The sequence below is a fragment of the Diadema antillarum genome, unplaced genomic scaffold (assembly GCF_040938485.1).
Source record: "Diadema antillarum isolate AM-2024a unplaced genomic scaffold, OU_Dant_1.0 seq00000820_RagTag, whole genome shotgun sequence".
NCBI lineage: Eukaryota > Metazoa > Echinodermata > Echinoidea > Diadematoida > Diadematidae > Diadema > Diadema antillarum.
Genome location: NW_027271697.1, coordinates 77,679 through 149,767, shown reverse-complemented (window position 1 = coordinate 149,767; position 72,089 = coordinate 77,679). Strand labels below are relative to the sequence as shown.

The window sequence follows — 72,089 nt, the reverse complement described above, 5'->3', positions numbered from 1 at the left end:
CAGATGTGTGCCTTTGGTTGTAGATGTGCAAGACGCATTTTTCGACAGTACCCGAAAGTACGTTGCCATGGTAACGGCATATTAATGGCAGAAGATCAAGGAAAGATCTTGCGTATTTAACTACTTCCTCAGTTTTTTGACCAAAGCTTATGAAATGTTGTTTGGCGGGGGTATAACCAGTCGCTGTAGCGACATTTCTAGTTTCATTTGCATGCATTTCTATTGATCTCACTCATTTTGACTCCGAAATTATAGCATTGGCCTATGGGAGTGTCACTCTCAAGTAGTTTCCAATGTTGGCAGCCCTGTTTAGGATTGGTTATTAGTATTACAGTCTATAATTGAGATAATGCGTCAGATGTGAAGTACACTATCGGCTGCTATGTTTGTAAATGCTGCCTGCAGATGTAAAGGATGGCCAATGACCTGCATGTATGTGCTATACAAAACACAGCATGTCCTATTGTGTTAAACCATACTTCCTATAGTGTTAATTTGTTTTCTTGATAATTTGACGTCAGACTTCTTTCAGAAAACAATTTCAACATTTATCAGTCCCAAATTGCCAGCCAATTCTTGAGTATCATCGATGAAACATGTGAAAGTATGTGCTTAAAATATATTCGGCAGATTCCATGTGAAGTATGTTTCATATTATGTAAACTAAGTTACAAAGATAATACTAAATACATGTGCAACTCGGTTTGGTACATTCTTTTTTTGGTTTCGGTGTATATTCTTACATTACTTTTCATCAACTGTAAGTGAACGTATATTATAACACGATGACGTAATATTATGGCGATACAATTCTCAAAAAATATAATGAAAAAGTTGTAAAATCGCAAGACTTTATGACATATCTGTGCATAAACTGTGCAGTAGAACAGTAATCCGTATAACTGTTGATATTTTGAAGACAATTGGCTTCATACTAATGATTTTATTGCATTGAAATGGTAAGAGTTGGCTTACCGTGCCTTAACGGACGAAAATATTGTGATGATATACGTGCGTAATCTTAATGAGTGGTGGGTATTATAAACGTAGGTTTCACTTTAATTTTATCATCATGAAATTAAACGTATGGTTGACGTCTTGTAACTTGTTGTCTTCATAACTGATGTCTTGTAACTTCTTATTTTCATACTGTCGAAAGAAATGTTTTGAATCCATAACTTTGCAGTATTATAAGCTGTCTCAACAGTAACTCTATGCAGGAACAGTTTAGAAAATATATAGCAGTTGCAACAAATTGCAAAGTATTCACAAATTTTTAACACTTGCATGAAACGGAAAACGGCAAAAAAAACACCAAACAAACAAACAAACAAACGACCCCCCGATGATTACTCTGTTACAGTGCTCTCATAATAAACAGTAACGACGTATACATAATATCTAGAATATCTATTATGAACTCGGTAAACAGGAGATAGGGAAAGAAGGAACAAAGTATTGTTCTTTGTTAATGAAATCAATGACCATTTTAAGTTTGCTAGCAAATGAAGTCCATGAAATAACATCAAATTACAGTTGCATTTGCACAATACTAGGTAGGATCAATGAAATTGTCATTAGTAAACTGATGTACTCGATATTCCTTGTTATATATGCATAAAACAGCATAGTCCATACAAGGATAACATGAATAACAATTCTTTCGTTAACAATTCTTGTCTGAAAAAAAAATGTTCTTGTCTCCTGGAAAAATGTTTTAACTCTTAAAAAAAAAATAAAGGACAATTTCACTACATTCACAACAAAGGTACTCATAATGGCTACAGGCAGGCTCGTAGCTAGGATTTGTTTTTTTTTTTTTAATGGGGGGGGGGTCAGAATTAGAAAAATTGGACCACTTCCAGGTTTAATCACCTGACAAGCGGAAAAAAAAAGGCTCCACCGTGCATTTCTTTTTCTGTTTCTTGTGCCGGGTTTCATCGGCTGACAAGGAATAAATAAAAAAGGGACCCCGAACCCCCCCCCCCCCCCGCCGTAGTTATGGGCCTGATAAGGTATGATCACTGAGTTTGATATTTTTTTTTTTCAATGGTGACTTTGCTTCTTTTCTTTGTCAACTTTGTACGGGTACATATTTTTTCTTGAATCTTTTCCTCTCTGCATGAATATATTCTTCTGCGCCAATCTGTTGCCGCTTACGTGCCCTATGTGTGCGGTTTGAATCTTAGCTCTGCTCTTCTCCATTGCAACTCTATTAACTTCAACGAGAAGGAAGAAAAAAATGTTCATGTCTGAAACATATAACTTACTGAAGCATACATTACTGTACTATTACTATTACTGTTGTTATTATTATTATCATGGAGGCCTGATCTATGGTGTATGTTTATACACAGTATATATTGTTTAAATCATATTCTCTGATATATTCTTTTAGCCTTTTCTTCATTCAAAATGTGTTTTTCTTCACTGTGAGATAATCAACGCTATTACGACACAAGTTTAAGGAAATTTTCTCCGTTGAAAATGGTCATGTAATGTAAATCACCAAATTGGCTTATGATTATCGAAGATGAATATAATTGAAAACACGTATATCCCTACAGAATTCCTTCAACAATAGTTCTAGAATAATACAATATTTTCTTATCCATACATATTCTCTAAAATACCTTTTTTTCAATAATATAGATTGATGAAACTTATGTTACCAAAACGAGAAACTTACGTTACCACATGACTGCAGGGGCCCGATACATTAATTTTGAAGTAAAACTGCGTTATATATAATTTCATTAGTTATTCAGTGAATTTTCTTATAACTTATAACTATAAATTCACTGTTCATACTTGAAATATGACATCATTAACGCCAATTTGAACATCAACGTTCACCCAAACGATTTTTTTTACACGCTGCCAATGCTGAAGATGCTATTGTGAAAGAGGTTGCTAAACTCTCTTATGACCACAGATCGATGGCACAGTTACGAGAAATGTACATTAAGATGGTAATTAATGCTGTATTGAACTTTCTTTCATTGTGTGGTAACGTATGTTACATCTATGTTACATTTGTGGATTAAATCGTGTTAGGTTGGCAACATAATGAATCTTTTGACACCAATGAGTATAAGGACAATCTACTCCATTAGTCTCAACTGTAGAACAATCATTCAGAGCTATGCATCTTCATACTTTTTACAAATATGGTAACGTATGTTACTTCTCTTAAAACTACCTTTTCATTATCTCTATTTTCGAGGTTAGCAGTCGCACGTCTTTTGAAGCTGAGTGATAAAATATTTCTAAACTTGTACTAGACCCCTTTAGGACAGAAAAACAACACAAAATAATGTAGTACTAACTGTAATAGCATAACCAGGTTTGCAGTGTAAAGATGGCAACGTAGGTTTCAGCAGATCTGGAGACACATTTCCAACAGCAGGTGTTTTGTTTTTAAAGAATGGTTAGGTTAAAACGTTTTGTCAGGTTTTCATACAACATTAAGCTGCTTTTATGAAACTGTGAGTAGGCTTCTTCTTTATGCTCATGTACAGAGTTGAGAAAACATAAAAAAAATTATCATTGGCGACATGCACTTTTTAGCCTGTTGGCCAAATTTAACCCTCCATCAATGGCTCAGTGATTAAATCTCGCCTCCGAAATAATTTTGATTTTTGTTTATATGTCCCTTGGCATCACATAAAATCACAGGAACATTTTGAAAGAGCTCGTTGTCTCTACTAGTTGAGTATATAGGAACAGCAACACGATTTTTGACCAATTTAAGCCAAAATAGTGGTTTTTGGCCTCCTTCCTATCTCTCTATGCACGGCATGCTCATTTCCTAAATACATGTACAATGTAACACAAAGTATGGAACATGACATGTTCTCAGAACAGGCACAGATAAATTTATGCAATTATTGGCTTTAAGATCTGGTCAAATAAATACACACTTTGTATAAAGGTGAATGTCTACTATGTAATTCTCTTATATTAGCATACATATGATTATAATGTTATATTATCTGGGGATATTGTCTAAACTGACTCTATTTCTTTTTCATCTATTTTGCAGAAGAGCTCTCAGAATTTGTATACATTAAGAATATGTAACTTACACTATATCAAGCTCCGCTTACAGTAACCTCCCGTGTTAGCTTATCAACAATGCAAACACCGTTATGGAAAATTTCGAGGAATCGATACGTTAGATTGCTATGTTCATTTTCACTACATATTCTGTACTAGTTTTATGTGCTTAGTCAAATACATACACACGAACAAACACAAGGCTGCACATACTTTTAGTTTACTTTTTGTTCGAATAACATCAAGTATTTCAAACTTGAATTACCAAGCGTGAGGTATATGTGTATGGATTTATTATTGCATTTTTTTTTATTTTGTGTGTGTATGTTAATATCCACATTTGAAAGAAGTCGTGTCTCTCTTAATAGATAGGGCTCCATCTCGTGGTTTGTGTGGTATCTTCACGTAAAAAGTATCCACATTTTTTTTTTCATTGCTGGGGAAGGGGCTCCCCTTCTATTTTTGTGACTTAAAAGTGCACATAGAAGTGTGGAAATTTCCGAACACTGAAAAATGACAAAACGTCAATATATAGCAGATGTTTTAAACTTTCATTTCCTACGATATTCATATACAAGTGTAAACCTCTTTTTCTTGTCACCATGAACACATCAATCCGATTCAGTTTGTTTATTTCCATCTCAAATCATGAAAGCATCATAAAATTTCCAGTGCTACAAGACAAAAGATGCACTCAGACATGAAATTGAAAAACAATCAAGGTTGTAAGTAGTAATTGTTGCAGATCACGTGGTTACGCGGTCGAGTGGTATATGTGCGTACAGAAAGACCAGCAAGGCCTGTAAGCGGTTGTGTACCGTTTTCAAGCCTCAAGAGGTGGAATCGGAATATGTGAAATGAAATAATTTTTTCAGCCGTTAATTGTAGATCTTGAAACCTTTCTAGAGAAAATACACAGAATTTAAACCTTTAAACAATGTAATTTAGTTAATGGAATACCGGCCAAGGCGTCACCCTACCCGTCCCGCTCTCCCCTACCAGCGACCCCGGGAACTCCCCGCCTTTCCTGCCCCACCGCCTAAGATCTCATCCATCAAGGACCGCCCGAGTACCCGCACCACCAGTCCCATCCCTGATGCTGGCCCTATTATATGGACTTGGAGGCCGACTTACCTGTAGAAGTGGCAAAGGAGCCACTTTCCCCCGTCCCCAGCCTCGACCCCTACCCCAGAAGTTGACTTCAGTCCTGCCAGCCCCAAAGACCCAGAGCCAGCCCCCGAAGATGTCCTCAGCTTCGGAAAAGACAAGTGGGAGGAATTACACTTCGAGCACCAGGCGACCCAAACCGTGGACCCTGAAGATCACATCTCGCGGCTGATGAATAAGTGCAGGCACTCCCTGGAGAGGGGAGAGACGAGGCGTCTGGCGGGAAATACGGAGAGGCAGTCCTTCTTCATGTACTTTCAAGCGGGGAGACCGTTGATAGAGAAATCGAGACGTTGCACCGCCCCGGCGGAGGGTTCTATACACGTTTTCAGTATACGGTCTTCCGGAATTAAAGAACCCTCCGATTTTGGTTTGTCTATTTTTGATGTTTTCTTTTATCCCTCCGTGTTCTCATCGGATCACTTTTCTGTCCTCATCCTTCCGCGCCTGTGGATCTTCGCACGTCCAATGTTCTTATATGATGTATATATCTCTGAAGGATGCATGGATCTTTCTACCGTATCTATCTGTCTTCACCTTTAATATTTCCTTTCACTCTTGTCACTTCCTTCTCTCTCTTACCCTCTCTCTGTTTTTCTTGTATCCTTCAGTGCATGTTTCTAATGTTCTCATCTGATGTGTATATATTGAATCTATCTCTGAAGGATAGATGTTTCCTACCGTATCTTTCTCTCTTCACTCTCCTTTCCTTTCTTACTCTTGCTTCTCTTTCTGTCTCTGTTTTCTTCTATCCTTCAGTGCATGTGAATCTTTTGTAACGCCACTGAATTTGATGTTTGATGTTTAAATGTTTAGATTATTAAACATCTCTTCGAGGAAACCAAAACTTGTTTTCCAAAAAGTGTCACCGGAATGTGGTGAATAGAATGCCTAATTTGGTAGGTATTTGCCGTTGCTTCCTGAAGTAAGTATTTTGACGCGCATTTTCACTTGAGGTTTTGGATATGGATATTTGACATGTATTGACTGTTTTTGGAGTGTGCGTATAGTTTTTGGTCTTTTGTTTGATATGATATGAGTTTGAATGCGAGCTTTGGCTCCGCATCGCGGTGATGACGTAGCCACGTCAGCTTATGATTTGGATCCTTTGTGTGTAAGAATTATTGCTATTTTGTCGATTCTGGTCAATATAAGAGAAATTTGGTTTATTTTATGCATCTGGTCATTTGGTAAATAACTCACAATTTATTAAAAACACGGATTTCATACTATGGAAAGTGATCTTTGTCGAGATAATAAGTATTTACGAGGTCAAACTAGCACAAAATCTACGGAGGGTACAAGTTCAGCGCTTAGCGCATACCGTAGCTACCTTCGCGTAGTGTTTCCCTCGACGTCCGCATTAAGCGTATATAAGCAGGAAAATTTTTCAGATACACTAGTGTAACAGAACTATAAACTTTCTTCTTTCCCTCCCACTTATATGTAGAGGAGACTCTTGGAGTTCTACTCCAGGTAACGAGCAAACTATCTCCTCACTCCTCAACATACCAATCTCCCTGAACTACAACAACCTCCCCCCCCCCTTACGTCCCCATGTAAAATTTCAACTTATGCTCTGTATCTTCTGGCAAATTAAAATTCTACTAGAATATAAGAGACATACTTTATATTAGTTTCAGGAGATCTTAGGGATTCTGGCGAGTCATTAATTAAGTCGAAACAGAGGAACTTAGGCACACGTACAAATCAAACGAAATGTAGAGGATTCTATATCAGAATTTACGAAGTGGTCAAATAGACATGCATGAATAACTTGAAGATAGCTTTATTTACTTCAGGTGTTTAGTCCCACACACGTGAATGAGTATGTAAGAGTGGCGATCTTGTTGGAACTTCGTAAAAGAAATGATAAACTTTGATTTTTGTTTTTGTTGAACCTGAAATCTGAGTACTACAACCTTGTGTCTTTCTTTGTTTCTGTGTACGACTCACTTGACTTAGTTTCTATTCTCATACACCACACGATACACACAGCATACATATATACATATACACACATACATAACACACTGCACATATATTCCCCCCCCCCCCCCCCCCCCCCTTGAATATTCCATCTTCCCTCCACGGTCATATACTTTGACCTAAGAACTCATCCCCACCGAGACTATTAGTTTCCGAAAGGTCGATTAACTCTGTATGTTTTTACCGCTCGGACATTTTGGCTTAACACCTCGCCCGCGGAGTTACAGTAGTTCATCTTTCTGGAAAAAACAACAACAACAACAACAAAAAACACACACACACACACAACATCACACTACTAATATATCTCGGTCATATTTTATTTTCTGTGGTGGCGACAGCGCCCTCGACGATAACCAGAAGGCGCCACACCAGGCCGCCACAATATTCATGTGTGAGCTAGAACAAAGTTTCCTATCCAAATGTGAGAAGAAGCCTCTATTCTCTCTGAGATACATTGATGATATTTTCATGATTTGGACAGATGCAGACGAGTCACTGATGAAGTTCGTAGAAGACTTCGGAAGGGTCAACCGAAGCATCCAAATACACTATGTCTAAGTCAAATTCAGAGATTGCCTTCGTTGATGTAAAACTCAAAATAACTGACGGAAACAAGATTTCGACAAATGTGTGTCACAAGCCCACTGACAAACACACCTATCTTCGCCATGAAAGCTTCCATCCAAAACACTGCAAAGAAGCGGTCGTGTACAGTTAGTTTTTGAGATACCGGAGTCATATCAGATGACGAGGAATTTGACAAGCAACCAATCACACTAGGAGGCTTCTTCTTACAAAGAGGATATCCTATCGTCATGATAAAACGCAGTCTAGAAAGAGCTAAATCAAATAAAAAAAAAACCGTGAAGAATTACTCAAGAGTAAAAACGAAACTGTTAAACCATCTGACAGGGTACCTCTTGTAACCGCGTTTCATCCCTCCACAAAAACGTTGATTAACGGAATCAACAAGGAGTGGAAACACCCATCTCTTGACAAATCTCTCCCTGCCGCATTTTCGAACCACCCAATCAACGCTATAAAAAAAAAAACCCGAAAAACCTACGATACTGACACTTGTTGGTAAAGAGCTCAATCTAAAACAAAAACAAAAACAAAAACAAGGCTAACCGTCAATGTGGTAAAAGTCGTTGCCAAATCTGTGCCCATATGCTCACATCTGAAAAAATAGAACTAACCCCTGGCTTCTCTGTTTCTACCCCTCACGCCACATGCGACACCCAAAATGTGGTTTATTGCATTTCATGCTCCAAATGCCCTAACGCGAAATACATTGGCGGAACAGGTGCTAAGTTCAGACTTCGTTTAAACAATCACAGAAATTCAATTCAACACAACTCATCACTACCAGTTGCCGAACATTTCAACTCAGGCAACCACTCAATTCAGGATCTGCAATTCTGTATCATCGGCTCTAATTTCAAAGACGGAGAAGCCAGAAAAATTAGCAGAAATGAAATTCATCATCCAAACCAGGTCTTTTGAAGCAGGACTCAACAAGGACCTTGGATGGCTAGGCAATTTCACCTTCTACACGAAATGAAGCTCTAAGAAACTGAGACTGGACCTATATATTTATATATATACATTTTTTTTAATTTAATTTTAATTTTTTTTAATTTAATGGAATTTTGATTATCTATTAGAGTTAATGTTGAGGTTCACTATATTTGCATTGACTATTTTCATGCCATTAATTATTTATGCTAAATATGATATCTTGATTATCCGCAAATTTGTCTTAATCTTTATCATCACAGTAAACAGATGCTGTGATATGCGTCATTACATACCTTTCTTCGATGTTTATAAAAAAATGGGGTTGTAAGAGTCTAATATTACATGGACGTATAACAATATATATATATATATATATATATATCAAATATATACAGATACTCGGAACTTTTGCTGAGTTTGAGTTGAGTTTTTGTTGAGATTATATTGTACATCACTTTCTACCATAACCCAATCTCCACTAGTGTTGCTTAAGCTATATAAGACGTACGTATCAACGCTCTCTATGACAACGCAGCTCCAGGGCAACACTGTTACGATGTTATGTTGTTATGATGCATGTTTGCACAAACTTATCATTGTCCTAGTATATACTACACCGACGAAGGCCCAGGCGGGTTGAAAATTTTGTGAATAAAAACCTCGTTGGATCTACAGATGGCGTATTTGAGACTCATTCTTCTTATAAGTATTACATTCGAAGTCCAACACGTGGAAAATTCCAAGATTAATATACATATAAATACAAATATATATATATATATATATATATATATATATATATACATTTATATTATATTATATATAGATATAATATATATACATGTATATATGATATATACATATATATATATATATATATATATATATATATATAATATATATATATATATATATATATATATATATATATACAGTTACTTCAGAGAATTTCATACGTAACCGGCTGGGAGGTCGCCCGGGTTAACAAGCTCCCATATTTCGACGACTTTGGACCTGGATTTTGACTTAGACGACGATTTTGATTCAAGCGATCTGAAGCTTGCGACCGAAGAGGACACTTGTGAAATTTGTCACCGGCAATTCAAAGGGAGGAGAGGAGTCCGTATTCATCAGGGCAAGACAAATTGCGGTGAGTCTTTGAACCGTATCTTGATTCATAACTTGAGTAAATCGGGGCAGAACGGGAACTTGGTAAACGGAAACCACAATGTTCATCGTATGTCATCAGAGGCTCGAGATCGTTTTGTTTTGTCAAAGCAAGAAAGACACCCTTCGATAAATTGGCCAATTATGAGTAATAATCATGACTGGGAGAACTTTGATGAGGAAGCAGAAAGAGTGGTGAAATCTCTCATGCATGGTTCGACCGAACAAAAGCTTAAGACTTATGAGAAGATGGTGCATGCTATTGCTGTAGAATACTTTGGTACAGAGGAAAAGGTCAAGCGTGTGATTCAACCGAACCGACGAGCTCTCCGGCTGAGAGAACTTCGCGAGGAGAAGAGGAGGCTCAGAAAGAGCTTACGGACGGCACCGGAGGAGGAGAAGGAAGGTTTAAAGGACCTGTGTGATAATATGCATGTCGCGATTCTCAACCTACGTAAAGCGGATAGGGCTTGCAAGAGGAGACGTGAGAGGAGAGTGGGGAGAAGGAACTTCATGACTTTTTTCCGTGCAGCCAAAAAGATTCTTGAACCGAGCCCGAAGATTGATCTTGACTGCTCGAGACAGCAATTAAATAACCGTCTTCAACAGACTTATTCATCGGATGCGTCAAATGTTTTTGAAGAATGGGATGGCACAATCAAGCCTGACCCGCCTTCGCAACCTTTCAGAGACACTGCCACATCTTTCCGGGAGTTGAAAGTAATACTTGGGCGGACAAGAAATGCTTCTGCTCCGGGGCAAAACGGTCTTCCTTACAGAATGTACAAGAAGTGCCCACGTCTTCTTCGCGTGATATGGGGTCTTATGGTACATAGTTGTATGGCGAACAAAGAAGATCCCTATCCAATGGAGAGTTGCAGAAGGTGTGTACATTCAAAAATCGGCGACTTCCAATGAAAAGACAATCACTGACTTCCGACCGATTTCTTTGCTTAATGTGGAAGCTAAGCTGTTTTTCGCAATTCAAGCCAAGAGATGAGAACAGTATCTTTGAGTGAACGACTACCTAGATGTCTCCGTGCAGAAAGGAGGAATACGTGGCCATTGTGGCGTATGGGAGCAAGTATCTACTCTGTGGGAAACCATCAAAGATGCCAAGACCTGTCAGAAGAACCTCGCCGTAATTTGGCTGGACCTTGCGAACGCGTACGGTTCCGTATTTTCATGGGTTGCACCTTGTCTCCAATTCTTTTTGTTTCGACTTTCAATCTTTTGATTGACTTTGTCAGCCAAATCTCGACGAAGCGACATCTCTTGAAGAAGAGGGGTATTCGTGTTCCTGTCTTAAAGGAATACATGGATGATATAACCATCTGCACTTCTTTGGTGAACTCGGCGCAGGTTTTGGACAAAGTGAATGAGTTTATGACATGGAGCCGTATGAAGATCAAGGCAGCGAAATCGCAATCGCTTGTATTGGACCACGGGAAAGTTCCGACAAGAAGAACCCTTTGTTGTGGACGGGCAAAGGATCCCTGGGATTCATAATACGCCAGTCAAATTCTTAGGACGCAAGATCAATGGAGATTTGAATGACAGGCAGGCTCGCTTGTCCATTGAGAACTCCCTTAGAAATTGGACGAAACTGCTGGATAAAAGTGTGCTGTCTGGAATCATGAAAAGTTGGTGCTCTAATCATCTTGTTCTACCTCGGATTCAGTGGCAACTGATGATATATGACATTGCGCTTTCTCACGTTCAACGAATGGAGACATTTGTGTCGAAGTTGCTACGTAGGTGGCTTGGGGTCAGCTGCAATCTATCTTCTGTCGCGCTCTATTGTAAACAGTCGACACTTCGCTTACCGTTGGACAGTCTTACGGTAATTCTGAAGAGAACGGTAGTAAATAGTTTGCTCCAGCTTCGCGATAGCGCTGATGAGACGGTACAGAAGATGAAGCCTACGATTCGATGTGGGAGAAAGTGGAGTCCTGAGGAAGCTGTGGAGAGAGCGGAAAGCAGGTTGCATTTTGAGGACATGGCAAGGGGACAAGTTGGGCGCCAAGGGGTAGGAGCTTCAAAATCCCCCCCATCGCTGGAGAAAATGAGCAAAAAGGAGCGGCGGTGTGAAGTTGGCAAAATTGTGGCTATGGAGCATGATGACGAATATTTTGTGCGTGCAGTTCAGATGGGGTGCAGGGGAGGTGGACTTCGTGGGAGAACGTCAAATATCACGATCTAAAATGGAAGACTTTGTTTGATACGAGTCCCAAACTTCTACAGTTCGTCATAGGTACGACATGTGATACCGTCTCATCCCCTAAAAACCTCCAGAGATGGGGCCTCGCTGCGAGTGATGCCTGTTCCCTGTGTGGAGAGGAGTGCACCACATCACACATCTTGGCTGGTTGCATTTTGAGTCTACAACAGGGTCGGTATACTTGGCGGCATAATCGTGTGCTGAGAGTTATCCTTCATGGTCTTCAGGAGGAGGTGAGCGCCAGGACGGAGAATCCAGTCTCTGGAAGCATCTCCCATAACATACGGTTCGTACGCCAGGGAGAAACAGTAACCAGGAGTTCGAAAAGAATGCATTTGGGCTTACTGGCTGCAGCAAGTGATTGGAAGGTGAAAGCAGATTTGGACTCTAGACTTGTGTTTCCAGAGCAAATCGCTGTCACAGATTTGAGGCCCGACATTGTAATTTACTCAGATGAGAGGAAATTAGTAGCCATGGTGGAACTCACAGTATGTGAGGAGGGAAACATGCAAAACGCTCACGAGCGAAAAGCAAGGAAGTATGCAGAACTCCAAGCATGCTGTGAGGACAATGGATGGTCTGCATCAGTGTGGCCGGTAGAGGTAGGGTGCAGGGGGTTTGCATCTCATGCTCTTCTACCTTCCCTCTATCGCCTTGGTGCTAGACGTTCTAAGGCAAAGGCTTTGGAAAAGGTAGCGTGTAGCGTTGCAGAGAAAGCCTCCTTCCATCTGTGGCTACATCGACATTCAAAGGCGTGGGGTATTCCCCATGTCTAAGCATTATGACGTAACTATGGGATGCGCGGATGCTCCAGACCGCTTGTGTTGCCGATAGTGATACGCGATCTTTCACCATGGAGACGGTACTGTGAGCTGGTGCATATTTCGAAACAAACAGGTTAGTGAGAGGAGTCGTCTTGCCGGGATCGGTCATGTTTGCAAAAGCATGCCCGATTCTGAATAGATTCTTTCATACCTTTTTCACCTTCCGCTCCCCGGCAACTGATGAAGAGAGCGGTGTTTTGGGACTAACCTGTTTCAATTTCATTTTTTTTTTTTGGCTAACTCCTGACGGGGTGTCGCCGTTTATTTTGGCCAATATTTTGGTATTTCATATATATATATATATATATATATATATATATATATATATATATAATAAAGTCACAACAGAGGAATGCAGGGAATGCATTGATAGCCAATCTTGATTTAATGAATAATACGAATTTTCGAGGAACCTTCCTCTTCTTCAGGGATGACAGTGATACTTCGCACTGTCATCCCTGAAGAAGAGGGAGGTTCCTCGAAAGATTGGCTATCAATGCATTCCCTGCATTCCTCTGTTGTGACTTTATTATTGCTATTTCTAGTACTGCCAATACGCGGAACAACTACAATATATATATATATATATATATATATATATATATATATATATGTATATATGATATATATATATAATATATATATAATACATATAAAACATATGTGTACATACATTGATGTATTTCCTGGTAAAAAATGCCATTAAACCTGACCCTGAACATAGTAAGATGTAAGGAGAGAGTGCATTTGTGTGAAAACGTACATCAACAGAGAAGATATTTGAAGAATTTTTATACTGTATTTTGCAATTTGAGCGTTTTCAAATGTTTGAATAACTGAAAGATGTGAGCAGAGTATGAATACGTGTGACATATTACGAATCATTTTCCCCATTTACACTTTTATTAGTTTTTGTATCGTAGATTATTCGATTGTTTATTTAAAAAAATAGCCTTTTCAGCTGAAGGAAAACCAAAACATGCTGCCTCAGATGTGTGTTTATCTTTTTAAAGTAAATACTTGAAAAGTACATTATACATCAACCTTTCGATTGATTGATTGATTGATTGATTGATTTATTTATTCATTTATTGAAAAGCAAGGTAACACTGAAGGGTCGATAATTATTAAAACCTTTCGGATTATGTTTTCCAAAACGGGACTAACTTTTACTAGGTTCAGTTCGATTAGATTTGACGAATGTATTTGAGTTCATTTGAAAAGTAAGGGAGAAAGGAATAGGAAAAGTTCCTCTTAAACACGGTCATATGATGGACGTAGTAAATGATTTGTGCATGGCACATACACTTAGAGGAACATCCTAAAGAAATTTAAGCTCATGATGAATTCACAAAGAGGTTAAACTTTTCTCCTGGGTCTTGATAAGCATTTATTCTCGGTAATAAGAAACTCAAAATTGCATGACGAAACAATGAAAAATGATCACACTGACGTTGAAAGGAAACCCTGACAAACGTTGTTGCAGAAATTGCATTTCTTTTATTACCAAGATCAAAACAACAAGGAAAATGGCAGTAAAATGTCTCGATAAAGTGCTACGACTGAAACAGAGCAGGTAGTATAAACACTCATAACAATAATAATGATGATACCATTGATGTATTATGTCCGAGTTAAATTTTGACAGAATGGATACGATTACAACATTAAATCGTTATTTCCCTCTGCATGGGATAAGATAATAATGTCATTAGGATCTGGACAAGACAAATTTTATATGAGTCGGTCGAAAATCTTGATTGGAAACCAGAATTCAAAAAGGGGAGCTTCCAAAATATGACTGAAACAACAAAATAAAACATTCGACTCTCAGCAACAACATATCAAAATATGGGAACATTCACAGAAAGATAAATGAGCGGGTGCTCGATGAAATCAGTCATGTTAACTGGCATTTCCGGAAAGAATTAACTGCCATAAAGATAACACGGAAACTGGTCAAATTTTACAGGGTTATCGATCTCTTTTGGAGTCGATGACATTCAACGTGAAATCTTAGATTTGTAATTGAAAAACAATTTAACAAGCTACAACATACTTAAAGGACAAGTCCACCTTCATATACATGTGGATTGAGTGAATGCAGCAATATTAGTAGAACACATCAGTGAAAGTTTGAGGAAAATCGGACAATCCGTTCAAAGTTATGAATTTTTAAAGTATCTGCGTAGTCACTGCTGGATGAGAAGACTACTACATTGTATGATGTCATATGCGTACAACCATATAAAGAAAATAAAAAGAGAATTTCACAAAACTTTACTTTTTGAATAAAGTGCACATTTCTTCGATTTGTGACTGACATATGTTAAGGGTAATATTATTCCCCCTGCCTTCTGAAAGAGAGAAGTCAAGTGTTCTTTTGTTATGCGAGAAAAGTGAAAATAATTTATTGAATTTTCTTTATTCTTTCTTTATATCGTAGTACTCATGTGACATCACAAGCTATAGTAGTCTTCTCATCCAGCCTTGAGTGAGCAGAAACTTCAAAAATTCATAACTTTTGAACGGATTGTCCAATTTTCCTCAAACTCTCAATGATGTGTTCTACTGATATTGCTGCATTCACTCAACCCACATGTCTATGAAGGTGAACTTGTCCTTTAAATCTGGATGAAAATCGACCAAGGATATGAGATATGCGCTAGAATTAACTTGTAATTTGATGACGTCATTCGTGCGTATATGTGCGCGCGTACGCGTCCGTCAATTTGTTTTGAACAAATGCTCCAAATGACCTGAGACGTATGCAAACAAAATTTGAGCTCGAGTGAAGCAACTTGAAATTTCAACGTGCGCTTACGATGTACAGATCATATCCAATGGCATGTATAAATAAAACTTGACTTGAACTATGTGACATGCAAATTTCATTGAAAATTTCCGTTCCGTTTAGGAAATATGATGGAGAACGCGATTTTAGATCCTGACGTCATTGACGAGGGATCACGCTGATACGTTAGATTGATCGTCGTTAGGACATGATACATAACAGATGACGTAAGTTTGAAGTTGATTGTCGAAGAAATTTTCGAGATTAACTTCTTCACACGAATTGATGAGAAACAAATACAAAACAAACAAAATTAAGCTTTTGAACGAATACAGGTGATCCATGATCATTCACGGATCACTTAAAAACAAAATATGGGTGTACTATACATCGCCTTTGAAAGGATCATGTGTGCTCCCCTGAATATTATACAATTGAATATCAGCCTCTTTCCATCATAATACTACTCGACAGAATAAAAACTATCCCTTTCAGCCTTTTGCCATAGATTGTCATATTTTCTGGTTGAAGAGCCTAATATCATTTGGGGTAAACGAACCTTCGAATTAACTTTTGGAAACGAAACTTTAGAATGTAGTTTCAACGTTTGTAAAACATATACACCACACATTGGCAGACGAAATTGCGTTGCGTGCAAGACTTACATATTATCAGTAATTAAGATCGAATTATTTTTTGATATGCTTGAAAGTTTCAAGAGATCACATCACATACAATTTGAAACATAATGTTCACAAAATCATGCAGAACATTAAAATGAAATAAGAAACAATAAACGACACTCATAACTTCACTCTCAAAACACTATCAGAATCGAAATTGCATCACTCCGAAATCCAATGCCAGTCCTAACGGATCTAATGATATTCGTGAATCATGTTTCATCAGAAACCTATTCATTCTATTCACAATCAAGACTTCTGTCAATATTATGCATATCATTTTTAAGTGCATAAACGGACAAAATGTGCGCCGAGCTGAATAATTGAACTGAAGTTAAACAAAAGCGTGCTACAATATACACCCGAAATAACACATACATAATGAATAACTAATATACAAAATGATGTTTAATCATAATCATTATGTAGACACTGACCATAACTTAAAACATAAATATTCAGTTCAAAGGAACACACGATGACAAAAAACAAAACAAAAATAAAGTTCAAGAAAGATGATTCAACATATAATGGCAGGTATAATCAACTGTTCATATACTCTGTCCTTCTCTATACTTATCTTATATATTTACATGTTTTGTACATGTATATTGTAAAAACCAGCACTTTTGCTTATCTGATTGTGTAATACTGTGTTATAATAGTAATTATACTGCATTTCTCTTTTGTATCTTTGGCATTTCTGTTGAATTGTTCTTTGCTCGATTGCAGAAATAAATCAAACCAAACCAAAACAATCTAGAGAGGACAATGAGATATAAATCTAAGCTACAGACATAAAAGAGGGCGAGAGAAGATTTCATCAGAAACCTACTCAGCCTCTTCACAACCAAAGTGACATCAAAGACTTCTGTCAATATGCATATCATTTATAGTGCAGAAATTTATCAAAATGTTCGTGGAGTAAAATTATTTAACCAAACGAATTGGTGCTAAAATATATAACCTTACTGATGCACACGTAATGAATAACACCCCCCCAAAAAAAATCATTTATTATAGACCATATAATAATGCAATGAACATAATATAATCTAAAACATGAATATGTAGTTAAAACGAACACACAACAAAAACAAGAAATGAAAGTTAAAAGAATTCAAGGAAAAAAGGTTATTCAGCATATCGTCTGTTGAGAATGAGAAGGGCATTAAGTCATCTTGAACACTATCGGTTTTGTGACAACTTAACGCCCTTCTCATTCTAAACCGACGATATAGTAGGTAAAGATCAACTGTACTCTATCATTCTATATCTTCCGTGTATACTTATCTTTAATATTTTACATGTTTTGTACATGTAAAATACATTGTAAAATACCAGTACTTTTGCTTATCTGCTTGTGTAATACTGTGTTATACTTGTGTAATACTTGTGTAATACTTGTGTAATACTGTGTTATACTTATGTAATACTTGTGTAATACTGTGTTATAATACTAATGATTGCATTTCTCATTTGTATCTTTGGCATTTTTGTTTTAATTTTTCTTTGCTTGACTGCAGAAATAAATCAAACCAAACCAAAACAAACTGGAAAGGAGAAAGAGAGATGGAAGCTAACAAGATGGAAGGGAGAGAGAGAGAGAGAGAGAGAAAGATTAGAGAGGGAATAAAAATGCAAGGCAGGCAAGGTTGGTGAGAAATTGAGTAAACTGCAATTCCAAAAGATATCTGAAAAGGAAGTGACAATGTATATCTGTGGATTTCTAATGTGCATTTGATTGTTATGAAAGGAATTGACACTACTATTAACTTTAAGGTGACCTCAAAAAATCAGTCGCATTAAATGGATACAATTGAGTGTCACCTGCAATGTCATAACTCACAGCAGTGAGCATTACAATCGTACATGCGAATCATAGCAAGAACTTTGGAACGGCCATATTGTTTACCAATAAAGGGCTCACACGGGTAAATAATTCCCCATAGAGACGTGTGTTACATTTCAAATTGCAAAAAATTCTGTAAAATAGCTGGGGAAAATGAGGTGTTTTACCTTCACTAACCTGGATAAGTGACCTATACCCTGTCATCCATCAAATTTTCAAGGCAAGTTCTTTGGCTCAAACTCTGTCCGAGGGTCCGCAAAGCCAGACTACGAGTTCTTTTCACTCAAAAAATCACCTATTTTCTGTACACGCACCCAATGAAATATAGTCCCTTCAAATTCCATGAGAAAAGCTTTCATCCTTTCATCTTCAAACCAAATGCAGTTTGTAGAGGAATTCATACTCAATATCTGCAGCTATTCAGCTTTATGCCAAACTGCATTAACGATTTTTAATTGATTTTTTCTTCATTTATTTTGGTATCTTTGGTACGAATTTTTTTATTCACAGGTGTGAGCCCTATAGTAGAGGTAATATTTCTTATTTGACTTTTTAACATCTGAAATGTGTTTTTGATGATATTTGCCCCTATATCATATTGGAAATTGCACATTCAAGGGTAATAAAGATTCTCAAAGAGTCACTTTTGAAAATGATGCCCTTTGGAGTTTTTTCAAAAATGAATCTTGCAGTTTTGATTAGTTTTTCATAAGATGAATACATGTACTACTGAATACATGTACTACTGAATACATGAAGGCATGTACATGAATACATGAATACATGAAGGCATGAATACATGAAGGCATGTACTACTAGTATATCAGTACGTATGCCAGTGTTGTCAATACGAGCACCATTATGCATGTACAGATGTTTGTGTTAACGTGTACGGTACTTTAGTGCTTTTGCATTCTTCGCAGCTGAACACTAAGATTCACAGCTTTATGTAAGAGCAACAGTGTGAAGCTCTATGTTTTGTATAAGTGTAATTTTAAGATCAGCTGTTGCCTGTGATTTTGGTCAGGGCACTTGGCTCCGTTCATGCTACCGATTTTATTCGGTGTAGTTTAATGTCATTACGGATTCCAACAGCTCTCTTTGCGACCAATTATTTTCAGAATGTTGAGCTGTCTCGGATGTAAATTAATGTATTCACTATTTGTTTTTAAACATTGCTCTGGTTTCCCTCACGGGATTCTTATCATTAATTTGTTATTTTGGTGGTGAGCCAATCCCTAAGTATTTGTCGTCCCCTCGTCTCTTTGTTGGTTGCTGATATTGGTTTTTTTTTTCTCGTTCGAAATACGCTCGTTACTAGCATATGATTACGTCTATGTAATTGTCCGCTCGTTGCATGTATTCCATGTTTGTCTTCATCAACGTTACTGTGTTTTCTTGCCTCCCTTGTCTTTTCCGTTTTCCGTTCTACTCCGCAGCGTTACTCTGCTAGTTCTGATTCTGACGCCATTCATGTTTGTCAATTATTATCGTATTCTGCCACATTCCGTTGGCTGGTCTTGTTATCTTGTGTATTGATTCATGCTATTCTAGTTTTATACGCAAAGCTGATTCTCACTGATACACATACACCCCATATTTCCAATGGCTGAGAACATGAATGCGCCGTTTCATTCCGTTTAAAAATAAATGATGACTTCTTTGAACTATTTAGACATATGCCAGAAACTGATACATTGAATGGGACAGATAGTGCACGAATTACCCCATATTATAGTCTTCTTGTTGATAATTTGAATTCATCCACACATGAATTGTCTCATGATTTCAGTTCTGACTTAACTCAGAATGTTTTGTGTAATTATATCACTGTGAACCATTGTAAGGACATGTATAATAATTTTCCTAAAGATACCTTTTCTTTGTTGCATCTGAACATAAGGAGCATAAACAAACATTTTGAGGACTTTAAATTTCTGCTGGAATCTGATACAAATCAACCATTTTCAGTTATGGGATTATGTGAAACCTAGTTAACTTCTAATTCTGGAAATTCTTTTCCAATAGATGGGTATAACATGTTTTTCAATAACAGGCCAGATAATAGGAGTGGTGGAGGTGTAGCGTTCTATGTATCACGTACTTTTGAATGTACTGTTCTTGATGATATTTCTAGAATGGATAGTTTTGTTGAATCTCTTTTTCTTGAAATTTGTATTCCAGGAAATAGAAATATCGTGGTCGGCATATTGTACAGACCACCAAATTCAAGCTTCAAAGATTTTTGTATTTATCTTTCAGATTTGACACAATCCCCGGTTTTTCAAAATAAGGACTGTTTTTTACTTGGTGACTTTAATATTGATCTGTTGAAATTGGACAATGATAATATCTCAAGCGAGTTTCTTCAAACATGTTTGTCTTCTGACTGATCATTTTCCTATTATGACTCATTTTCCTCTTAAGACAATAGCTAATATTGTCAAACCTTCTGTATTTCTCTTATTTAGTCGCAGAGTGTCGCCTGAAAAGTTTGCTAGTCTGGACGCGGCCCTGGATAATACTGACTGGTCGAGAGTTTTAGAAAGTGATATTAATTTGTCTTTTAACAATTTTACGGAAATTTTTAATTACCATTAGGATGAAATAATTCCAAAACAAAAGAATAAATCAGATTATAAAAAGACACCCAGATTACCGTGGATCTCAAAATCAATTCTCCGTTCTATTAACAGGAAAAATCGATTATACTATAAATACAAAATGGAAAGGAATGAATTATCTAAGAATAAATATACATCTTATAAAAATACTTTAACAATGATTCTACGATCTGAAAAGAAAAGATATTATTCAAAGTTATTATTGAAATATAAGTTTGATATAAAAATTACTTGGAAGGTTTTAAAACAGGCCATGAATGTTGCAAGTAAAAATTCAGATATTGATAACATTAAGATGAATGACGAAATAATTCATGATTCTGTTCACATTGCAAATGCTTTTAATTCCTTCTTTTCAGAAATTGGTGAAACAATTGCTCAAAATATTTCTGCTACTCAGAACCATTTCACTGAATTCTTAGGTCAGTTTAATCCCAACTCTATATTTTTTACTCCTACTAATAGATGTGAAATAATTGACATGGCATTCTCTTTAAAGAATAAACGAAGTTCTGGTTATGATGAGATTAATAATGTTATTTGAAAAGGTGTTATATCGTCGATCGCTGATCCTCTTGCTCATATATTTAATTTGTCAATATCCCAGGGCGTATTCCCTAAAAATGAAATTGGCAAAAGTAATTCCAATATTCAAAAAAGGCGATAAACTTGATACCAGTAATTATCGTCCAATTTCATTATCTTCTTTGTCTAAAGTTCTGGAAAAACTTATTTATAAGAGAATGACTAATTTTCTGAAACAATATAAAATATTTTCAAATTCTCAGTTTGGTTTTCGTGAGAAGCACAGTACCAGTCATGCTCTCTTGTAAGTTTTGTTGAACGAGTGGCTCGTGCAATTGATGACCACTCTCATTTGATTAGCATTTTCTTCTCCAAGGCCTTCGATACAATTAATCATGATATATTGCTTTACAAGTTATCACATTATGGAATACGTGGGAAGGCCTTGGAGTGGCTCAAGAGTTATTTATCCAATAGGAGACAGTTTGTTACAATCAAATATGATAACTCGGTGATCTGAGAAGTTAAATGTGGGGTTCCTCAGGGAAGTCTGTTAGGGCCATTGTTATTCATTATTTATATCAATGATTTTTGTCAAGTATCTGAAGCTCTTTCTTTTATTCATTTTGCTGACGATACTAATGTATTTCTAGTTCATAGCGATATTGATGTTCTTGTACGAAAAGTTGATAGCGAGTTGAAGAAAGTAACAAATTGGGTCAGAGCTAATAAGCTCTCCTTGAATGTTCAGAAAACGAAATATATGCTTTTTAGTAATACTGTTGGCACTTTAAGTACTGAATAGTTTTGGATGACACTCCTTTGAAAAGAACTTCACATTTTAAATTCCTTGGGGTTATTTTAGATGAGAAACTTTCTTGGCAATTGCGTATCGATTATATTATTTGCAATATAATTTCACGTAATGTAGGCGTTATTAATAGACTGAAATTGTGTTTACCTAAAAAATCATTATTTATGTTATACTCCTCATTGATATTGCCTTACCTTAATTATGGACTTTTAGTCTGGGGCAACACGCACCAAAATCTGTTGGATAGAGTGTTCCTTTTGCAAAAGAAAGCTCTTCGTGTCATTTGTTATTCTCCCATACGTTCTCATACAGATGCACTGTTTGCCTCTAATAAGTTGTTAAAATTTAGAGATTTGTTTTTATTCAATTTAGGTCAATTTATGTATATGTACAACAATAACCTTCTTCCTGATGTTTTCCATTCCATGTTCCTAAATAATCAGTCATTTCATGAATATCCAACTCGACGCTCTAACGAATATCATTTACCTCTTTTCCGTACGATTTTAGCAAAGAACACATTTGTTTATACTGCCCGAGCTATTGGAATTCCATGCATCCTGATATTAAAAATGCCCCCTCAATATACTCATTCAAGAGGAAATTGAAAGTTTCTTTATTGCAACCTTATTCTACTGAATAGATTTAACCAGCTGTTATAACTTTTTTTTTCTAAGAACCTACGTTTTCACATATTGATTGCCAAGTATACTTTAGCTCTTGTATACTATATTCATAGAATGCTACGATATTTCTCCGATCATATGTCTATTGCCCTGTTCTTTCTCGCGTCACTTTTTCTCACTTTCTCGACACACTTCTTACGAGATCGCTGTCTCTGTAGAACGTTTTTGTCTGTTCTGTTCTTTTCTATTCAATTCAATTCAATTCAATTCATTCATTTTTCATTCTTCTTTTTTTCAACAAAACATAACGCATAATATATTTGGAATTACATCATAAACATAAACATTCGACTTTGTAAAAGATAAATGATACAAATAAACAAAAGAATGCATACTGGCAAAAAAAGTACAAAGTTATGCTTCAGTTGAGAAAAACAAAGAACTGAGAGGTCCACTAAAAAGCAAGCTTGTATGTTGTGAACCACTCAAAAAATGAACAAACTTATGAATTACTATTACTACATACTATTATGTTAGCTTTGCCTCATTTTGTCTCGTCTCATAGTCAACTCTCCATTGTTTTGTTACTCCTACTCCAGTCTCATTTCATGTTTATTTGTTTGTATATCTGTCTGCTTTTGTTGATCTATCTTTCTAGTGGGCTTCCAGACTGTTACTTTTTTTCTCAACTGATGTTTTTCCTCTGAGGGGCCCACAATCTACAAGCTTTGTCTTCTTAGTGGGTCCCTCCATTTTTCGAATTTTGCATACTGTATAATTACTTCTAATCACTTGAGTTATAATAGCTTTATTATGATAGTGTATAATCATTATAAGGTGGTACAATCATTGTATATACATTCTTTCATGTTATGCTTTACGCACCTTAATTTCTGTTATCAAAAAAGTGATGTTCATATCTTTTTTGTCGAAAAATGAAATAAAACATTGAATTGAAAAAAAAATTGAATTGAATACATAGTTGCAGGTAGTTATTCTTGATTAAGAGGGTGTCACCATTACCTTATTGCCTACAAAGTACTGTAAAACACTTTTATTTATCAAACAGATTAACTTGATCATTTCATTTCATTTCTGGCCAAGGCATATAATATGACAATTGCATATAAACAAATTAAGTACAATGTAACTTGTGCAAATTTAAATACACGTCATTTGTTTGCATGAGACAGTAAACATACTTTAGTTGAAGAGATACATGGAAAAAGTGTGACTGAATCATAACGAAGAAAAGGTCGAAAATGGAGGGGACTGCTAAAAAGCCAAGCTTGTAGAATGCAGTCCCCTCGTGAGTAGTGAAAATATATTATTTTGATAAAACAAGTCATTAGTATGGCATCTCCACGATTCTCTACAATAATACAAAGAGAATGCCATAGTTCAGGTAGGGTAAAATTAAAGATGAATATAACATTAATAAAAACATTTTTGGGAAAATAGAATTTAACTTTATTGATTACGCCGATATTTCTAGAAATTGTACGGCAAATTGAATCAATGTGCAAATTCCAGGTGAGCTTATTATCAAGAATCAAACCTAAAAATCTAATTGAGGAAACTTCTTATACGGCTATATTATCTAAAAAAAATGTTCTGAGATAATTTTTCCAAAGAATTACTGAAAAGCATACATTTAGTTTTTTGAAGATTAATTGACAATTTTTTGGCTCTAGTCCAGTAAAGTAACGTTTTTAACTCGATATTCATAGTATCAATCAAAACACAGGATCGGAACTAGAAAAGAGCACATTTGAGTCATCAGCAAATAATAAAAAGGAAATAATAAGCCTACTTGATGAATTTTCAATATCATTGATGTAAAGAACTAATAAAAGTGGACCAAGTAAACTTCCTTGCGGTACACCACAAGTGATATCATGCATAACAGTTTTATGACCATTAATATAAACAAATTGTTTGCGATTGGTAAGGTAATTCCTGAACCACTCCAAGGCCATGCCTCGAATACCATAATGGGATACTTTGTAAAGAAGTATTTTGTGGTCAATGGTATTTATCAATGGCTTTGGAGACTTTATCTAGGAAAGAAAGGACTACATGAGATGTGTTGTGTTCTTGCCGGAAACCAAACTGATTTTTAGAAATGATGTTATGCTTATGTATGTATCATGTATTTTGAGCTGTTTCAGTGATAGCCCAAACAAGGAAATACATTAAAATGACACCATCATTCAAAGTTGTGTGATACTGATGACTAGTTTCTACCAAGATCTAGTACCACAAGAACATAATAAGAAAAGAAATTGTAGTTAAGCAGAGTGGGGGGGGGGGGGGGGAGGGGGGTAGAGGGGTAGGGGGGGGGGTAGGGGAGGGGAGGGATGGATTTGACAGAATAGATCAACATAAACCAGCAGACCTTGTATGGGATGAATACTTCCCATTGACTTGTGTGCATCGCGTGCATTCTCCATAGGGCTCACACGGGTAAATAATTCCCCATAGAGACGTTTGTTAAATTTTTCTTCATTTATTTTGGTATCTTTGGTACGAATCTGTGAAGGGGTCTGGGACATTCCATTTTATTTACAGGTGTGAGCCCTAAATAACAGCGTCAATGTGAATATCTCCAGAGGTTAGCTTGTAGGGTCCCACCTGCTGTTAAAGTGGCGAACTTCTTTGCATTTATGGAAATCTGAGTTATCAATTATTCTTGTGATACAAAAATACACAAAGATATTGTTTAACACATATACAGATACACATGCGAACACATATTCATATATACATGTAGGCATACATCATTGAACAAACCACCACATACACCAAAGGTACGCACGTACATTTACATATAAAACAGGAACAATGTGATTACCGATCATTTAGGATGTGCAGTGACATGTCCACGGAGATGACATTAACCCTCACAAGGTATAGGACAAGTGACAGATTTGCAGGACTGTTTAAAGACAAAAATGCAACAGGGGAAATATCTTTAGCTTAGATGTATTCTGCAACACCAGATTGGAAATCGCATCTGCATTAAGGATACATACATACATACATACATACATATAAGTATGCATTTACATACGTATTCAGTTACTTGAAAATTTATTCACTTATTCATAGACACTTAGAGGAAAATCGAGGTGAAAATAGAAAAAAAAATAACGAAAGAGAGAGAGAAACAGAATATATAACACTAAAACAGAGGAAGGGGCAGGATGATACCTGTAAAGTCATTTTTTCTTTGTTTTTAAAATAGGCAGTAATAAAAAAGATAATACTATGGAGGTACTAAACAGCGAGTACTGTCGATGAATGACTGCATCAGCTGCCACATATCCCAATGTATCTTTACATCGTATCAGAATAAGCCAGTTCGTAATTCCACTCTGCGCATGATCAGAAAAAGGATATTTGTACCAACAGGCGTGATGGCTTTAAAATTCAATGAGATAAGCATCTGTGATGCAATGATTATTCATGTTTTTCGTAATACATGACCTGACAGTAGGCCTGGTATTTTTCGTAAGATTAACAGGAAAAAGTATGTTAAATCACGCATTGAAAAACAGAGAAATAGATTCTTCCCCAAGCGGACCATTCTGGTCACCTGGTTTACGCAAGTTTATTTTTCCATAAATTGATACGTCGGGCAAGCTTAGCATTATGTCGTTTTTTCTCAAACCGAGAAAAGAGAAAGGTCATTTGTAGCAATGTGTACGTGAGCTAATTACGAACTGGTTTATTGGGTGTCTTCAGCTTTAGAATAATTTTGGCGGCACAGTGTAGTGATCCTCGATTTTACTTGTCAACATCGCTTTAAGATAAGTTGATTTTACGTTAGGATGAAGACTCGTGAATCGTTCGTCCACTTGAACATGATCAGCAATGTTCTCATCGTAATTGGTTTTCTTTGGAAGCAAGAACAGAAGAAATAGCATGAATACATTAACCTTTTCCAAAGGGTGCAGATAGGTTTTTTCACATATTACAATATATCAGACTTGATAATCTTACGATAAAAAAAGACCAAAAAATAACAGTGTGAAACATTACACATTTCTTTAAAAAAAAATGGTATTTTAACTGCCTCTGGAACGGTAAATTGGGTGATTTATTCGCTGATGAGGAGTGTTGTGGATTTCATAAATTAGGGTAATGTACAAGAGAGAACTATCTATATACAGCCTTTTTTTCTCTGAAAAGCAGACCCCGAAGCACATAAAAGTTTGTACCATCCCACCCTCTTTCTCTGTACACTCACTCTCCATGCACAGCTCGTCATCTTCGCCTTCATACATTTTAATTCTTTACTCGTCATTCCCACGATTCTCCTCGCCCCGCTTCTTCCTCTTTCCTGCACCCTCATTTCTTATTTCAACATAAGCATGCAGAAGATCCCTATTATGTCAATTCATTAGTTGGAGAAAGCTTGTGTTTTCTGTTTTCTTTTAAGAAATATTTTGAACAGTTTTAATATCCCAGTAATTATTTCCGTGCAATACAATTCAGCAGGTTCACTGTATATCTCGGTCAAGAAAAAAATACATTTGCCCCATTCGGCCAGAATTGTTTTGGTATTAATGAGTATACGTTTGTGATCAATACGTGCAAAAGAGAGTGTGCAATCAGCAGGACTGATTGTACCTTTCTTGTGTGAGCGTGGTAGTATGCATGCATGGGCCTGTGCGAAAGAATGAAGGAAATTGTCTTTTGGTCGATAAACTCTTTCTGCAATTCAGCCTTGACTGCGAAAAATGGATAACTCAGTAAAATACCATTACATATCTATTTATCTAAATTGTTACCATCCTTGGGTGCAATATTGCGTCAACCCTGCCACTGTCATGAACAGCTCCATGAATGTCTACATGCAATACAAATATGTGGTGCTATCTCTGGATAGGGAGAGTCCCTTTCATGCCAAACTTTTTGGTATATATGATAGGCTGCCTTAATCATATGATTATGAAAAACATCTTTTATTCTGCGTTTGTCCACAAGTTCTAAGAAGACAACAAAATGTCAGAAGTTTATCAAGGGAAACAAATGACATTGATACGGACAATTGTTGCCATCACTTCTATGTGGTGTATAGGTTAGCCAACATCTAAATACAGTACATTCCCGTTATAGCGAACACAGTTATACTAATGTAAAAATTCACGCCGCAACATTATCCGCTCTATGTTTTTTATTGTTCGGTTATAACGAAATTTCGATACAGCGTATAACGAAGGAAAACTGCCAATCCCGAGGACTTCGTTATAACGGGAGTCCACTGTATCTTCTATTCTCCCCAATCTCCGATAATATTTTGTTCATTGTCCAAAACCATTCTACAAGGTATGCAAAATGGACATCTGCAAATAGTAATTTCATACTCAGAATCTTTAGGAAGAACAGGACTGACAAAGGGTTGGTACCTTGTATGAAAGTGCACATATCTTTAGGACCCAAGTGCGTGTGGAAGTATGTTTGTGGTTTTGCTCTTTAAAGGCTTCAACTTTTACCTGGTGTCGACTTACTCTGCGGAGTTAGCTGATCAGCTCCTGGTGTTTGCTTCGGCGTCTGCAGAGATTTTGCCCCCATCGTGCGTTGTCCATGGTAGGTGCTCTGGGGGGGGGGGGGGGGGGATACGAAAGTCAGAAATTAACGCTCAGTCGCCTCAGGTAATCATACTGGTCATGTGTTTTCCATCCTACCATTTCACTTCACATATTCTCAACAATCGCATTTCAATTTTACACTACCCGAATTGCGCCGTACCAAGTCATACTACTCTCCCTATATTACTTTTACTACTGCCCTTTTTATTTTGTTATCATTGTTTGCCCTTCATACTGCTTTTATTGTCATCAGTCATTCCTCAGTTTTACCATTGTGATAATTGTAATACAGCGATTGTCTATTGGCTGAATATCGCGATAAGTGTTCACATAAAATCACACAAACAATGCGAGTACGATTTTTGTTATGTTTAATTGAAAATAAACAATACACCTTTTTTACTGAAATACGATGCTTTTATAGCTTTGAACGTTTTGACAATTATACACATGTCATATAGAAATTGAGAGGACGCGCGAAAATAATTACTAGCAATTACTTTGTCTACTTTAATCATTAAAAAAAAAATGTATCTGTTAAGAGATGGCTTCACGCTGCACTTTCCTTGACGTTTTGTCACTGCTTATTACTGCTTATTACAGTTCGTGAATAGAATGTCCACTACATGAAACTTACTATTGTGACATCTGTATTTCCGAAAGCCATTAACCAGGAAGTGCACAGAGCTGTAGCGCACAATCCCAAGAGCAAATTCCATACATCTACAAAGACAAGGCTAATCGTGAACTTGTAAATCACAATTGACAAATGTTTATCACAACACATTTGAAGGTCTTTTCTTTTTTTCTTTAAATATAATGGAAGATATAAGACGATGTAGAAAACTTCATCTACGCTGAAGTGAAGAGTGATCACGTCCAAACCTTCCAAATGGTTCGTATTCTTCATGCTGCATGTGGCTGATATATTGAAAGCAGGGAATGTAACACGCAAAAAAGTTGAAACATAGGAAGTAGAATGAAGAGTGACATAGGCTACCTTCATCAGGTCTGAATGAAATATATTGGTGTCAACCCAGTTATAGTTATAAGAACTTTTTTTCTCATTTTGCTCTGTAAGAGACGGATAAGAGCACCATCATCCAAACTATAGAATGTTTTCTCCTTACCAAATTTCACCTTTTTCGCAATGTATGGCGGAAGACTATTAAATAATGTACCTTGTCACAGAAGACGTAACAGACACCAACATTTCAAAATACACACACATTGGAACACCGAGGGAACTGTTCGGACAACAAAAACGAATAAATTAATAAAACACAAAATCCCCTATACTTTACCATAATGTATCTGCGCAGTAAATTACAATTTATGCTTACATGAAATCCTGCAACAAAATGTGGACGATGCCTGCCTGCCACAAAAGGATCGTACATACAGCACAACTTTACTTCACTGTAATTATAGAATATAATCTAAACATTATGCACCTCCTCAACATGTTTGAAATTAATCCATCCAACAATGACCAGTAACATTCAAGTTATGACATCAATAATCATTTTGCAAAATGCCAGTCTCTTAACTTACATCAGCAAGAAGCTTGCAACAACAACAACAACAACAACAACAACAAAAATGATTCAAGAATTCAGCATTTTGCCTAAAAGAGATCGAAAACAGAAGGGAGCTGACGAAGTACTGTAATACAGACGTCAGACGTCTAAATTTTTGTAAAAATAAAGCTCCATGCATAATTTGATTGAAAGTCGTCCAAATAAGTGGCTGATAGAGTACGCAAAAAGAATTGTGAGGTTGCATCTGCCACCGTCGCGACGGTAGCAGGTACGTATCGTCGCTGCGATCTCGATGAGACTTTATGAGATTTTATACCGCTATGTCTATATACATGTATTATTATTATTTTTTTTTGCCAAAACTGATGACAAGATATTGGATATAGACGATTTCGTTCCTTTATGAGTAAAACTTTTCTGAAATGATTTTGAATGTCGACCTAGAAATGAGATTTTTAAAAAAAAAATATATCAAGAGTGATCAAAATAATACAATGATATGTTGATCGCAAAAAAAAAGTGTGTCCCACCCAATGCCGCGTTTATAACGCCCATGCATCATAGCGCAGAGATAGGTCGACGTACTTTCTGTCTACATACTTACTACAATCTTTAGTACAACATCCTGCGAATGGAGCATTTGTAGTGGTCAAAAATTTCATTGATGCTGTGCTTTCCGTCGGGAGACTTGCTGAAGAGCTTCCCTCAGACAACGCTGTTGAGGGGAGATTAAAGAGCGAGTATAAACAGATGTTAATGTTAATGTTAAAGTTGTCTTATTACACTCACGAACCCCGCACAGGAACACGTACAGAATATTATCGTACTTCAGCAGGACAACAGCCAAAGGCTATAATTATTTTATTATCATAAACACAAACGCACAATCAAACACGAGTACAAATGCATAAGCACACATCTGATATAAAATAGTCAATAACTGAAATTCAATGATTTGCAAGTTATCAGTCCTGAAAGAGAAAGCATATAACTGGCATTAGACTGCTTCTGGCTAGCCTCATACATGACTTTGATGTCGTAACACAAATTTTCTTTTTCGTTTTACATGTAATGTAAAACGTTACAAATACCCTCTGACGATAAAATATCTTGAAATTTGCTAGAGCATCCCTAACTGAGCTCATCAATTTCGTATCATCATTGCTTTCATGAACGGACATGTGGATGGACGTGTGTAAGGAAGAATTCCACCGAGCACAGAAATGCAATGAATCCTTCCTGTTAATGTATATCATAATGATATAATTCCCGAATCTGACAGATCTAAACGTTCACACATCCCAGATCCACAGCTAGTCCGAAGACGAAGCTGACCCCCACCGCTGACAAGTCTGCTGCTTCGTCAGACGACCTATGAACTCTTTACTGCCAGAATGTCATTGAACAGCTCGTCCCAATTCATCCATTTGAATCTAGTTATGGACCATTTGAAAGCTTAATGTTTGCTCTGACAGAATTTGTCCTGAACTAAAAACTATGTCCGGTGAACATTTTTTTTTTTTTTTTGGGGGGGGGGGGGGTAGGTACAGGCCCAAATAATTGTGTTTATTATGGATTAATTAGGAATAATGTCTAGGTAAGCCTCGAACAAATAAAACACACTCTCAACAGGAGAATGCAGTGATGCAGCATGGTGTATTTCGTAATCAATATAATTCCACAAGTTAGGGCTACAGTGTATATATGAATGTATTTTGAGCTTCAAGGAAGACTTCAACCTATTCATCACACATATATGATGCGAAATAATTTTACGAGAATATCAATGAAATGACACTTCTATGAAAGTTTATTGTAGACACAAACAGCATCACATTCAATATTACCTGGAAGACTTATGTAAAGAGCTGCTAAAAAGAATGCAATATACTGTATTTTGTCTTTTTAATATTCACTGACAATGTATTGCACAAACTCATTGGGTATCTTTCTTTAATTCATCATGCACTGTTATCAAAATATTGGGGTCAGGATGAGAGTATACAAGACTGGAATCATCCGCAAATGATATGAATGACAGTTTGTCTTAGAACCTATGTATGAAAATCATTAATGAACAGCAATAGACAGAGCAAACTTTCTTGTGGAACACCTTTATTCAACTGTTTTTCATTCGAGTGTCACTGCCGTTGGCAAGTACACATTATGATCCGTTAGATAAGCAATTCGTAAACCATTTTGAGGCACTCTCATGTAGGCCTGTATGCTGTAATGAGATGATTTGGACTTGGGGAGAAGTATGTCGCCGTCAATTGTATTTAACCCTTTTAAACTTCAAGCTGCGCATATTCGAGGATTTTGCATATCCACTCTGAAGCGCGTGTTCTGCGCCTGGTAGCTGGAAGCTGATGACGTATTAAAACAAAATGGTTTCTATTGGGAAATCGGACGATTTTCTCCATGTGTCGGGTGGAAATGAGCTCCTTGGCAGAGGTCTGCGGTCTACGAGTGCTTTTATCACAATGCGATAACGAAAAAAAAATGTAATTAGCAAATATAGAAATGCATCTTTTTGTTTGTCTGCAAAATAACTAAAAAACTGTGGACAGATTTGAATGAAACTTTGAAAAGGAAAATTTGATAATGACACAAAATACAGATGTTTAAATTTTGGTAGAGATGCAGGATTTTCTCCTTTTTTTGGGGGGGGGGGTGGGGTTGAAGGATTTGTTTTTATCTTTTTGCATATAGGGTCGATATCAAAGAGATTTTACGGGGGAAAAGCTCTTTGGGTCCAATAAATCTGAGGTTCGCACACGCGCTAGAAAGCACGTGCTCTGCTCGGGCGAGACGCCGGTCTGGAAGCTGATGACGTAAACATAATTGATGAATTGGAGGATTTTCAGCATGTGTAATGGGAAAAAAAAAATGGTTGCTTGGCAGAGGTCCGCGCTCTCAGAATGCTTAGCTAGTTTTTTAGTTATACTCTCATTTTTTCGAAAAGCAATCTATCCAATTTTAAAGAATAATTGTGTTTGGGGACTGACGATTGACCTTCGAGGAAAGAAGGAATAACTTCCTATTACTTATTGGGGCCTACACTTAATACCGTCTTTTATTCCCAAGAGACCTGCGTTGCGTGTGTTTCTGTGTGCGTGTGTGAGTGTTTTTTTTTTCCGTATGTGTGTTAGTTCGTATCCGGGCACTTACCCCCTGGGCAGCTACCGGATATAACTACCCCTCGGCAACTACCCCTACGGCAACTACCCCCCCCCCCCCGACAACTACCCTCCTAGGGCAATCACACTGCAGGGCAATTACTCCCTAGGACCACTAGCCCCCCCCCCCCCCGATATCTACCCTCTTAGGGCAGCTACCCCCTCCAGGGGCAATTTAGTTTGCAGGCACAAACCCTTGTTGGTCGTAAAGGAGTCTGTGTGCGCCAAGACTACTATACGCATTGCACCACTGCACTGCAGCCGCTCCCTTTTTGGGAGAAGCTACAACACAGGGACTATTAGGAACGGTGCAGGAGTGGTGCATGTAGTAGTCTTGGCACAGACTCCTTTTCGACCAACAAGGGTTTGTGCCTGCAAACTAGGGGCAATTCCCCCTAGGACAATCTACCCCCGGAGAACTACCCCCTGGATAACTATCCCCGGAGAACTACCCCCAGATAACTACCCCCGGATAACTACCCCCTGGATAACTACCCCCTGAGAACTACCCCCGGAGAACTACCCCCAGATAACTACCCCCGGATAACTACCCCCTGGACAAATACTCCCCCCCCCCCCCATAAGTGCCCCCCAGATAACTACCCCCTGGATAACTACCCCCGGAGAACTACCCCCGGAGAACTACCCCCAGATAACTACCATCCGGATAACTATCATCCGGATAACTACCTCCAGATAACTCCCCCACCAATTTCTATACCCCGACACCCCCCCCCCATCACTACCTCCGGATAATTACCCACTGGACAACTACCCTCCCAGGACAATTACTCTCCGGGGCAACCCCCCCCCCCCGGAAATCTACCACCCGTTGTAATTTTTCCATAAGTTTATAACACCGTATCAGAAGACGTTTACTCTTTTTGCGTGTCATTTATTACCATTATAACACATAAGACGACAAACATAAGAAAATGGGAGTTGATTTCACTGCAATTCATATCACTTAGCATAAGCGAGGGGCCCTCTATATAAAGCCATAATTTCCAATAGGATCCGGGCACGGTTTATGAAAGTTGTCAGTCCTGACAAGCTGTCAGTCCTACACAATTACCAATCGTTGTAGGTCGATCCAAGCAGATCCATGGTAACAAGTCAGTGACCAGAGCTTTTCAACCAATCAGAACCCAGGATTATATTGAAATTATCAGAGACTAACAAGTTGTCATGGCTGGCAACTTTTATCCAACGGTGCCATGATCCGTCCAAGGAGAATATTTACAGCTTATTTTACAAACAAGTATAATTGTGCTAGTTTTCAAATTAAACATTCTCGATATCTAAAGGGGAAATCCAGTTCAAATATAAGTTAGTCTGGTTAGAAAGAGAAAAATATTATGAGTTCAACGGTAAAATTTTGATTGAAATCGGATGAAAAAAAGGAAGTTGTGACATTTTGAAGTTTCGCTAATTTTTCACGAAATAGTTCTTGAACGGTCAATTATATACAAATGGCAAAGTGAGCATGTCATACCCTCACAACTTGCCGTATAGTTTTTACCAAAAAAAAAATAATTGAAATTTCACGTTGTTCATTCAAACGCGATTATGCCCGAGGCTCAAATCCTGGTAATTTTAACTGATCACTATTCTGATCTAGACCACAGACAATTAAGTGTGGAATCCCCCAGGGTTCAAATCTAGGTCCCTTACTGTTCATATTATATATAAATGACTTACCTTTGTGCGTAAAGAATAGTATTGTATCTCTCTACGCAGATGACACATGTTTGTATTACTCTTGTAACAACATTGATAGATTGGTGACAATTCTAAATGAGGACTTAGATAGAATAAATGCATGGCTGTGTAAAAATAAGTTGGCACTAAATGCCCAAAAATGTGAGTTTCTATTGGTTGGGTCGAGAAGGAGACTCAAGAGCATTTCAGTTCCTTGTGTAAAGATTAAGGACACGGTCATTAGTCGGGTCACGCATATCAGATACCTTGGTGTACACATTGACCAGTACTTAGACTGGACAAAACATGTTGAATGTTTGCAGAAAAAAACACTGAACAAGAGTTTGTGTTTACTGAAAAGAATTAGACCTTTTAATCACGCAGCAAATGGCAATGATATTCTATAAAACCATTATTCTGAATCAGATGGATTATTGTAGTCTCATATGGGGGAACATGGCAAAAACATATAATGAAAAACTACAGAAAATACAATTTAGAGCACTCAGAGTGGTTATGCGGGTTGACTGGAAATTTCCAAGTGAAGCCCTATTATGTCAGTTGATCCAAACAAAGTGTAATGATAGCATTGATCGGCTTTCAGATAGACGCGATAAACAGTTGTTATGCATTATGTATAAGATTGTAAACAAAAACATGCCTTCACATATAAATGAATTATTTATGTACAGACAATATTTGTATGGTTTGAGGAAGACAACCCTCCAGCTAGATATACCCAAACCAACCACAAATTAAAAAAAACGCAGTTTTTCATATCGTGGTGCCCTAATGTGGAATAGTTTGCCAAGCGATGTTAAACAAAGTGCTTCTTTAGCTGCATTCAAAAGTGCAATAGATGTAGGATTTTTAAGATAATTATTTGCAGCTTTATAATGTGTGTGTGTATTAAGTCTATGTTTGGATGGTCCCACTTTATTTTTTCTTTTCTTTTCTTTTTCATTTATCACATGTGTGTATATATATGCATATTTTTCTTTTTGTTTAATGCGTAATTTTATGGAATTATTTCAGTATAAATTGTAGTATTTTTGATATGTCGTTGATTTTACAGTGTATAATAATTGTGTTTGTTTTTATCTCTTATGTTTTGTATACTAAGTATAAAATGTTGTATTATGTTACTTTGAACTGTTTTTACCTCTTCACGGACTCACTTAAGAACAGCCATTGGCTGAAGTGAGTGACCGTGTCGAATAAACTGAAACTGAAACTGAACTGAAGTTATTCTACCAAGAATATTATCATGTTTCAAGACTTCAATGACAGAAAATTGAATTTTCGTCATTTTTTGTCGAGCCCATCGGAGGTGAGGGGAGACTATTAGGGATCGCCTGCGGCGTCTGTCCGTCCGTCGTCCGTCCGTCGTCCGTCCGTCCGTCCGTCGTCTGTCCCTAACGCTACAAAAACTTCAATAACTCTTTACTCTGGGCTTCAATTGCAATCAAACTTCGAGGGAAGAGGGGTCATACAAAGTTTCACATTTTACCATAATTACATGAAGGTCACCTCAAGGTCAAAGCTCACAGGCAGGGGTCAATGAACTTTCGGGCCCATTGTTAAGTTTTATGACGCGTTTCTATTATGGGTCATAACTTTTGATCCATAACTCCATTTGTGACCAAACTTGGATGGTAGATGTCCCTTGGGGAGTGGATGGTCACCACAAGGTCAATGGTCACAAGCATGGGTCAACGCACTTTTAGAGCCCAATGATCAATGGAAATTGTGAGGGTATTCATTTCATTTCATTTCACACATGCATGTTCACATGCATGTTTTTTATTTTCATTTCCAATCAATATACACAGGTAATACACTTCAAATGATTACATATCTTGGAACATGACATGGTTAGCTCACTCATTTGCATATTCATATCCACTGTACAAGAACTGTTTTGCAGAAATTAGCAAAACCTCAAAATATCATAACTTCCTTATTTTTCATCCGATTTCGGTCAAATTTTTACCGTTGAACTCGTGAGACTTTACCCTTTTTTATCAGAATAAAAACTTATATTATTTGGGTTTCCCCTTTAAAATATCAATAAAATCACTACGTGCAGCTACAAAACTCCGCTGGTTGTTAACGAAGTTTTTTGTCCTACATTCTCTTTTTGAATAGATCTAGAGAGGTGCCGTTGACAGCATCATTTTTACATTAGGGCTGCTCTGTTTTATCCCAGCTATTTCAAGACCATTTTTTTTTCTAATCACAAAAACTTTGAATCCTTCTTGGAATGACATGCTCTTTCATATTTCGTAAGGGGTTTCTGATTATCTCGCCCAAAAGATGTTAAAAACCTGAAATTAGGTCTCGACCAAAAAAAAAAATACGATCTAAGAAAAGAAATAATGTGTGTGGTGTGTGTGAGTTTTCAATTCAAATAATAGACGTTGTTCGGAAATAACAATGGGAGACGTAATGTCTGTTCTATAACTTCAGCATCTTACAAACACAACTCATACTTTAAAGTTTCCTTTACACCTCTCCTTAACCTCACAGAAGCACACCGGTAAGTATGAAAACATCTACATCGGTATATTAAGGAATGGCTTGCGCGACGACTAGAATAAAAACCTTACTCTGAGAAAGCCATCCGTGGCTTTTCGGACTATTCATACATCCGATTCTCTGGCTCCGACGGAATACGTAAGCATGAATACACAACATTTGCCTGCTATACAAACGTAACGCAGACACAGATTTTTTTTTTTCCTGGGGCAGGGTGATTGTTAGTCTGGCTTCCAGTCCCTCTGCCCGTACTACTTCGCTGTTCAGGATATTGACGCCCTCAACGTCGAAAACTAGTATAGTCTAAGGTGGTTTTGTCTGCCTTCGGCAAAGGCGGCGACTTCGTCACCGCAGAGTCCAGTTGGCAAAGGGTCTGGAAACCAGACTAGGTGATTGCAAGAGGGGTGATTGTTTGGGGCCTAATTTTATCAAGGGGTAATTGTTACGGGAGGTAATGCTCTGTGTTAATTATACCAAGGAGGTGGGAATCTCTTCCCACATCCCTGATATACTGGTAGTTAATGCCCAATGATGCAGCAGGGCAACTCTGAAATGAGCGTTAACGGTATAACAGTAAAATCGCATCGAAGAATGATATCGACACAACTGGTGGCAGTGATAGGCATTGTCGAAATTGATACAACATTTATTTAATAATTCATAAAATGAATATAAAAGTTATAAGTAGATATAAATATGGGCGTTAACACGGTTTCTCCGTGACTTTTTTCCTTAAGCAGAACTTAACCTGAGTAGTTGTCTGAGGGAGAGGGATTGTCATATGGGGAATATTGCCATATACACCTTGGAGGAATTGACCTTGAGGATAATTGCTCTAAGAGGGTTGTTATCCTGGGGCAGTTGTACTTTGAGAATCATAGCCCTAGTTGAGTTTCATAGTTCCGTTAATTTCATTTCCAGCACATACAATTACAACATTTAAATACACATAGATGCAACAATGCGATGAAAAAAGAACAATAACCAGTGAACCATGATACATGCTACAATTTCCTAATAGTTTCAAGACAAGTACAGGAAAAAACTGGTTGCAAATGGAGGTGGGCTGCTAAAAAGCAGAATTTGTAGTCTGCAGACGCATAATATAAAAAATAAACTATTATAGTTACAAAATTGATAAAACGAGGCAAAAACAGTAAAGTAAGACAGAGACGAGTACACTCATACAGATACATTAACACACACGAGACAGCTCCCTTGTAATGAGGGAAAGATGGAAGGTGAGAAAAGGTGGGATGACTGACAGGAAGAGACTACCTTCACGGTGACAGAGAAAAGGGAGAGGGAAGCGGAATATGATGGGTCAAAACCAGGGCACGTGATGAGGCATGAGATATAAGAGCCTCAAAATAAAGAAGTGTAAAGTGGAGTTGTGGTAAACGACAGACGATTGGGACTGCAAGTTTAAGCTAACAAAAAGTAAAACTCATTCTGAAATGGAAAATACTTTAAAATGTCTTTAGTTCAAGGGTAAAGTATTCGAACTTAATACTTCTTTTATACTACTATCAAGACAAATCCTAAATTTCGGAACACGAAAAGAAAATATAGATTTAGCGCAAATAGTTTTGGTTGAAGTCAATGACATTTACTGGATTGCCGAGTAGGATAATACCATGAAGGGACAATTTCGTTTTTGATGAACATAGAGTCAAATACAGAAGTGAGAAATTAAACTTGTTCATAAATCGTCCTAAATACAAACGATACAAATCGTAAATCTTTAAGATGTTGTTTTTATAAGACAAAGTATCAGTATCAGGGGAGGCGGGGGCGGGGGGTTAGTCAGTTATCCAGGTGGTGATTGACCTGGGGCATTGTCCTGGGTAATTTTCCTCTTGCTTGTTATGGGGGGGGGGTGGAGTTGTAGGCCTACTTATCCGGGGATAATCATCCGTGGGAAGTTATGAGAGGGGGTAGTAATCGGGTGGTAGTTATCTGGGGGCCTACAGTTATCGGTGGGGGGGGGGTAGTTAACGCGGGGATAGTGTATCCGGTTGGTAGTTATCTCGGGGTATTTATCCTGGGGGGGGGGGGGGGGGGTAGTTATCCGGAGGGTAGTTGCCCAGGGGGTAGTTCTCCGGGGGGTAGTTATCCGTGCAGGGGGTAGTTATGGGGGGGGGGGGGTACAGTAGTTATCCAGGGAGTAGTTATACGGGGGTAGTTCTCCGGGGGTAGTTATCCACAGGTAGATATCAGGGGTAGTTATCTGGGGGTACTTTATCCGAGGGGTAGTTATCCAGGGAGTAGTTGTCCTAAGGGGGAATTGCCGTGGAGATGATTGCCCTATAATAGGAGGAAAGTTGTCTGGGGGGGGGGGGGGTAGTTGCCCGGGGGGGGGGGGGGTTGTCCTGGGGGTAATTTTCTAGGTGTAGTTATCCGGAGTGTGGTTTTCCAGGGGGGTTTGTGTTCCTTGACCCGTGTTAGTCTAGTTATAAACTATAATTGTTTATTAGTAAGAGACTGCAAATTGCAAGTCCCCATTTCAAATACTTTTGATGTTGTACATAATTATGTTAGAGTATTTATTGTAATTGAGTTCGCAGTATTTTTCTTTGTTACAATTTCACAAAGTAGGCTACTGAATTGTACTGACTTTGTCTAACCATGTAAATTTTTCGTGTCGTAGGAAATTAAATTTTGAACTATCCCCTCCCTCTCTCTGCATACAGATATAGTAAAGTTTGGATCATATCGGCTCTCAAGATATGTCGGTCAACCTTTCACTCGGAGTCATACTTTCAGCCGTAATCCCCTACCAAGCTGTATGGTGGGTTCAACCTATTGAAGCCATTTGTACGGAATTGATTTTTTTATTTGTCTTTATAATTGAAATCTAAATAATCCCCTTTCTGATGCATTTTCAGCTTTGAGAAGAAGTCTTGATCCCCCCATTACTGTTGAGGTGTCTTTCACACGCTGTGTTAAATGTGTCATTCTAATATTGTTAGGAAACGTATATTAGATATACGTTAAAAATACAAATTGTGTATCTTAAAGCGAACAAAACGTGTTCAGATTTTGTCTTTACAGGGTGAATTGCTGCAACCTCTTTAGGGTATAGCCCTGTAAATACACAAGGATAATATACGTTAATAGAGTGATGACGGTAAGACAGACCTGTTCTAAATGTAAAAAAAAAAAAGCAAGTGATTATGTTTATTGCTTATTTCCAGAATGATTTATTTCATTATTCTAAAATAATAATGATGAAAAAGAAGATAGTATTAATAAATGTTAATAATAATGATAATAATAGTAATGCTAATGATAACAATTCATAAGTAATGCATATGGAAAGAGGCAAAAGAAAGCTACAGAACTCAGTCTGCACATATTTCATACCCGGGAGAGATGGATATGTTTTATTTACTTCAAAAGTCGTTAAGGCTTTTGTAGCAGTTATAGAGAGCTCAAGAAAACCCCATGATTAATATTGTTTTATTAAGTTTAAGAAGAAATTTACACTAAATAAAACATGAGGTCTTTTATATTGATATTAAAGATCCAGTTAACGTCAGTTAAAAAATGCACAAAAAATACACATAATCAGCTCTTATAAATTGACAACTACAACATCAGAGCATTCATGTGATTGTGTATTAAAGGACCTATCTTGCAGGCTACAGAAATCATTACCGATTTATTGACTGCGATTGGCCAAGAGTTTTGATATGAATTTTTCTACATAACACATTTGTCTATGAAGAGCCTGCAATGTACGTGCTTTGTTACGCCATAGTATTACTATGTCTTTTCCTTCTTAAATCATGTGGCAATGGGAAAACTGACATCTAACTTATAATAGCAATTATTGAATGAAGTGTCATGAGAATATGCGGAATGTGAACTTTATAACATTATTACTTATTTACAAAGGTATCAAACAACAACAACAACAAAACATTTTCTCAATCACATTGTCACACCATTCCTGTTAAGGACTCAACAGTTAACCTAAGGAAGGACACAGCACTCATACCTTTTTCGTGTATGGAAACATTTGTTATGATCTGGTACGTAGATGCCGCTGCATAGTTGAAAACAGTACAAACGTACTGGCCTGCGTCCTCCTGCTTCACTTCATTGATGACCAGGGAAAAGTCGTTTGTAATGTTGAAAAAACCAGCCTCATATCCGAGACCACTCTTTTCACCTGGATCGTCATTTTGATTGAGTATTACCAGATACTCATTGGAAGGAGCCCCAACTTTCCTCCACAGTACGACAGATACCCTCTGGTTTATCCCGCAAGGGATCACTCCTTGATCTCCTTCTACTAGTTCTACGGACGTGACAGTGAGAACGAAGTCAATACCTGCAATATAAGACAATAGGAGTTTGATATAAATTGTTTTGTGTTTGCCCTGTTACTTCTATATATTTTGCTCAATGCGACTTCATACTCTTTCATGTACATGATTTACAATTTTGGTATTTACACACTGTTTACTATTGGGAGTAGTGAGTTAAAACATGTTCACGATATCATATTTGATGCATATGTGTAGGTCAGGTGGTATCACAAAACATCCTACCGTAGAACAATTTTGCAATAAAGCCTAAAGCATTACGAGATATCACTATTATTCCCACTAAACAATGCCGTAGACGGTTTAGTTTAGAAACATTTATATAATAACTATTGTTCACATTTTGTATATTTAACAATACTTAACATTGATCATATACTGATTCAATTTTTACATTGGTTGTTTCTGTCCTTAACTCACATTTTTGAACTATTTTTTAGACATGAAAGCTGGGTTTTTGCTTCATCTGCAAATGGTTAATAATGCCTTTAAGCAGGACCTGCAGCCTGTTGCATAAAAGTTACTATTGTGGTAACTTTGCCATCCAATGGTAATTACCATGGTAACAATACTCAACAGCCAATCAGAATCAAGAATTCCATGGAAGTTGATTGCCTTATAAAGTTGGACCCTGTAGACAAAATAAATCATTCAGATTTGCATACTAATACACAAACACACACAAATAGACATTATGAGGTGGCACATCGCTTTATATGTGACAAGATCATTGCAAGTTATGTTAATCTAATACAACTGATATCTCTTCTTAAATTGATTTAGTGAAGAGATAGTTCTTATTTTATATGGTAAATCATTCCACACCAAAGGGCCTCTTTAGAAAAGTTTTTTGAAAAAAAAAAATTGAGCATATAGGTAGACAGCCAATAGATGTAGGCCCTACGTACGGGCGGGAAATGATAATCAGAAGAATGTGTTGTATGAGTATCATGGATGGACGGATTTAAAGTGAAATATTCTTGCAGAGAATTGTAGGGAGGAGGTTGTGTGAACACATAAGCATAAAAATACAATTTGGAAAATATGTTGATCATAAATATTCAGAACTTTTAAAGAGGTAAAAATTGGCTGAGTGTGGGCATAATATGAGGAATTAAATATAATTTGCATTGCACGTTTTTGTAATTTGAACAATATTTTTCGTCATATTTCTTTCTGTGGTACTGGCCCATGACGTAAAACAATAAATAATATGTGTTGCAAAGAGAATATTATAATACAATATCAACAATATATTTCTAGGAAAAGATCTTAACTTATTCAACACGCCAGCACTCTTAGACGATTTAATTGCAGATGACACCAATATGTTCATTCCACGATAATTTCTCATCAATGGTAACTCCTTAAAAATTTTAAGCTTGAAACACGTTTTATTTCCTCATTCTTTAATGTAATCTTAACATCATCACGGTCTACCTGTTACTACAAACAATAAAATTAGTCTTTTTTATCTGTAATACAAGTTTGTTTCTTTGAAGCCAAATCATTTTTTTTTTCAATTTCTTCATTAAGCTTGATGTTTAATCTGTGAATATCTGTATCAGAAATGAAAATACTGGTGTCATCTGCAAATTGAAGAATATCCAAAGCAGGAGATATATTGCACATGTCATTTAAACAATAGTGGTCCCAGTATCCCGAGGCACCCCACATTTTAAAGAAGATATTTCAGACTGTATATTATTAATATCAACCAATTGCTTACGATCTTTCGGATGATTTTCAAACCATTGTAATATAATGCCTCTGATACCATAAATATACAATTTATCAATTAATACAGAGTGATCTAATGTGTCAAAATACTTTGCTCAAATCTAAGAAGAGTCCAGTCATAATCTCTTTATTTTTCAAATACATTAATAACACGATGAGTAAACTGAATCAAAGCAGAAGATGTGGAGTGCCACATTCGGAAACCGTACCGAGACTAACTCAATATATTTCATGTGTCTAAAAATTTTGATAATCTATCATTTATCATATGCATTTATCTAAAACCTGTGAAAATACTGGTAAAATTGAGATTGGTCGATAGTTTGATATCTCTTTCTCAGGACCAGATTCATAGAAAGAGTTTCACATTTTAAATTCCTTGGTGTTATTGTAGATGAGATTTTTTTTGGGGGAAATTGCATATCGATTATATTTGTAATATAATTTCACGTAATAGGCGTTATTAATAGACTAAAATTGCGTTTACCCAAAAATCATTATTTAAGTTATACTCCTCATTGATATTGCCTTACCATAATTATGGAGTTTTAGTCTGGGGCAACACGCACCAAAATGTGTTGGATAGAGTTTTCCTTTTGCAAAAGAAAGCTCTTCGTGTCATTTGTTATTCTCCCGTACGTTCTCATACAGATGCACTGTTTGCCTCTAATAAGTTGTTGAAATTTAGAGATTTGTTTTTATTCAATTTAGGACATTTTATGTATATGTATAACAATTACTCTCTTCCTGATGTTTTCCATTTCATATTTCCAAAAAAACCAGTCATTTCATAAATATCCAACTCGACCCTCTAATGAATATCATTTACCTCTTTTTCGTACGATTTTAGCCATGAACACATTTGTCTATACTGGCCCGAGTTATTGGAATTCCATGCACCCCGATATTAAAAATGCCCCCTCTGTATACTCATTCAACAGGAAATTGAAAGTCTTTTTATTGCAATCTTATAATTCTACTGAATAGAATTAACCCGCTGCTATAACTCCTTTTCTAAGAATCTACGTTTTCACGTATTGATTGTTAAGTATGCTTTAGCTCCTGTATATTATACTCATATAATGCAAACAGTATTTCTCCGATTATATGTCTATTACCCTGTTCTTTCTCGCGTCACTTTTTCCCACTCTCTTGACATACTTGTTACGAGATCGCTGTCTATGTAGAACGTTTTTGTCTGTTCTGTTCTTTTCCATTTTGTTAGCTTTGCTTCATTTTGTCTCGTCTCATAGTCAACTCTCCGTTGTACTGTTACTCCTACTCCAGTCTAGTTTCATGTTTATTTGTATGTATATCTGTCTATTTTTGTTGATCTCTCTTTCTAGTGGGCTTCCATACTTTTACTTTGTTCCCAACTGATGTTTTTTTTTTTCTCTGAGGGGCCCACATTCTACAAGCTTTGTCTTTTTAGTGGGTCCCTCCATTTTTCGAATTTTGCATACTGTTTAATTACTTCTAATCACTTGAGTTCTATGATAACTAATAGTGTATAACTATTGTAAGGTGGTACAATTATTGTACATTCTTTTCATGTTACATATTTTACGCACCTAATTTTCTGTTACCAAAAAAGTGATGTTTATATTTCTGTCGAAAAATGAAAATAAAACATTGAATATATTGGAACCACTTTCGCTAATTTGGTTTGATTCGTTACAATGCAGCTTGTCATAGACAAGTCGAAAATTTTACATAAAGGATAACATATAATACGAATTACTTTTTTTACCAAATCAATTTTCACACCATCAAACCCAGAACTTTTCCCATTTAATAGCTAAAATACACGGCAGTCATTCAGCTGATGTACGTCTTGCGCCTGCGTGCATGATGTGGGTAAGACGTAAGGCGGCGACGAAATTAAAAGTTAAATGTTCCAGTACTTTCCTGTATTTTTCCGGAATCCGATTTTATGCAATTTGCTAATGATTATTAAATATAATACATCATAAATAAGCACGTGTGTCTTTTTTGTGCAAATATCAGTGAAATTAATTGTAAAAGAATTTAAAATACACTGTGTAATCACATTCCGTCCGCTCTTAGAGGCCGAGAGAAACCAAAACCACGGGCAGGGTCATTGGTTCCAGTGAGCTAAAAAAAAAAAAAAAAAAACTCGAATGATCTATCAAGAACACACACACACACACACACACAAACACACACACACACGTTCACACACTCACACACACACAAACAAACAAAATCACACAACAAGGAAAAGTAGAAATTACGCGGTGCGTAAAATATGTCCCCGCCGGAAGTAGCATTTAGTAGCAAAATGTACAATATCGGTAAAAAATCAAGGTCAAAGGTCAAAGAAGTCTAAGGTCAAAATTCTGTGTAGAAGTTTTGAAGCCCTCACCTAGTGTCATCACAAAAAGCAAACGGAATCAAAATCGGGTTAGAAATGGCGAAGGAGTAGCATTTTGTAGCCAATGTACAATATAGGTCAAAAATCAAGGTCAAAGATCAAAGAAGTCTAAGGTCAAAATTCTGTGTAGAAGTTTTGAAGCCCTCACCTAGTGCCATCACATAAAGCAAACGGAATCGAAATCGGGTTAGAAATGGCGAAGGAGTAGCATTTTGTAGCAAAATGTACAATATAGGTCAAAAATCAAGGTCAAAGGTCAAAGAAGTCAAAGGTCAAAATTCTGTGTAAAAGTTTTGAAGCCCTCACCTAGTGCCATCACATAAAGCAAACGGAATCGAAATCGGGTAAGAAATGGCGAAGGAGTAGCATTTTGTAGCCAATGTACGGTACAATATAGGTCAAAAATCAAGGTCAAAGGTCAAAGAAGTCAAAGGTCAAAATTCTGTGTAGAAGTTTTGAAGCCCTCACCTAGTGCCATCACATAAAGCAAACGGAATCGAAATCGGGTTAGAAATGGCGAAGGAGTAGCATTTTGAAGCAAAATGTACAATATAGGTCAAAGGTCAAGGTCAAAGGTCACAACTGAAATTCTGTGTAGAAGTTTCAAAGCTCCCGTGTAGTGCTATCATATAAAGCAAACAGAATCAAAATTGGCTCATAAATGAGAGAGAAATAGCAAATTGAACATTTTGATCACACACGGACGCACAGACGGACGGACACACGGACGGACACACGGACACACACACGTACGGAGCCCGTTTCATAGTCCCCTGCTCGAACTCGTTCGGCGGGGACAACAAGAACAGAACTCGACAAAAAACAAACAAACAAAAAACCTCACATGTCGAAAGAAGGATTGCAAACAGTATAGGAGTATGGACATCCATCCCGGTATGATGTTGATGCACCAATTCCCATACAGGACCTGCTATTACTATAATCGTGAGAGTCCATCTCGAAATTGCCAGGAACAAGCCTATAAGTCATCGACACTTTTGGCTTCCAAATGATTTACTGTTCACGATCATAGGATGGGGAGAGGACGATCACGATGCTGAACAATGTATCAGCACGAATGGAAGATGAAAGATGGAACATGTTCACCACAAGATGGCGGCCATAACAGGAATGCGTTGATGCAGTCACTCAGCAGCTGGTGTACGTCTTGCGCCTTGGCCTGCGTGATACGCACTGCGTTGTCAAGACGTATACGTACGTAAGGCTTAAGACGTGGAGCACTGACCTACACCATAGAGATGTATACTAATAATATACTAGAGCGCGGACTGCGTGTGGCGCGTACGCAGTGCTCGTGTGCCGAGATGAAGAGGCCGCGCGCCATCTTTGTCCGGGCAAAAACAAACATCGCGTCCGGGCAGCGCAGTAGTGGTGGACACGTGAACACGTACTGGCAACAAGCGCTCAAACACATATTGGCTTTCAGCAAGAAGATGAGGGGGTCGGAGATGAGAGAAGGAAACAACTCAAAAATTTAAGTTGCTAGCAATCTCTTATTATGAGTGGTAAGAAAAATGAAAATCAAACAAAATTTTACTTTATTCTCAACGAGGTAATAGGGCCTACTTTCAAGCCGACCAACACGACCATGGTCCATGCAATGCAAAGGGTTCTCTAATTGGTCTCTAGACAGCCGGATGCCCCTTGTGATACAGTATACTGCGTCAATTTTTGTATTTTTTTTTTGCAATTATATTTTTTCTGTATGAGGGGACTGCATTCTATAGTCGTATCTGTGTATACGAGTGTTTCATTGTATTTCTATTTTTATTTTTTTTTGGTGGTGGTGGTGGTGGAAATGAAATAAATCATTTTTATAAGTACGTGTAGCATATTGGTTCCATGACATATTATGTTCAAGCTCGAAATGCTAATGTTGAAGCTTACATAAACCCTAACCCAAATCATAACACCTAACCCTAATCTTAATCCTCACCCTGCCTTGAATCAAAAGCCCAATCAGACTCATGATGCTAATTCTATTTTCAGAAAGATATCAATGCCGGAGCATAATATGTTCTGTCACCAGGCATATATTACGTATTCTGAGCTTTTCTCACACTATCACCATCGTGAAATTAACTGCTGGTATTACTGGTATAGCAAAGGGTGGAGGAACGATTTTTTTTTTTTTTTTATTATTATTTTTTTTTTGGGGGGGGGGGGGCTCAAGGGCCAAATAGGGCACTTAGAAAAGAGCACTTTTTAAACTTAAAAAGGGGAGTTTTTTATTTTTGAAATAGGGCAAATGCCCTCCCCCCCCCCGTTCCGCCGACCTTGCATATAGTTATGTACTGTATTAGCTATCTACAACAGTATATAGTAGCAATAGATCGAGAATAGCTGAGGGAGGGCGGAGTGCCCCTGACGAAGAATTTTGCAAGACCTTTTCTTTTCTTTTTCTTTTTTTTTTGTCTTCAATCAATCTGTTTAACACACACTATAAATGTAATTTTAGTTACTTGTGAAAGGAAACTCCGCTCCCCTTCTTTTCTCTTGTTTCTACATCCAAAAGCAGCACATGAACCAGGCATTTTGCAACATAGATCTATGCTACTTTAAGTAGAATTTGCGAATTGAAGAACATTTTCGATTTCCAAACTCCGATGGAGACCCTGGCATAGATGCTAGCCTACTGCCGTTGCATCCCGTCGCCGATCTCCCAGCATGCTAGCTCCGCTAGCGCTACACGTTATCGGTACGGTCGCTAGTCGAAATTTGCCCGGACCAAAATGGCGAACGCCTCCTTCTATCGGTCACAGGGATTTTACGGAGTCCGCCCTCTAGTGTTCTTAGTATATATCTCTATGACCTACACCAACAAGGTCAGTGGATGGAAGCCATGCTTACCCTGCTGAACAGAGCAGCGTATGGAACGCTATACCGGCCCACGTTTCATTTTTTTTTCTTGACTGTGTGCGTGCAACAGAAAACTGATCCAGCTTTTTTATCTCATACGAGCCTGTGCTGCTTTGTTAGACGAGGGAAAACTTATGCACTGTTCGCTTTGTTTTGTTGTATCGTGCATTTTACTAGAATTGCTTAAAATAGCCAAACGGATGATTTCATCGATCCTCCCGGCATGTGGAAACAACAGAACGGCCCCATCGTGGAGAACGGAAAACAGGTAGGGCCTACCAAACAAATTCCGAGGCAAGTTATTCCTTGAAACGGAATGCAAGAATAATCAAATGCAAATGCTTCTCATCTCTTTATGACTGATGAGAGCCTCGCATGGGATAAGAATAAAAATAATTCCATATAATGGTGCAGCAATGGAATAACCAAATGGTAGGCATTTTACTCTCTAAAAAAAATCGAGTGAAAATTTTCACTCTAAAAAGAGTGAATAAAAAAAAGAGTGAATTTCGAGTGAAATTGGAGTGAATTTTGAGTGAAAATGCTCATTTTCACTCATTTTGGAGTGACGTCAGGGATCACTCGAAGATTTTGGAGTGATCCCTGACGTCACTCCAAAATGAGTGAAAATGAACATTTTCACTCAAAATTCACTCCAATTTCACTCGAAATTCACTCTTTTTTGTATTCACTCTTTTAAGAGTGAATATTTTCACTCGATTTTTTTTAGAGAGTAGACCCTATATGCAATGACAATTAAAAACTAATATTATCTACATGAATTTTGATGGGTTTCGATCCATCTATTCACGCTCAATCAACCTCTCTCTCCTCCTCTCTCTCTGTCTGTGGAAGCAGGGATGAGTGTACGTGCGTGTGTGGACAGGGCAGTGATTTCGCTCAGTCGGTAGCGCGTCTGCCCTCAGATCCAAAGGACCGGGTTTGATTCCCAAGTAATTAAGAGCAATGTTGTGTTAGTCTTACTGTTCCCTCTATTAAGATTCGAACCACTCTGTCCCTCAGATATTACATACTTAACGGTGGTTCCTTGCTTGTGTGAGACAGCGTGTGAGAGAGGCACGATTCAAAGCAGCTATCCCTTCAGGGATCCAGCAGGAATTCCGTGAAGGGGAGGCGCCTTCACAAAATTAAAGGGGGGGGGGGGGTGGGTGGGCGCACGAGCCCCCTTCTCATTTTTGTGTCTCCGCCACAAAGTGGTGCCGGAGGCATTATGTTTTCGGGTTGTCCGTCCTTCCGTCCGTCCTTCCGTCCGTCCGTAATGAATTTTGTGGACAGCATAACTAAAAAACCTTTTGAGGTATCCTAATGGAACTTGGCATGTATGTGTATTAAGGGGTGAAGTTGTGCCTATCAACTTTTGGGCACACATGCTCAAGGTCAAAGGTCAAAAGGTCAAGGTCAAATGCTTAAAATTTCACTATTTCCCCCACATCTATGCAATGCCTGAAGATATTTTCTTGAAACTTAGTGTATGCATGTATTACCCAAAATATTTCACTTTTTTTCTCCGTATCTTGGAAATTTTTAGGGATTATGCATGTACTGGCTGGCAGAATTTGGGGTTCATGGGGTCAAAGGTCAGGGTTCAAAGGTCAGAGGCAACACTTCAAAATCTTACTAATTCCCTCATATTCATGCAATGCCAGCAGGATTATCATTATTTTTTTTTAACTCGGTGTATGCATGTATAACCCAGTAGAGATTCTCTGCAAAAGTATTTTTTTTAAAGGTCATACGTCAAAAGGTCAAAGATCAAGTGAAAGTGCTGAACTTACTTCTTCCTCCATATCTCGGAAGTAGCTCAAGTTATATCTTGAAACTTACTACATATTTGTACATGTTCTGCCTGATAGTGATTCTCTTGTGAATTTTAGGGTCAAAGACCAGATGAAAATGGTAACAATTTACTACTCAATACAGAAATTGCACTTTTTCTCCATACCTTGAAATTTACTCAATGCATAAACTTATGAAAGAGTCAAAGTCAAGTTAAAGTCCTTAAATCCCCAAATACATGCTCTCCTATTCATCCGATTAAACCTATGGGTCAAGGAAGGTTAACATTCAACACATTTATGTGACAAACATGTCATTCAAATATTTTTTCCAATGTGAAAATGTAATCACACATTGTCCACATGTACTATAGACCTATTAGGAGAATAATGCATTATCGCGGAGGCATACCAGTCGCCATAGCGACATTTCTAGTTTTCTTTTTATTTCTTTTTTTTTGGACAAAAATCAAATGAATAGAGAGGGGGTGTGCGCCCGGTGCACCCCCTCTGGATCCATCACTGCCCCTTTATTCATTCACCGCCAAGAGCAGGGTGCACATAACTGTAAGGTCCGTTGAGTGGTCCCACCGCATGTCCAACTGTACCCCATGGAAGACCAGGCCTGACCAGCTACCTGGATGAATAATAATGAGCTCTCCAGCCATCTGTCTTGCTGAGGCAAATCAAGGAGGTTTAAGAGTTGGAGTTCCAACTGGCTATAATTGTTCAAACAGTTGTCAGTTTTCTATTGATGTACAAAAGAATTCCACAGGTTCATCTGTGCCTATGATGAACGATGTTCGATGCCGCCGTCTTCCTGAGCGATCTGAGGATTAATTTTTAACGTTAACATAATGTCAGCCATATTTTGCTTGTTTATCTATTAAATGAAATGAAATATCATTCAATGATAAAGCATAATTATAAGATTAATTCAATCTCGTCCAGAAATTTGGGCAAAAGTGTAAATCAGATATGTGAAAGTGTTTAACACTGTTCAATCCTGGTACGCTGGTTTTATAACATTTCCACTTAATTCCCACAAATAAGACTGATATGGACTAATCTTCAAGTATATATATATACATTCTTATTTATATATTCATATATCAGATTAGTGCTCGGGCATGCCAAGTCGAGTAATTTCCATTTTTATTTCATCATTTTTTGTCCAATTTCTATTTGCACATTCCCGTGTCTTTACCATTATATATCACTTATCTTTTATAGTAGGATTGGCGAAAAGTAATAACCATCACAAAGACATAATCTTCCCTAGAAAGTAGCCGGTGACTATGCAATCAGACATGAGTCAATCGTCTTCCTATCTGCTAGGCAGATCCAGTCTGGCACATATGCTTCAAATATTTTCGAGTGGCGGCATCGAACGTCTGGCAAAGGATAAGACGGTTGTGCCTTCATTCTTTTGAACCTCCTTGGCAAATGTAACAAGCGAATAAAGGCTATAGTAGGCCAATTTAGATTCTGGCAAATGTCGTGACGACAAGAAATAAAAAACAAAGAAACAAAAACACACACAAACAAGATTTTACGTGATTTGTTTTTTTCAAATGATGGTCATGATCTGAAAAATTTTAGTGATGTTGATGATTACTTTGGCCAATTACTTCTTCAATTCTACGAAATTTTCCCCTACGTAATTACCATAGTGACCATTAACGTATCATACATTTTGCCCATCACAGCGTGACTTCATCCCAACTGTTCGCGAGGATCCCGACTGCCATACTTTCTCGTGGGCTCACTCGGGAAACAGCTGCTGTAATTTTTGCAATTTCTCTCCAACAGAACTAGAGCGTAATTCATTCCTCGATCACTGGTTTTGCGTTGTGCTGGCAGGGTACGTAAACATGTATAAAGCTCATTGATGAAAGGTTTTCCTTTATCAGAGGTGTTTTTTTTTCCTACACACATAAAAAAAAAAACATCAACGGTTTCAACTCTGCTATTTCAGAGTGATAGCCTGAAATATGTACTTTCTGGCTGTTTGCGCAGAGTTAAAATCCCCTCTCCCTCTCTTTCACACACAAGGCAAGAAGAAGAAGAAGAAGAAGAAGAAGAAGAAGAAAGAAGGAGGATGGGGAGGAGGAGGAGATCAGAGGTTAAAAACTGTTGCAAAACATGGCTTTCCGTAGACCCGCAGAAGCAGCTGACAAAATGAAACAAACGAGACAAAACATGTAGTGAGGAGAAACGATTTGCTATATCATCGAATGTTTTAAAGACACTATTTACCGTTTGCAGATGAAAAAAAAAAAGCTTAGTGCTTCAAAATAGTTTCAAACTCTGAGTTAGGGATAGAAACAACCAATGTAAAAAAAATTCAATCAGTATGATCAATGTTGAGTAATGGTGAATGCACAAAGTGTAAACAATAGTTATAATGCAATTTTTTTCAGAATAAACCGTCTACATTATTTTATGGTTTATTGAGAAAAACTGTGATATCTCCGTATGTTCTAGGCTTTATTGTGAGATTTTTGATATGATAGGATGTTTTGCGATACAACTGACCTACACTATGCATCAAATGCGATTTCTCGAACATTATTTTAAATCACTGCTCTCAATGGTAAACAGTACCTTGAAGGCTCACAGACAGAAACGAAGCTGGTACGGGATCTTAATTACAAGCCACGACCATATTCGTCCTGCGTATCGCGCAGAGCGTCATGTATAATCGACTGCTGAGAACATAAGAGTCGAGCACGACGATCGCTGCATCTCTTGCACCCCACATGCATTTTTTTTTTAATAGGATTGCGCTCCACGAGGGAGGTGGAAGAGAGACAACTCCCTGCTAGAACAGCGATGGAGTCACTGCCGTATTTCTAGTGAGGTTTTCCACCAACAAACGATCAAAGCGCCATGAGGGCTTTGTCTGATTGCATGCTTGTTGTTGATTGTTATTTAGACCAGTCAGGACCGAGGGTATTTGCAGAAATGCTACAAGCACGAAAGACAAGAGATGTAGCACTTGTACGTGTACGGGTGGGATAAATGTTGACTTTAATGAATAGAGTAAATCATTCTAACGAAAATGCAGAGATTTCATAAGATAGGTCCCCAATAATAGTAATAGTAGTAGTGGTAGTAATAACAATAATGATGATAATAACAATAAGGTCTTATTTACTCAGGGTAGCCTCCTCAGTGTTGTCAGTGCTCTGCCAGAGGGCCCTGCCATTATTATTACCCTATATTAACGTTGCCTGGTATACCCATTTACACACCTGGTCGAGAGGTGTATAAATGAGCAAGTACTAGAACGGGCAAGTACTAGAATTTCAAACTTTCACATATTTTAACGAAACGGGATTTTGAAACCACATAGGCCCTACCGCCTATAACAGATAGCAATACACAAACTCGGGGAAGTAACCCCTTTTGACCTCCGAGAAGGTTGACAACTGCTAGATTTAAGAATAACTTTCGATTTCTATAAAGTTGTAGATAAATGTGATTATTTGAATTCATTTACATTTTGTTATCTGTCTCGTCATTACACTTCTCTGTTCTATTTCTTTTCTTTTTGTCTTACTTCATTTCTCTCCTCAGGCAGTCAGGGGAATGCAATCTGAAAAAGATTTATATCATTAATCTTAAAGTTTCATCAAAATGTTAATGTTATTGTGATATACTATTGTGAATGAAAATGCGTGTATCCAAGCCGAACTTGAACCTAGATGTTTCCCTTTGAGACGTCACTGATAGTATAAGTCATTTTATAACATGGCATATAAAATTCTTTAATTCACCAACACATTTAATTACTTTTGGAAATTGATTCATTTCTTTTACTAATATGAATGAATGAATGAATTTGAATTTATTACCCAATGCAATGTCATAATCATTTTACATGTTGACAAATACGCTGTCACATGGGGAAAAAAAGCAAAGATACTATAAAGGAACCAGTAAATAGCATGAATTCTATTCGAGTCTGGCCCCTTGAAGTTCAGGCAGTTACAAAGTACTTTTCTTATTTTTTTTTAACTGTGCAGTAATGTGTTACCACGATTACTTTTAGATAGTTATCAATAAGATACTCTAGTGCTTATAAAAGAAAAAAGATGAAATTAACAAATCATTATCGACTGATAATTTGTATAAGTATGCCATACACGATGTCTACCTCTAACAAAAAAAGAAAGTAACATGCATAAGAACACGATATATTGAATACGTTATATTCATTAATTTGTTGAAGTCAATTTCGTTTATTTCTGCAGCACCATGGACCTACTTTAAGTTCTTGTTTCACCCCCCCCCCCCCCCCCCGGTCAAAAATTTCAACAAAAATGGAAATTCGGCTTTTACATTTGTTTTACTTTGGGGACAAAAAAATTGAAGTATTTTGCTTTTCACAAAGCTAGAATACTTAAACTCGCCAATAAAAAAAGATGTGTTATACTTCAAACAAAGAGTGTTATAAGCCCGGGGTTATAAGCGTAGAGAATAGCAATAGAGTGGAAATACATTCTGAATTAGCTGTCACATTCTTGAATCTCTTTACTTTCTCATGTAAGCATCAATGCAATAAACACACGGGTGAATGCCACATGATTGTTAAACAAAAGAATATAGATAAATATGATAGAAAGATGGATAAAGCAAGTTTGTTTAACTAAAGAGGTCCCACTGAATCTTTGATGTAGTCTGGCCTGATGTGTCGTACATTTTCTCTTGAATTTCTGATTTATCATAGCAAAATGTAACTAAAAATTATAAAAGCAAGGTTACTTTCATTTGCATTATACGAATGTCGAATGACACACATAGTTATTACACACAAATTTCATATCGGCTCAAAATGACAATGGGTTTAGTTTGCGTGGGTTTCTGTGTAACCCGTCCCTGCACAGTTCATTTCTTAGCCACACATACCTTTTTCGTCATGAATGTTATGCCTTTGTGTGTATTGTATACCGAACTTTCGTAGTATTGTTCGGTGCACAGTGACCTCTACCAATTTGCTCTGTCTGTGGAAGCAGGGATGAGTGTACGTGTATCAATGTGTGGACAGGGCAGTGATTTCGCTCAGTCGGTAGCGCGTCTGCCCTCAGATCCAAAGGACCGGGTTTGATTCCCAAGTAATTAAGAGCAATGTTGTGTTAATCATACTGTTCCCTCTATCAAGATTCGAACCACTCTGTCCCTCAGATATTACATACTTAACGGTGGTTCCTTGTGCGAGACAGCGTGTGAGAGAGTCACAATTCAAAGCAGCTATCCCTTCAGGGATCCAGCAAGAATTCCGTGAAGGGGATGCGCCTTCACAAAATTAAAGGGGGGGGGGGGGTGGGCGCACGAGCCCCCTTCTCATTTTTATGTCTCCGCCACAAAGTGGTGCCGGAGGCATTATGTTTTCGGGTTGTCCGTCCTTCCGTCCATCCGTCCTTCCGCCGTCCGTAATGAATTTTGTGGACAGCGTAACTAAAAAACCTTTTGAAGTTCAAATGAATAGAGAGGGGGCGTGCGCCCGGTGCACCCCCTCTGGATCCATCACTGCCCCTTTATTCATTCACCGCCAAGAGCAGGGTGCACATCCTATACTGTAAGGTCCGTTGAGTGGTCCTACCGCATGTCCAACTGTACCCCATGGAAGACCAGGCCTGACCAGCTACCTGGATGAATAATAATGAGCTCTCCAGCCATCTGTCTTCTGCAAATCAAGGAGGTTTAAGAGTTGAAGTTCCAACTGGCTATTGTTCAAACAGTTGTCAGTTTTCTATTGATGTACAAAAGAATTCCACAGGTTCATCTGTGCCTATGATGAACGATGTTCGATGCCGCCGTCTTCCTGAGCGATCTGAGGATTAATTTTTAACGTTAACATAATGTCAGCCATATTTTGCTTGTTTATCTATTAAATGAAATGAAATCTCATTTCATGATGAAGCATATAAGATAGATTCAATCTCGTCCAGAAATTTGTGCAAAAGTGTAAATCACATACAGTATGTGAAAGTGTTTAACACTGTTCAATCCTGGTACGCTGGTTTTATAACTTTTCCACTTAATTCCCACAAATAAGACTGATATGGACTAATATTCAAGTATTGTTGAAGTCAGTTTCGTTTATTTCTGCAGCACCATGGACCTACTTTAAGTTCTTGTTTCACCCCCCCCCCCCCCCCCGGTCAAAAACTTCAACAAAAATGGAAATTCGGCTTTTACATTTGTTTTACTTTGGGGACAAAAAAAAAATTGAAGTATTTTGCTTTTCACAAAGCTAGAATACTTAAAGTCACCAATAAAAAAAGATGTGTTATACTTTAAACAAAGAGCGTTATAAGCCCGAGGTTTTAAGTTTCGAGAATAGTAATAGAGTGGAAATACATTCTAAATTAGCTGTCACATTCTTGAATCTCTTTACTTTCTCATGTAAGCATCAATGCAATAAACACACGGGTGAATGCCACATGAATTTTATACAAAAGAATATAGATAAATATGTAAGATGGATAAAGCAAGTTTGTTTAACTAAAGAGGTCCCACTGAATCTTTGATGTAGTCTGGTCTGATGTGTCGTACATTTTCTCTTGAATTTCTGATTTATCATAGCAAAATGTAACTAAAAGTAGTAAAAGCAAGGTTACCTTCGGTTGCCTATACGAATGTCAAAATGACACACATAGTTATTACACACAAATTTCATATCGGCCCAAAATGACAATGGGTTTAGTTCCCGTGGGTTTCTGTGTAACCCGTCCCTGCACAGTTCATTTCTTAGCCACGCATACCTTTTCGTGATGAATGTTATGCCTTTGTGTGCATTGTATACTGAGCTTTCGTAGTATTGTTCGGTGCACAACTTTGACCTCTACCAGTGCTCGCATGAACACGGTTTATTCCATTGACTCACTTTACTGCTCGTTGGACCTACCCCTCGAAAGGTACCTATGGTACGTGTGTAACATGTCATTGTCAGTGATGATAATGTATTGCAGAAAGCCAACGTGTTCACAATTATGCGTGCATTGTGTGTGTGACATGGATCCAGCGTTTAGGGAGAAAGTGTTTGTTGGTCATAAACGAGTTACTAAACACTAATATGCTTTGTTTCTCCTTAATGTTTTGAACAATATTTGATCCCATTACAATCCATGCTTTTCTGCCGACACTGCTTTGTTACATTTTCCACACAATGTTTCCCTGTAGCTAGATCCTGAGTTATATATATATATATATATATATATATATATATATATATATAATATATATATACATATATATATATATATATATATATATTATAATATATATATATACAAAGAGAGATAGAGGTACAGACGTTAATGTATGGAGTCGTATATTTCCTGTTTCCTTTCTTCCTCAGGGTTCTATGACTGTGTCCTTGAAAAACCAGCCATAGACCGATGCAATATCAAAAGTTTTGAGAGATCTGCCTCAAAGAATCATTTGGAGATATATCGGGCCGAAACCTTGTTACCTTGGCAACAGCACTCATTGTTGATTGGCTGCCTCAGCGTGATTTTGCTCAGTAATAACTATCTCTTATTTTTTGCTAACATCATCTAAAACAGTTTTATGACACGATCTGTATAATAGTGTCTTCTGTCGAGGACATGGCTTGATTATTTTAGTCTCATCATCTTTCGGTTTCATTTGCAATTCTAAATGAAACGGAAGTTCATAGAAATATGAACGTTTTTGTGTGTGTTAAGTGAACTCAAATCTTTGTCAAATTTCACTCAGTACTGAGTCATCTATTACAACGAATCTCGCAGCGCGAGTCTCAGTTCCCAATCAAAGTCGTGGTGTCGCTTCGGTGCCGAGGTACTTTTTTAGATTTGCTATAAAATGGTTCCATACACACACACACACAGGCAAAATGCTGAATTTTACACTTATCTGACAATTAAGAATGTACACAAACTTTGTCTGTTCTAGGCTGGCACAATACGCGCCGGCAAATCAAAACAAAAAAGTTTACAGTGAGTAGGACTCCCTCTCTTTTCTTTTCTTCTTTTTTCGGTCTTAGGGTTTTGGGCAATGCCAATTTAAGTTCGACTTTCAATGTTTTTGGTGTGAAAGAGATCTTTCCTGAATGAACTTTGTAAGATATCTTATTTTTGTGTGTCTGTGTTTGCATTTCCACACACTTGACTATGATCAATGTTCAACAACAATCACCACCAACAACCAAAAAGAAAATGTATTATGAAGACATAATCTATACGTGTGTAAAGACTTCATTTTTGTGCGCGGAGATATGCTGACGCTGCACTCTAAATGCAAATAACCCTGATAAATATTTTATGGATGGACTGTACCCACATAGTATTTTGGCTCCTACCTGTATGTCTTAAGTGCCTCCCACACCGATGTTCAAAGTGAATAAGGTAAATGTAATGATTATAAAAATGTTCACCAGGCACCCATAAAAAGCGAATGTTGGTCTCTCTTTGACTCGATCTCCTGTCATCGTTGAAACAGCGCAACCTAGCGTCCGTCTGCTGATCTACAACGGTGGCGGAGGTGGGGTACATGAGGCCATCCACTGCGGCGTACCCATGCTTATTATACCACTGGCAGGGGACCAGCCGGTCAACGCTCAACTGGTAGCAGCGAAAGGACTCGGTCTCACACTGAATCTGGGCGATCTTGACGAAGAGAAGTTTCGTCGAACCGTCCACGAGATTCTAGGAACACCAAGGTATGCTATGCAAGTTAGAAGTCTGGTTGTTTAAAAGACTTTTTTTTTAATTTAACCCCAACAGGGTATTTATTGCCTCCATAGTTCAACATCTTATATCACATTACATAGAGTGAAAAAAATAAAATACACTGAACTTCAAAAGACATTCTTCAGATTAAACACACACACACACACACACACACACACACACACACACACACACAAACTCTTTATGAAATATACATCATTTGCTTTGGTAAATTATGATGTGTTTTCTAACTATTCAAATCTTCCTTAAATCTTTTACAAATTTCTCTTTCAAACAAATATTGCAAATTAGTTTCACGACATTCTTTTCCGGTTTAATATTTTAATAGTATATGTTTATAGATACACCAAAAAACAATTGTCAAAAACAAATCTAATTCAGTCTCCTTATGGGCTTTTAACAGATACATTCCTGTTATCTCAACATCAACATTATGCATAAGTTTGATTATAACTGTCAGATACGGAAAGAAAACCTTATTTAATTTAAACTCAATGAACGCGTGTAGATTATCTTTATCTACACCGCAATGCTGATATTTTCCATCTCTTTTGATATGCCATCTATACAAATTCTTTTTTTACTGGTAATGAATTACACAAAATCTTAAAATCAAATTCTTTTAATTTGTTTTCTTTTCAATAACATAAGTTTCTTTTGAATATATTCACCCAATCGAATGATGAGTCGAATTCTGTTACTATCGGGACAATGTGTAGGCCTACTCAAAATTTTGTAAAAATGTTTGGTTGGACATCTTGAATACTTCTTTTCTGCTTTCTTGTTCCTATTCTTATCTTAGGAATTTTTAATGATCTATTATGAAACTTTGTACATGATTCCGTATAATTGCTTATCCATGACCTACGGCTGGCCCGGGGTAATAGAATATAATAATAATAAAAAAAAAATGTTTGCTTATCTGTCGTTTAAGTTACCTAGAATTTCTGTAATAGATATAAAAATTATCATTCTTGAAAATGACTTTGAAGAATACAATTCCACTTTGATACTGGCCATCATAAAACAAAGTATTTTTATGAATAGTTCTACTTTTATTATGCCATTTGATTTCATATTTTACTCTATGTACCTTGTGTTGATACTTTAAAGAAATATTGTTCTTTATCATTAACCAAGCTTCTACTATAAATAAAACAATGGGGGTTGATTCGTACTTCTCACTTTCAAATTCAAACAATCCAAATTTGAATTTAGTAACAATTCAAATACACCAAAAGAAATTTTACCAAGGAAAACACATTTTACTCCATGTTCCTTTTATTGCACTTAGAATGCGTCCAAGCCATCTCAATCATGTCAATCGGAAGCTGAGTTTTTGCATAGAAAGGTCGATCATGTTAACACCTCCTTTTTCAAACTCTTAAGTCATAATAGTTCGTTTTACTTTTTCAATGCTTGTTTGCCAAATAAAAGTACATAACAAGTGATTCAACCTTGTCAATATTTTCTCAGAAATTCTGTCAACCATAAGTTTATGAACTATTTGACTTAAAGCTAACGCTTTTACAATAAACAATCCACCAAAAAGAGTAAGTTTTCTTTTTCGTCAGTTGTCTAAAAGTCTTTGCGATTTCATACGTTTGTTTTCCCAGTTCAAAGTTCGTGCTTTATCCATATCTGGTGAAATATAAAACCCTAAGTACTTTTTGGGTGTGTCTGTCCACACTAAGTCAAGATCATCGAGTGACCATTTTGACTTGGCAGCTCCCAGGCACAAAACTAATGTTTTGCTCTTAGTCAGTTTTGTTCCTGCTATGTCTCCCTATAATTCCAACTCTTCACTTACTATTTCTAATTATCCTTTACCTGAAACAAATATATATATATATATATATATATATATATATATATATATCACAGCCATCTGCATAATTGTAGTAATTTCACTTAAAAATTTCCCTCCATCCTTAAAACGGAAATACCATTTATGCACGTGTTATTTCTTATTCCGGTCGAAATAAATTCTGCAGCAAGAACAAAAAATAAAGCTAAAAGTGGACAGCCTTGTCTAATACCTCTTTGCATAAAAAAGACTCAGATATCCAGCCATTTACTAACACTGAACTGCGAATATCTGTGGACAATACGTTTGGCCATGTCCGAAAAATATTACAAAAAAAAAATAGGGCAAAATAACTCAAAATCAAATTCAATTACATCAAAAACTTTTGAAAAGTCTGCCGTCATTATTGCACCATCTATCCCTTTTCTTTTCGTATATTTAATAATATCAATTGTCATTCTTCTATTAAAAGCTGATAATCGATTTTTGATCAAACCAATTTGATCTTCGTTTACAATTTCACTAATCACTGATTGCAAGCGTGTGGATAACACTTCGGCAATTATCATAGTCGCAGTTCAACAGTGTATGGTCTCAAATTTTCCAAATATCGCTGATCTTTTTTATAAATCAATATTATGAGGTCATTCTGTTAAGTTTCAGACATTTCTTTCTTTATGGAACATTCATTAAGAACATTCAGCAATAAAAATTGAAATTCATCCCGAAAGTTTGATAACATTCTATAGGTATACGATCAGAACCGGGTGATTTATTTTTATTCCCTGAAAAATCCGCACGCTTGCATCCAGCAATCGTTAACAGACCATCACATTTGTTTTTCCCCTCTTCACTCGATGTAAGAATTTGAACTGAATTAATATACTGATATTGCTTATTTTCATCAACTTCAGATTTCCTATAAAACCGTGAATAAAATTTCACTACTTCATGCAGTATTTCTGTTTGCACGGTTAAACATCTGTCTTTTTTTCTACTGAAAACAACTGGTTTATCTCTTTTCTTTCTGATTTATATTTTTTTCTATAGACCTAGAAAATATTTCGTACACTTTTCTCTTTTTTTTTACCAACTAACTCTTGCTCTAACAGATGCGCCTCTACATTCTCTTTCATAAATTTGTACAAGTTCTTTCTTAACATATATATATACTGGTTAAATGAAAGATACTGGTTATATACCGGTTGCTTAAGAGATGGACCAAAGCTTTCCCTTTGCTTCTAAAAATATTTATCCTTGTATATCTTATAGTACATGATAATTCGTTTCCTGCATGTAAGCACATATTTAAATACAGTCCACTCAATAATGGTGATTGCGATGATAATATTGATGTTAATGATGCAACCCTATAGGCCTACATGATAACAATCAGCATCATTTCATCTGCTAATACAACTGCACCGTGATAATGGTACAGTGATAATGACGATATAAAGAGGAGCGAAATATATTGCCTCTAGTATTTTTTATCTCCGCAGGTTCGAAGCGCAGTGCATCCATAGTGTGATTGTGATTGTGTCATGATATAACGTCAACAATTTGTTTGATAAGAAAAAATCTGGTCGAAAATGGAGACCTTTGCATTACAGTACACGCAATTATGTGTAAGTTAATTTAGATAATGAACTGAAGTTAATATTTGCTCGTGACTCATCGGAAAGTCTTGGCAAAGATAGAATGTGATGTTAAAATAATGTGATGTTAATTGAGAGTTATTTTCATCAATGTGTTTCAGTGGCGGATCCAGAGGAGGGCGCAAGAGGCGCACGCCCCCCCTTTATTTATCGTTAAAAACAAAAGAAATAAAAAGAAAAAAATTGAAATGAAACCCGGAAGTGGCAACAGAAATATTAGTCACGCCCCCCCCCCCCCCTTTACAAAATTCCTGGATCCGCCCCTGTGTTTGACAATAACTTGTTTCACTTGTATAGTTTTCGATACGATAATGCTTTTACTGGCTAGTTACAGACCCCGAGGACCGAATGATGTAGATTCGTGACAGTTTCTCTCCAGTGTCCATTATGTATGAACGGTAAGGAAGAAATATAGGAGAGAGGAGCGTCGTGTATGTTATTGTGTGCAGTGTGTGTGTTTGTGCTTCATTATTGTGCCGTAGGATATCTTTATAGTTCAATGTAATAGAAACAAAATGTTTTAATGTTCAAACCTGGAGTATAATAATGGTATTAAAATTACTAAGTGAGGAAACGAAAACTCAGTTGGGGGTAGTTGAAGCTGCACATGGGCGCTGTTCGTTATTCCGAAGGTTCGTTATTCCGAAGGGTCGTGATTCCGAAGGTTCGTTAATCCGAAACACACAAATTCCCTATACACAGAGGTTCGTTAATCCGAAAATGAAAAAGGGTTCGTTAATCCGAACATTTGTGGTGTTATTCCGAAGGTTCGTTATTCCGAAGGTTCGTTAATCCGAAAATGAAATAGGGTTCGCAATTCCGCAGGCTCGTTTATCCGAAAATGAAATAGGGCTCGTTATTCCGAGCTTCTTTGATTCGAAATTGAAATACGGTCCGTAACGAACCTTCGGAATAACGAGCCTTATTTCATTTTCGGATTAACGAACCTTCGGAATAACGAACCTTATTTCATTTTCGGATTAATGAACCTTCGGAATAACCAATCTTCGGAATAACGAACCTTCGGAATAAAGATCCTTTGGAAAAACGAACCTTCGGAATAACGAACTGTAACCGTAATCATTGCAACATAGAAAATTACATTACATGTAATGTCTTTGTGCATTAGGACGCAAAACTCTTAAGAGTTGCGAGTATCCGTATACGACCATGAAGTTGCCTGATTTATCTCTTCTAGTTACAAAGAGACTGCAATGAGAGCTTCGGCCATTCTACGGGATCTGATGGCCAGCCCGCGTTGGACACGGCGGTCTTCTGGATAGAGCACGTAGTCAAGTTCGGCGGCGACCATCTCCGATTACGATCGACCGAGATGGGCTTTATTCAACTCCATTCTCTGGACGCCATCGCCTTCCTCGTCGTAGTCGTTGTAGCATGGCCGTACCTGTCTTACGTCTTGTTAGCAGCATGCTGCCGACTGTTGTGTAACCATAAAGCCCACAAAACCAAAACCGACTGATGCCTTGACTTTAATGTTATTTAGTCATTGCCAAGTATTATTAAGCCTTTTGAAAAGCTAGTTGTTACAAATATATTGTATTTGCTTTTGATACTAATTGATATGCTCATTTTGTTCTAGTTGGTTTTGAAAAAAAAATTAACAGAATCAGGTTTTATATAATCATTTCACACGGATACAATTTCTAATTTATTAGTCATTAAAGAACATCGTCAACTGAGAACCAAAAAAGCATAAATAAAAAAGAAACAATTAATTGTGCTGAAATAAAAAATGTAAAATTAAGGAAAATGTTACCTAACAAATTGTTATCTTTAAAAATTACGAAAGAAATTATTGACCCGGAGAGATACGTTGTTGTTGTTTTTTTTTACGTATGCATATATATATATATATATATATATATATATATAAATATGTATATACAAAAAATATAATATGTATATATATATATATATATATATAAACATATATATTCTATTTGCTCCACGTATTGGCAGTACTAGAAATAGCAATAATAATGTCACAATATATAGAGGAATACATTAAATGCCAATTGCCTTGATTTTAATTCAAAATCAAGGCAACTGGCATTTAATGCGTTCCTCTATTGTGACATTATTATTGCTATATATATATATATATATATATATATATATATAATATGGGGACATTTGTATATTGACAGACACAATGCTGCTATTAGTTTCATTGTATTTTTTGTTTTTTCATAACAAGGGGCATTACTGGGTAGAATCATCCAACATGTAATTTATGGGCGGTTTTTTTTTTCTGCTTGAACCAATTTAAAAGAATTCATGTTTATCTTCCACTTTAAAAGGAGCTTCATCTCGTGGTTTGTGAGGATCTTCACGGGAAAAAAGAAAATGTTGAAGGGAGACCGGGATCCCCTTCTTCTGACACGTTGCCTGAATATTTCTGTAATTTAGAAGTACACTGAAATTGTTAATTTTGCGATCGCTGAGCAGTGACAGAACCTGTATGTTCTTCAGATGTTTTAAAATCTATTGAGCATGTTCATTTCTCATGCGTTTGTCGGTTTTCTTCATGTAGGCCCTATTCATGTATTTTTCTTACTTATTTATTTCTTAAAATCATTGTGATATCCTATTTCGTAGTTTGTGATAACTACCGAAAATGAAATGGTTAAGCATGAAATGGATCAGCGTAATGAAAAATTGAATATGGAAATGCTACAGAGATACGGGAAAAACTCATATAACAGACAAGCAGGTGCTGTAAATGTACATTTTCATGGGCATGTGATCAAAATTATAAAATCTGCCGCCCGAGCTATAATATTTGATATGACTCCAACAAATGATTTATTTTTTGTTTTTTATTTTTTATTTTATTTTATTTTATTTATTCATTTATTTATTTATTTATTTATTTATTTATTTTATTTATTTATTTTTTTAAATTTAATTTTATTTTATTTATTCATTTATTTATTTATTTATTTATTTATTTTATTTTATTTTTATTTTTCATTTTTTTATTTAATTTTTTTTTTTTTTGGGGGGGGGGAATAAGATAAATATAAAGAGAAAATACAAAGCCGTTCTTAGGCAGGGTAAGACATTCCGGAAGTAGGGGACGGAGTCCACCTCGTTTGCCCTTTTATTTTTGAAGTTGAAACATTTTTTTAAAACAGAAGGAATTAGCACCGAAGGCGTGTTGTGTTTGAGAGCATTGATCTTTGATCTTACCACGAGCACTACGACTGACACCTCCCCCCCCCCGCCTTTACGCTATTAATTGCTTTTTGTGCCCCATGTTATACAGAGCACTAAAGAACTCACCTTCACGCATAATCGGTTTACATCTTGCATGCAAATAACTGTCATGCCACCATTAAGAAAATACACGACACTCGACCCATTATGTTTCACGCTTGCACACGTCCTCTCATTTAATGATATGCTCTATATACATTTACTGCCACTCATGTCACAAAACACCTATCTCGTTTAGCAGTAGTAAAAACTTGCTTCCATAATAAAAATTTACATCCGATACAAGGACCAAGACAATTAATATTTTTGAAAGTAGACTCTCCAGGGGATCCGATATTGCGTCATCATTTGAACTGTCTACTCGTGACTCTAGATATAGGACCCTATCTAATGGCACGTTATGTAAAGAAAATAGTCTTTCTTTTGCTGTTCTTATTACACAATATCAGGATCGGTCTCTCATTTATACTGAAAACCCTACCATTTGTTTTGTTGAATTTGGTTGACGTTTGCATCGCTTTTATTTAAACGTAGTTGTGCCAAATGGATACATGACTATAAGATAGATTAATTCAGGATAACCGAATGATCTTGAGCTTGAAAACTAAACCTTAAGCACTAAACAACATTTCTCGAATCATTGCGTTATGGCAGTAGATTTTGACGCAGATACCAATAGATACATGTCACAGAAATAATTAAACACCAGTCATTTAAGAAAAAAAAATCTGCAAAATATAAAGTACACATTCACTTCTAAACCCCAACCTACCCCGACACACACACACACACACACACACACACATACACACACGTATGTAATAGAAACAAGGAAAAGTAGAAATTACGCGGTGCGTAATATATGTCCCCGCCGGAAGTAGCATTTAGTAGCAAAATGTACAATATAGGTAAAAAAATCAAGGTCAAAGGTCAAAGAAGTCAAAGGTCAAAATTCTATGTAGAAGTTTTGAAGCCCTCACCTAGTGCCATCACTTAAAGCAAACGGAATTGAAATCGGGTTACAAATGGCAAAGGAGTAGCATTTTGTAGCCAATGTACAATATAGGTAAAAAAATCAAGGTCAAAGGTCAAAGAAGTCAAAGGTCAAAATTCTGTGTAGAAGTTTTGAAGCCCTCACCTAGTGCCATCACATAAAGCAAACGGAATCAAAATCGGGTTAGAAATGGCGAAGGAGTAGCATTTTGTAGGCAATGTACAATATAGGTCAAAAATCAAGGTCAAAGGTCAAAGAAGTCAAAGGTCAAAATTCTGTGTAGAAGTTTTGAAGCCCTCACCTAGTGCCATCACTTAAAGCAAACGGAATTGAAATCGGGTTAGAAATGGCAAAGGAGTAGCATTTTGTAGCCAATGCACAATATAGGTAAAAAAATCAAGGTCAAAGGTCAAAGAAGTCAAAGGTCAAAATTCTGTGTAGAAGTTTTGAAGCCCTCACCTAGTGCCATCACATAAAGCAAACGGAATCAAAATCGGGTTAGAAATGGCGAAGGAGTAGCATTTTGTAGGCAATGTACAATATAGGTCAAAAATCAAGGTCAAAGGTCAAAGAAGTCAAAGGTCAAAATTCTGTGTAGAAGTTTTGAAGCCCTCACCTAGTGCCATCACTTAAAGCAAACGGAATTGAAATCGGGTTACAAATGGCGAAGGAGTAGCATTTTGTAGCAAAATGTACAATATAGGTCAAAAATCAAGGTCAAAGGTCAAAGAAGTCAAAGGTCAAAATTCTGTGTAGAAGTTTTGAAGCCCTCACCTAGTGCCATCACTTAAAGCAAACGGAATTGAAATCGGGTTACAAATGGCGAAGGAGTAGCATTTTGTAGCAAAATGTACAATATAGGTCAAAAATCAAGGTCAAAGGTCAAAGAAGTCAAAGGTCAAAATTCTGTGTAGAAGTTTTGAAGCCCTCACCTAGTGCCATCATATAAAGCAAACGGAATCAAAATCGGGTTAGAAATGGCGAAGGAGTAGCATTTTGAAGCAAAATGTACAATATAGGTCAAAGGTCAAGGTCAAAGGTCACAATTGAAATTCTGTATAGAAGTTTCAAAGCTCCCATGTAGTGCTATCATATAAAGCAAACAGAATCAAAATCGGGTTAGAAATGGCGAAGGAGTAGCATTTTGAACATTTTGATCACACACGGACGCACACACGGACGGACGCACGGACGCACGGACGCACGGACGGACACACACACGTACGGAGCCCGTTTCATAGTCCCCTGCTCGAACTCGTTCGGCGGGGACAATAAAGACTGAGATGAGTTAGCATTCTATTCAGCCGAGAACTGATTTTCTATACATAAATACATGTATAATCATAGATACTTTAATGGTGTAAATGATATTTCTCGATGCTTTCATCCTTCAGTGGACATTGACGAAGTGAAGGTGATGAAAGCTGTATGAGCGAATCACTTTGAGATTTAAAAAAAAGTCGATTACAAGTAAGAGTCAATTTTTGAAATGTATACCTCTTGAGGAAACGTCGTTTCAAAGGAGAAGGTCTGAATGTTTCGGTTGCGTTTCGAGACATTATTATGAGGCTACGGTCCTATTGGATTGATGGGGGAAATTGGTTAACCAAGTGTTCATGGAAACTGAGAGACATCATACAATAACTCATCTTGCATTACAGTACCTGGAGGCAAGTATAATTATATAACTAATTCATCTGCCTTATTACTCATTTAGTGAAATGAGAACACTATAAAAAATCCATATTTCAAATCCGTGCATTGGAAGTAATAAAACAGGAGCTGCTTTTCCCCATTTTCCTCATCTTAGTACTTGTGTGTATGGGTTATGTACAACTTTTACATGTCATCGAGACTCGAGGGCTGCATTCAGTATACAGAGTGCAATGTAATCATGCTATTTCGGTTGATTGTAATATGTATCTGCATACAGTGTTTATTGTAGTCATAACTAGAGCACTCTAGCACATGTATCCCCCGAACCCGTCTCTCATACCCCATCTGGATTACTTTTTAGGCCAGAATGTTGTATAATATGGCAACTGTCGCAGGATACAATAAAATCCGACGAGAAATGAGGCTACTATACATAGCACATACAAGGAATATGACATGTCATCCTATAAAAGTTTGAACAATGAGAGCGCTGGCAATGAAAACTTTTGCTACCTAGAATAACTCCCCATAAACCTCCATAGTAAGTTTGAATAAAATCCGACACGAAATGTGGCTGAAAGTGCGAATGATTTACATGATGCTCTTGACCCTCTTTCTGATTATTGCCAATTGTGACATCTTACTGTTAATACCACGAAGACGAAGGTTGTTATTTTTTCTAGAGGAAAAGTTAGAAATATTCCGAAGTTTTATTTTGCCAATGAACCTTTAAGTGTAATTGATGAGTATGTGTATTTAGGAACAACTTTCAACTATAACAATAGCTTCAAAAAAGCTATAAATAAACAAGTAACTCAAGCACAAAGAGCTATGTACTCCATGAAGAGCAAAATCGCATCTCTTTGTCTACCTGTTGATATTCAACTTGAGCTATTTAATCAATTGGTATTGCCAATTCTGTTATGTGGATGTGAGGTTTGGGGTTTTGAAAAATGTAATTCAAATTGAAACGTTTTATTTGAAGTGCTGTAAAGAATTGCTTGGTCTGAACAAGAGAACTCCCAATTGTATGACTTACGGTGAACTTGGGCACTACAAATTAGAAAAAAAAACTGTCACTTGTCGAATGCTAATGTTCTGGTATCGTCTCGTAAATGGGAAATCAGCTAAATTATCAAGCATCATTTATAGCTTTGAATTTTTCTCCTTTTTGAAGGGGAAAAATCAGATGGGTTGGATTCTCAAAGTAAAGAATACTCTTGATAGCTTAGGCCTTTCTGACGTGTCGAAGAGTCAAGCAAGTAATCTATCTTTATCTTCATTCAAAAGAATAATAGATACAAAAATTAAAGATATGAGTCAACAGGAGTGGCACAGTGATGTTGAGTTAAACAATCAATGCACTGTTTATAGAATTTTTAAGCAGCAATTATGCTTTGAAAAGTATCTGATTCGTCTTAATGAAAATAATAGGAAATCTTTAACACGTTTTCGTTGCCTTAATCATAAGCTTCCAATAGTGTCTGGGCGTTACAAAGACATTCCAAGAATTGAACGTTTGTGCACTTACTGTTCTAAAAATGATATTGGTGATGAATTCCATTATTTGTTTGTATGTCCCTTCTTTAAGACAGAACGTAAAAGATTTCTCGAAAAGTATTATAGGAAGTATCCTAACACATTTAAATATGATCAATGGTTCAATTCCACTAAGAAAAAGGCTTTGTCAAACATTTCGAGGTTTTGTAAGGTAATAATGTCCTTTTTTTAGTTAGTTACTGTACTTTATTATTTCGTTTGATTTAGTTTATTTCATATACCCTTTGCGTGATTATTTGGATCAGGCAGTGCCTGCATTGTTAGTAATTCATGTGATAGATTTACATTTGTATAGTATATCATTTATAACATACTTTTATGCAAATTCTATTTGAAAAGTATGTTGATATCTTGTATATATTTGTATTATACATGTATATATGTTAATTCTTATTTGAAATTTTTCTATTTTGTGTATTTTCAATTGACATTGTACTCCCATACCCCATGAGGGTCGTTGAGTAATAAATCAAACTTCAAACTTCAAACTTCAAACTGCTACAAGAGCGCGATAAACATGTTGCCGGGGGGGGGGGGGGGAGGGGGGGGGGGGAGAGGGGGTCGGCTGGGATTGCAATTTGAGCTTATGGCTGCGCCCAGTGCCACAAATTGTCTGCTGCCCTCAACGAACCCGAATCGGTCAATATATAAAGACGGAACAAGCGAGGGCGCCATCACCAAAAACAATAGGCTTCTTCGTCTTACCATAACCTTCATGCCAAATTTGAAAAGATCGAAGAAGAACTGCACCCAGTAGAGCGCTCACAAGAAAATCTCTGCGGCGGACGCGGCGGACGCGGCGGACGCGGCGCAACGAGGCCAAATCCATAGTATCCTCCGAACTCTGTTCGGGGGATACAATTACCCATTTATAAAACATGAATGGTATCTTCATCACGATTTTCTTGAGAGCGGATGTTAATAGATTTTTATATATTTGTTTATCTTTATTCATTTCAACTCGGTCAAAGCCCTCTATCACCTTTAAAGCTGCTTTTTAACAAAGCCGTGCAAAGATAATGATAAACTAAGCACAACATAGTATTCATGTTGTGATTTAAAAGTCAGTTTTTTTATTATTATTATGGTACCTGTTACTCTTTGTTTTTTGACATACAAAATGACAAAATGTCATTTTACATACAAAATGAACAGAACTGAAATTGGAACAGATATGAATATGAACATTAAATGATTTCAATGGCATATAGAGTGCATTTCGATAACAACAATCAAGTAGATGTATTCGAAACCACTATGTAGGCATTTTGAAGAAAAGTTGAGGACATTTTTTTTTTCATTGAACATTTATGATAACTTTGAAGAGCCATTGTTTGATATCTTTTTTGTTTAATATGCTGTAATTGCAACTTCTAGTCTTAAAGGTATGTTGCGTAAAAAAATAAATATATGATAGATATACGAATAATCACATAAAAAATAACACATTCCGATCACATAGGTACTGTGCAGCTAGTATATTCATTAGGTCTACTTCTTTAGATAATTTTGTAGATCAGTTCGTTTGAGAAACCTCCGTCATATCAGTTTGGATGGTGTTTAGTTCTTACTCGCCATTGTTTCACAGCCATTGAGTACATTTTAGGCTTGTATGAAGGAGAGCAGGTGATGAAATATATCATAATTCGATGATAATTTCGACTTAATTTCTCTTTATACATATTCCGATGTATCCCATTTCATCTGTCAAAGTCAAAATTACGACGATCTTGCGACATTACACTACAAACGTGGATACTAAAAACTGATGTTTAGGTGACGCTGTGGGACTCAAGAACTGAAGAAAGACTACCAGAATTCAGTTTAGCACTTGCACCATGGACCAGTATTAATGTAAATGGA

The 72,089-nt window shown here is 36.9% G+C and overlaps 1 protein-coding gene across 2 annotated transcripts; it reads right to left on the bottom strand.

Moving 5' to 3' along the window:
• Positions 1-26,139: 26,139 nt before the first annotated feature.
• Positions 26,140-47,001, bottom strand: LOC139739841 (uncharacterized). Of its 2 annotated transcripts, XM_071650436.1 has the most exons (6): positions 46,739-47,001; positions 41,429-41,764; positions 30,612-30,722; positions 29,104-29,189; positions 28,386-28,473; positions 26,140-26,768 (listed from the first exon to the last, which is right to left on the bottom strand). In XM_071650436.1, the coding sequence occupies exons 1-6, from the start codon at positions 46,782-46,784 to the stop codon at positions 26,752-26,754; spliced, it is 684 nt and encodes a 227-aa protein (XP_071506537.1). In that variant the 5' UTR covers positions 46,785-47,001; the 3' UTR covers positions 26,140-26,751. The 2 variants fall into 2 exon arrangements, with proteins under 2 accessions (XP_071506537.1, XP_071506536.1); XM_071650435.1 differs by lacking the exon at positions 26,140-26,768 and having other exon boundaries at positions 28,347-28,473.
• Positions 47,002-72,089: the final 25,088 nt, after the last annotated feature.

Excerpts from the sequence above, each read along its gene's own strand:
- LOC139739841 (XM_071650435.1), bottom strand. The coding sequence starts at position 46,784 with ATGGATGTCCATACTCCTATACTGTTTGCAATCCTTCTTTCGACAT. Across the intron at positions 41,765-46,738 it reads TGCAATCCTTCTTTCGACAT|GTATTGACTTCGTTCTCACT; the intron begins GTGAGGTTTTTT and ends CTTATATTGCAG. Across the intron at positions 30,723-41,428 it reads TGTTTCCATACACGAAAAAG|CGTTGTCTGAGGGAAGCTCT; the intron begins GTATGAGTGCTG and ends TCCCCTCAACAG.